Source organism: Natator depressus, chromosome 13, assembly GCF_965152275.1.
Source record: "Natator depressus isolate rNatDep1 chromosome 13, rNatDep2.hap1, whole genome shotgun sequence".
Taxonomy (NCBI): Eukaryota; Metazoa; Chordata; order Testudines; family Cheloniidae; genus Natator; species Natator depressus.
In genome coordinates, this window is record NC_134246.1 from 33,167,950 (window position 1) to 33,240,038 (window position 72,089).

At 42.8% G+C, this 72,089-nt stretch overlaps 1 protein-coding gene and 3 pseudogenes across 1 annotated transcript; 1 reads left to right on the top strand and 3 right to left on the bottom strand.

Annotated features, from left to right (window-relative positions):
• Positions 1 to 16,490: 16,490 nt before the first annotated feature.
• LOC141997711 (olfactory receptor 6Y1-like) lies at positions 16,491 to 17,438 on the bottom strand (annotated as a pseudogene).
• A 9,320-nt stretch (positions 17,439 to 26,758) lies between these two features.
• LOC141997465 (olfactory receptor 226-like) lies at positions 26,759 to 27,770 on the bottom strand (annotated as a pseudogene).
• A 19,862-nt stretch (positions 27,771 to 47,632) lies between these two features.
• On the top strand, positions 47,633 to 50,713 carry LOC141997712 (olfactory receptor 6B1-like; annotated as a pseudogene).
• A 4,764-nt stretch (positions 50,714 to 55,477) lies between these two features.
• On the bottom strand, positions 55,478 to 56,431 carry LOC141997466 (olfactory receptor 6B1-like). Its single transcript, XM_074969846.1, has one exon. It carries the CDS (start codon positions 56,429 to 56,431, stop codon positions 55,478 to 55,480), a length of 954 nt encoding a protein of 317 aa, XP_074825947.1.
• Between the last annotated feature and the right edge of the window lie 15,658 nt (positions 56,432 to 72,089).

Here is a 72,089-nt window from a genome sequence, read left to right on the forward strand (position 1 = left end):
ATATAGATGAGAGCAAGAATTGGTTAAATGGAATCAATTACCTACAGTCATGGCAAAGTTCTTGTTTCAGGCTTGCAGCAGTGATAGAATAAACTGCAGGTTCAAATCAAGTCTCTGGAGCACATCCACAGCTGGGAGGGGTCTTTCTGTCCTTGGTTCAAAGCTTCAGTGTGGCAAAGTTCCTCCAGAGGTATGAAGCAGGATTGACGATCAGATGGAGGAGCTGCAGCAGCTTTTTCTAAAAAGAGACTAACAAATTTATAAGAGCATAAGCTTTTGTGGGCTACAGCTCACTTCATTGGATGCATAGAATGGAACATATAGTAAGAATATGTATATATACATACAGATAAATTGGAAGTTACCATACAAACTGTGAGAGGCTAATTAGTTAAGATGAGCTATTATCAGGAGGAGGAAAAAAAAAACTTTTGTAGTGATAATCAAGATGGCCCATTTAGACAGGTGACAAGAAGGTGTGAGGATACTTAACTTAAGGAAATAGATTCAATATGTGCAATGACCCAGCTATGCCCAGTCTCTATGCAAACCCAAGTTAATGGTATCTAGTTTGCATATAAATTCAAGCTCAGCAGTTTCTCATTGGAGTCTGTTTTTTAAGCTTTTCTGTTGCAAAATTGCCACCCTTAAATCTTTTACTGAGTGACCAGAGTGGTTGAAGTGTTCTCCTACCAGTTTTTGAATTTTATGATTCCTGATGTCAGATTTGTGTCCATTTATTCGTTTGCGTAGAGATTGTCCGGTTTGGCCAATGTACATGGCAGAGGGGCATTGCTGGCACACGATGGCATATATCACATTGTAGATGGGTAAGTGAACGGGCCCCTGATGGTGTGGCTAATGTGATTAGTTCCTGTGATGGTGTCACTTGAATAACTATGTGGACAGAGTTGTCATTGGGCTTTGTTGCAAGGATAGGTTTCTGGGTTAGTGTTTTTGTTGTCTTTCTTTCTTTGTTCCAAAGACAAGCTGTCCATCACATGGCATGGAAAAACCTCGGAATTCTGTCCATAGGCATGTCCCCGCATACCTTGCTGAGTCACAAGGCGTGTCTGCCTTCTCTCAATGGGTCAGTTGTATAGCTGATGGTCCTTAATAGGCCATCAAGCAGGCTAGGCGGAGCTGACACCAACTTGTCTGGGGTGTCACCCAGAAGCAGAGCACAAGTTTGAACTACAGACAGTATAGAGCCAATACTTATAACTTTAAATACAAAAATGATACATGCGTATAGATAGCATAATCATAACCAGCAAACCATATCCTTGTCTTAGACACCTTATTTGACCCCCTCTATACAAGATTTGGTGCCATTACAGGATCTTGGTTGCAACAATGTTCTATATGGTCCCAGTTCAAGTCAATAATGTCACACCCCCAACGCAAAATTGATGGAGGAAGGGATGACACAGACATCACTGACTGAATCCCAAGAGCTTCCCTTCTTGGTTCTGTCTTACTACAGCAAGTATTGTTTTATAACAGAAATGGTTTATCAAAGTCATGTTCAATAACATGATTGAATCTCTTTACAAACTCAAGGTAAAACTTGGTTAGAACAAAAGGGGATTGGATCTGCTCTTGCAGCATGGTTCCTGTATGTCTCATGTGATCTTGCCAAGAGCTAAAGCTAAAGCTACTTTACCTATACAAGCTCTGGCAAATGTTTGGAACCCAGTTAACATCAAATCAATGTAGATATTAATGTTGTCCATAGTATAGGAATCTTGGCCTTTAGCCATGAAAGCAATATGGTAGTGTGTCTCAGTTTCCCTTGTCATACAGCACATCAGGTTTGGAATGTCTTTTCCCCTGTGAAAAGTTTTAATACTACTGTCATAAATATAAAGGGAAGGGTAACCACCTTTCTGTATACAGCGCTATAAAATCCCTCCTGGCCAGAGGCAAAACCCTTTCACCTGTAAAGGGTTAAGAAGCTAAGGTAACCTCGCTGGCACCTGACCCAAAATGACCAATGAGGGAACAAGATACTTTCAAATCTGGAACAGGAGGAAACAAAGGGTTCTGTCTGTCTGTGTGATGGTTTTACCAGGAACATATCAGGAATAGAAGCCTTATCACTCCCGTAAAGTTAGTAAGTAATCTAGCTAGAAAATGTGTTAGATTTTCTTTTGTTTAATGGCTTGTAAAATTCGCTGTGCTGGAGGGAATGTATAGTCCTGTTTTTGTGTCTTTTTGTAACTTAAGGTTTTGCCTAGAGGGATTCTCTATGTTTTGAATCTGATTACCCTGTAAAGTATTTACCATCCTGATTTTACAGAGGTGATTCTTTTACCTTTTCTTTAAATAAAAATCTTCTTTTAAGAACCTGATTGATTGTTCATTGTTCTTAAGATCCAAGGGTTTGGGTCTGTGGTCACCTGTACCAATTGGTGAGTATCTTATTATCAAGCCTTCCCCAGAAAAGGGGGTGTAGGGCTTGGGGGGATGTTTTGGGGGACGACATCTCCAAGTGGTCTCTTTCCCTGTTCTTTGTTTAAAACTCTTGGTGGTGGCAGCATATGGTTCAAGGACAAGGCAAAGTTTGTACCTAAGTAAAAATAAGCTTAGGGGGTCTTTTGTGCAGGTCCCCACATCTGTACCCTAGAGTTCAGAGTGGGGAAGGTACCTTTACAATTGTTTACAGGCATTAACTGAAACATCAGTATAACAAGGCCTTTTAACATAAATTGTGTTCTCATGTATTCCTTTTAACATGTTCAGGGGATTTTCCAAGATTAGGCACTTTGTACATTTTTACAGTTTTTGGTAACAGCAACACATTAGTCACAAAAATTACCATGAGCAATAGCAACAAATTCATTGCAAGTGTCCATCTACCATTATGTTTGTCTTGCCACACCTCTGGCTCAATACCATTGGGGTTTGGGCCTTTTAGGGTCAGCCTGTGGCTTCCATTGCAAAATTAATGTCTCTGTTTCCTCCTTGTCCTGAAGGATCAAACCCTGATTTCCCTTGCTTAACAGAATTCACTGGCTGATTGGGTGTGCTCTCTCTTCTAAGGGCTATTAGCAAGTCTTTCTTATCCCAGTCAGTCAGGTAATTTGCATTCAAACAGACAGGAACCTGTTCACCAGTGTTCAGATCCTTCACTGCTACCAATTCCAAGGCTGGACTCTGTCTTAAAGAGATACCATCCATTTTCACTAACAAGCTAGACTCAAAGTTCTGTTGTCCTTCCCTTACCAACCTCCGCTTCCCCATGAAATCAGATGTGAAGTTCACTGAGAGAATACAAGTCATATCCACAGTGTCTAGAGATGAGAGTATACCTGCCATTCCCTGCATTCTCAAGAGATTAACTGCACAGCTGTTCTGCTCTGCAGACTCAGCTACCCAGTCTTCCCTCAGAATCTGAGACACAGTCTGTTCACTTACAAAATCAGCGTGGAGACATTCTTCTCTCAAGAACCTTGTCTCCCCAACAAGCTGGCCAAACACAGCCACTTGGTTAAAGGGCTGTTCAACTTTCTTAACAGCTTTCACTCCAACTGAGACCTTCTCAAAGCTAACCACACTGGATCTTTCAAAAGGAAAGTCAGTGGATCCATTCACCACAGAAAATTTCTGGCTATTAGGAACTGAAACTTTCTTGGTTAAATCACTTTCACAGCCTTCAGTTGCAGTAAACTGCTTGCAAAGACTACCCTGAGGATTCCTTTCCCCAGGAGCTTTTCTAAGCAGCAATTCACCCCTCACAGAAATTCTGCCTTTACTTTCTTCACCTAGGGCTTGCTCTAAAGGAACACTTCCCTGAGCAACAACAGACTCTTTCTGGCTTTCACTTACATCCAGAATCACCTCTGGCCCACCAGGCAGATTCCTACTCAATCCCCTTTCAGGTAAACTTATAGACTTCCTAGTTAAAAGGTTAGAAGCATTCCCCTTCCCTTTGCCACACACAAGTTCAGGAATCTTTTCCTTCTTGCTACAAGTTTCCACACCATCAGTAGGTAACACAATTAAATCACTTTTCTGCTCTCCTTGTGCCCTGGCTAGGGTATCACCCTGATTAGACAGAGTTGCTACACCCTTTCCCAGCCACACATTAGCAACAGGCAAAATACAAGCACCAGAATTGTTTGGTCTCTGGGATTTTGCCATGACACTAACTGGATGCAACCTAGTTACAGTGCCATTCTCCCTAGCAGACACAAACTTAGGACCATTCCCTTCCTGGGCTTTAGTTGAATCCAGAACCAACTCTGAGACAACTGCACTATCCTCAACCATCACAGGCTGAAAGGCACCTTCTGTCTGCTCCACAGACAAAGAAGAGGCAGAGACACATTCTACTTTACCAGACACACAGATTTGGATTTCATTTCCCTTGTCCCAACACACAGGGCTGTTCACAGACAACTGCTTGGAGACTGGGGTAGCTCCCTCCATAGGCAAGTCAATATCGCCGACAGACACAGGCACATTTCCTTCACTGTCACAATTCTCCACACAAGTAACAGATAAGGTATAGGGACACTCATCTTCCACTATCCTCACCTTCCCAAACTGCTGACTAGACAAAGCCTTCAGCTCACAAGGCTGCCTAGGCTCATCCAAACTTTCCTTACCAGGCACATTGCCACTCCCCACAGATAAACTGCTGCTCTCTTCACTACACTGAGCTACTTCCAGCAAATCACAGTTACCTTTTCCATGTTCACTGTTACAAGCTGTACTAGCCAACAATCCATCACCCATTAAAAATCTACCCTTTCCTTCCTCAATTAGGGCTTTAACCTGACTATCCAATTCAATCTGCTCCTGAGAAACATTTTCCTGACCAATGAGTTCTTTCTGTGCTTGATCTAATTCCAGATTCACTTCTGAGACATTAGAAAGACATTCAGAAACTTCATTCACAGACAAACATTTGGAGAAACCCTTCCCAAGCAAATAATTGCCCATAATAGACACAGGTTTACGATCATTCGTTTCTTGTGACCGGTTACCTGGACTGAACAAAGCTTTTCCCCAGTCAAAAGATCCTTAGGCAATAACTTCCTTACACCAGCTATAATTTCATGTTTAGTACCATTCCATTCAAGGTGGATTCTGGCTAAAGGCACGCTTACAGTAAACTCATAGAGGACTACAACATTCACACTCTGATTTGGTAAGTAATCGTCCTCTTTGACAAGATCTGCTTTAACAAGAGTGATGTTAGAAGCCATAATTTGCCCTAACCAACTTTTACCATTAACGTTTACACTCTCTATGAAGTTTCCACTACCACTTCCATACATAGCATTGGCACAATTTATGGAGTCACCCTCTACTGAACTCACAGTAACAGCATTTACATAAAAGGTGGCAGTGTTGGGGTACATTTGGTTACACCCAGACAACTGCTAAGAGTTATACAACATACCAACATTGTTATATATTGGACTTTCAAGAGAATACAATTTCTGCTGTTTTTCCATTGCTTTTTTGACTTGGAGCTGAAGTCTGGCAGTTTCTTGTTGCATCTGGCAGACCCCCTTCTTAGCAGCCAGCTGCTCCAGACACCGCTTGTGAGCCCTTTCCTTCCTTTTATGAGCCTCCTTCTCCAGCTGGGCCAAAGCTTGCTTCTCTCTCATTCGAATTTCTGCCAGTTTTTGTTCATGTTCCAACTGCAGGCCGTCTCTCAGGGCTTGCAGTTTCATTGCTTCTGTACCATCAGGTAAGGGCTGTGCTCCAGCCTTCTGATCACTGGCCTTTAATAGATCTCTCAGTTCTTAATTTGTAGCTTTCTTTCTAAAGCTTATCCCCTTTTCTGAACACAGAACATTCAGGGCTTTTTTGTCAAGGCCCTCCTATGCTCTTTTGCTCACCCATTGCAACTGCTTTTTAACCAATACCAAAATTCAGTATCTCAATATCAAAATTCAAATTTGGATAGTATGGGGTTCTGACCCAAAGTTTAATTGACCTGGTTCTGTGGATCCAAGCACAACTACGCCCCTGTAACGATGCTGGTTCTGGCGAGACCCAACTGAGAATGCCAATTCAGGATAAACTGCTTAAAGCAGGGCAGTTACAACCCAAAGCTGGGGTTTTTCCACCTCTAAGGCAAACCAAAACAACCAAACAGAGCAGACTTTGGTCTCACCCCACTGGCTAACCACAAGTCACACAAGCAATTCCCTTAGATACTCCAGTTTCCCAATATCTCCACCAGTGCCACTCGTTATGGGGATGAATGGTTATGAAAACCAATACCCCAGTAAAAGAAAAAAGGTTCTCTTGATCCCAAAGGACCAAACCCCAGACCCAGGTCAATATAAAAAGCAGATCTTACCCACAAATCACTCTGTTGCCAATCCTTTAGAATCTAAAATCTAAAGGTTTATTCATAAAAGGAAAAGCTAGAGATGAGAGCAAAAATTGGTTAAATGGAATCAATTACATACAGTCATGGCAAAGTTCTTGGTTCAGGCTTGCAGCAGTGATAGAATTAACTGCAGGTTCAAATCAAGTCTCTGGAGTACATCCACAGCTGGGATGGGTCTTTCAGTCTCTGGTTCAAAGCTTCAGTGTGCCAAAGTTCCTCCAGAGGTATGAAGCAGGATTGAAGACCAGATGGAGGAGCTGCAGCAGCTTTTTATATTCTCTTGCCATGTGGTCTTTCTTTCTTTGTTCCAAAGACAAGCTGTCCCTCACATGGCCTGGAAAAACCTCAGAGTTCTGTCCATAGGCATGTCCCTGCATACCTTGCTGAGTCACAAGGCATGTCTGCCTTCTCTCAATGGGTCAGTTGTATAGCTGATGGTCCTTAATGGGCCATCAAGCAGGCTAGGCAGAGCTAACACCAACTTGTCTGGGGTGTCACCCAGAAGCAGAGCACAAGTTTGAACTACAGACTGTATAGAGCCAATACTTATAACTTTAAATACAAAAATGATACATGCATATAGATAGAAATGGACTATAAGGTGGATAGAAAGCTGGCTAGATTGTCGGGCTCAACAGGTAGTGATCAAAGGCTCCATGTCTAGTTGGCAGCCGGTATCAAGTGGAGTGCCCAAGGGTCGGTCCTGGGGCTGGTTTTGTTCAATATCTTCATTAATGATCTGGAGGATGGCGTGGATTGCACCTTCAGCAAGTTTGCAGATGACCCTAAACTGGGAGGAGAGGTAGATATGCTGGAGGGTAGGGATAGGATACAGAGGGCCCTAGACAAATTAGAGGATTGGGCCAAAAGAAATCTGATGAGGTTCAACAAGGACAAGTGCAGAGTCCTGCACTTAGGACGGAAGAATCCCATGCACTGCTACAGACTAGGGACCGTGGCTCAGCAGCAGTTCTGCAGAAAAGGACCTAGGGGTTACAGTGGACAAGAAGCTGGATATGAGTCAACAGTGTGCCCTTGTTGCCAAGAAGGCCAATGGCATTTTGGGATGTATAAGTAGGAGCATTTCCAGCGGATCGAGGGACTGATCGTTCCCCTCTATTCGACATTGGTGAGGCCTCATCTGGAGTACTGTCTCCAGTTTTGGGCCCCACATTACAAGAAGGATGTGAAAAAATTGGAAAACGTCCAGCGGAGGGCAACAAAAATGATGAGGGGACTGGAACACATGATTGATGAGGAGAGGCTGAGGGAACTGGGATTGTTTAGTCTACGGAAGAGAAGAATGAGGGGGGATTTGATAGCTGCTTTCAACTACCTGAAAGGGGGTTCCAAAGAGGATGGCTCTAGACTGTTCTCAGTGGTAGCAGATGACAGAACAAGAAGTAATAGTCTCAAGTGGCCATGTGGGAGTTTAGGTTGGATATTAGGAAAAACTTTTTCACTAGGAGGGTGGTGAAGCACTGGAATGCGTTACCTAGGGAGGTGGTGGAATCTCCTTCCTTTGAAGTTTTTAAGGTCAGGCTTGACAAAGCCCTGGCTGGGATGATTTAGTTGGGGATTGGTCCTGCTTTGAGCAGGGGGTTGGACTAGATGACCTCCTGAGGTCCCTTCCAACCCTGATATTCTATGATTCTATGATAGCATAATCATAGCTAGCAAACCATAACCTTGTCTTAGACACCTTATTTGACCCCCTCTATACAAGATTTGTTGTCACTACAGGACCTTGGTTGCAACAATGTTCTATATGGTCCCAGTTCAAGTCAATAATGTCACAGACCTAAATAGATATATTATAAATATATGTATTATAAAAATAGCGAGAAAAAAGATTGTAGTGAGTGGAAGTAGAGAAAGAGATTAGAAAGGGAAAACAGAGGGAAAATGTGTGAGATAGATGGATAGATAGATAGATGTGAAAACTTAAGTATTGAAAATTTTTGGGGAGTTAGGTGGGAATCCATTAGATAACAACTAAGCCCTACGTTTTTACAATAGCCAATCTCATGACAGTTTCACCATTCATGGTGGCAAAAAACTCAGGCTTTCACATCACAAGAGTTCAGCCCAAACCAATCCAAGCCAATTTGTGTTTTAAGTAGAAAACTGTTTGCCCAATTCATGTCCAAAGATCACTTCCTTAACCCTCACTTGAAAGAGGAGAAAAGGGGTCCAAATTTTACTTTGGCTGAGACCAGTGTAAATCAGGAATAGATGTGAAGTCACACTGCTTAATGCTCTACTAGAAAGTGCTTGGATACTAGCATGAGGAGTGCAGTATAAAAAACTATGTAGAATAGAACAGAAAATAATAGAATAGAATATGAAAATATGTGTTGAGCTCAATAGTTTTCTCCTCTCCCCCACTCTGATGTAAATCAGGAGTACCTCCATTGGCATCAGCAGGACTGATTCTGCTCTCACTCACTCCAATGTTATTCTAGTGTATCCCCAGAATGGTCAACGTACAGCTATATTGTAAAGTTGGCTTAGGAGACAACAGAATCAGATCTCATGTGTACTTCTGTCTAATCATCTGACTCCACCACAGAGCCAGTTTCTCTCTCTCTCTTTTCACCCATTATAAACTAGTAATTATTTTAAATGAACTCTCTGCCTTTTCTAACTTACTTGTCTTCCCGCCCAAGAAGGACTAATATTTTTTCACTGAAAACAAATCAGGGTAGCTATTGGAAACATGACACGGTCAGATGATAATAGAATTACTCACTCTTCAGGTATATCCACGTCCACAGAGATTAACAGATAATCCTTTGGGTTTATTTCATTCAAAAAAAGTGCATCTTCAGAAATGTGATAAAGAAAAAATAAAAACATGAAACCCTGAGCTTTGAAACATCCAGAAGTCTTATGGAAGGAAAGTAATGATGAAAGTGCTTCCTTGATTTCACTGATTTCTTTCAGAAGAGAAAAAAATATGAGTTTTTCATCTGCATACATTTGTGATTATATTTCTGAATGTAGCTCAGCATTATCTATTGTGCTCTATGGTACCTTAGGAAGCAACAGCACCTTTCTTGGCTGACTCAGAAGGAGTAACACTGTGTGTTTCGTTAACTCATCCTTGGTCTGCTTTTTAAAGTGACTTTCCTTTTCCCATAGGACACATTCTTTAAGCAGTCAATTAACTTTGTTTTCCACATGTGGATAAGGATGCAATCTTTTTAAGAACTAAAAAAAATAAGAATTGCTCTTAGTGTTTTCACCAGGAATTGAAATTAGGGGGGGGTGTTCGAATTTATAGGGCGGGAAGATCAGGGCCGATGAGGGGTGAGACCGTGAGGGTGAAGGTGGCTCTATGGCACCATAGTAAAAACTGAAAAATGTTTCATGACCATTTAATTAGATTTAACTCATGTTTTAAAATCATCACAAAAATTAAAGTTGGCTACTCAAGCCTTCTGTGAAGCACTACATCTTCATCCTTCTTGGTTTCTTGTTACAATTTTGCACAACTCTGTTAATGAACTTCTTGAATGCAATGCATTCATCTTTGGTGGCTTCTCGTGTGTCCGATACTACCATTCCTTCAATTGATATGCTCATTAGATCATTCACATGATCAGGCAGAAGGCAACTTCTTTCAGAACACAACATTCTATTCAATTGAGGCAAAAGAATGCTCAAATGTAGCTCTTGTGACTGGGAGTAACAAGAGATGAATTCCTACTTCTTTCATCCCAGGAAACATAGCACAAAGATTGGGTCAAGCCACTAGTGATGATAAAAAAGAAGTTAAAGTCAAATCTTCATTCATTCGTCGTATGATATTCCACTGTGTGTTCAAATTCTCTATTCTGTCCTGAGCACATGGCAGCCCCATTGCTGGTAGTGCCTAACTCCACTCAACTGTTGGTGTTTTACAGGACAGGGATCTGTAAAAGCTACGTAGAGGTTGAGTAGAATCTATAAGTCGCTGTTGTAGATTTTTAAGAATCAAGTCTGTGTACTTTTTCAGTTGTCTTAAACTCTTCTTGTCCTCTTCACTTAAGGATTCAATATAAATGCCTTCATTACTCAACTTCTGGACTGAAGTCTTTGCTTCTTCCAGTACTTTTTCAATGGGTAGCTCTCTGATTGATCCAAATGTAGCTTCTATTGCAGTACAAAGATCTACTACTGTCCTAGCAGATGCCTGGATGACATTGTTTAATGACCCAAGTGGTTTCAACAGTAGACTTACAAGAGAGAGAATGGCAATAGTCTTCTCTGAACATAGTAGCAAAAGTAATCCACCAGCCTCACTACTTAGATCCATCCCATCTTGATAGATACTTTCCAAAGCCAGTAATAACAGCTGGAGTAATTTTAAGACAACAGCCAAGGATCGCTCATGAAAAAGCCAGAGGGTTTTCCCAGGTTGGACTAATTTGAACTTCAGTCCCAGTGTATCTACTTTATTTTCTAAGATATTCAGTCTTTTTGGACTCTTGCTGAAAAAAGAATATAATGAAGACATTAAATTTATAGCTTTTTAAATGTCTTTTGAAGAGTCTGCAGCTCGTACTAGCGCTAGTTGGAGTAGATGGTCTCTGCAGTGTGTATAGGAGAGATTAGGGTTGCACTTTTCTCTGAGCAAAGCTTGTACTCCACCATGTCTTCTAGAGAAGTTTGCAGCTCCATCAAATGCACAAGCAGCCATCTGTTTGGGGTCCAGCTGACAAGCATTTAACTCCTCTAAGATGTGGGTTGTCACAGATGCAGCCGATGTGTCTTCTATAACTTAAACATCTAGAAATGCATCTACTGGCCTACCACTGACATCAAGATAACGTACACAATGACTTAATACTTGATGCCCATTTGCATCAGTGCATTCATCAGCCATGTATGCAAATTTTTTTTATGGTGAGAGAGTTCTTCACATTTTCAACTGTTGAGTCTTTCACTGTTGCACCATATGCTTCTAGCCAGTCAGTTGAGTTTCTTGCAGAAAGATAGTGAGCATTTGCTGGTCTTGTTCAGAACCAGTGTTCAACTTCAGGATGAACAAGTGACAATGCACTTAACATTGGCCTCCAGTTTGTAGTGTGTGGTATCTCTTGCTTAAATAGAACGTATGATGCCACAGCCATGTTTGTTCGCATGAACTGTGTTGTGTCTCCAGCATTCTTAACAGCCTCATTAACACTCACCAGTATTGTCCTTGGTCAGTGGAGACTCAGAGTTCAGAGGTGCTTTTACATGAGTTCACCTCCCAGGTGGGGGGCAAGAAGGCACTTTGCTCGTTCCTCCAGCTGCTCACTGTTCGCTTTGGCCACTGCTGTTCATTGTGCCACTGTTCACTCCATTGCTCTGTTGCCAGTGGCCCTGCACCCTCACCTTTTGCTGCCACCTGCCACTGTGACCTCTGTGAGTTGGTCTCTTGAGTTTCCACCAGCTCTCAGTGATTTCAGCTGAGCTCTCAGTGGGGGAACCTCACGGCTAGTGCAGATTGGGCTGTCTCTTCCACAGAAACACTGTCCCACAGCAGGTCTAACCACTTAGACCTGATTTCAGCTGTAGTGGTCACTAAACAAAACAAAAGACTATCTATGGAGCCTAATCAGCTCTGTCTTTAACAGTGGAGAGGGGCAGGTCAAATAGTACTTGTGACTCGGGCGGACCATCAAGCAAAACACTTGTCCCCACCCTCTCTCTTGATGCCCTCAATCAGCACAGGCTAAGTACAGTTCTACTGCCCTTCACTCATACAATAAGAACAACATTTCATTACCCACCCTCCCCCTGCATTCAAGTGATTTGTAACCCATCCTCAGCCAAAATCTATCACTTGGGCAATGCAGCTCTGCTTGCTGGGTACCTAGGTAGATTAGGTGTGAATGTAAATGCAGTCTGGTCCTGAAGCCTTTCCCCACAGCCCCTAGCTCATCACTACAGCTGTCAGGGAGAGCTCATTTAGACTTTGTTTACAAATCATAATTTGAAATTATTAGGTTGGTCAACATCACCGAAATGAATGCACTGACATGGTCATAAAAACAACAGCTGTATAAGGAAGCTAGTTTATGTTTATACTTTTAAAATCTATTATACTTTTTCAGATACATGTATTTTATCATACACTGTATATGCTTTTAAAGTGTGTATTAATGTTTCAATTTCAATTCAAATTTCCAAACAGTCACTAAACAGGCAACACTGCACATAACTAGTTCACAAAACTGGGAGGGGGGTGTGTGGGGAAATTCGGGGCAGGGAGAGGGAGAAATCCCTGGCTGGTGCTATAGAAAGAATAGATCCCACTGGAGAATTTGCTCACTGACTGCTAAATTTCAGAATGTTTTGTAAACAACTGTTTGAGTGGCAGGATGTGTCCATGGTTAGGTCTCTCGACTTGGACTTTGGACACCTAGTTTTGGGTCCCTATTCTGTCATAGACTTCCTCTGTCACTTAGGCCAGATTTTAAAAGGGATTAAGATGCCTACTGATGCAGAGAGGTGCTTAATGCACACTAAAATCAATTTAAAGTCACCAGGAGTTAGGTAAGTATGTGCTTCTGAAAATCTCACTAGGTTCTTGTCAGCATCTTTAGATACATAGAATATCAAGGTGGGAAGGGACCTCAGGAGATCATCTAGTCCAACCCCCTGCTCAAAGGAGAAACAATCCCCAATTTTTGGCCCAGATCCCCAAATGGCCCCCTCAAGGGTTGAACTCACAACCCTGAATTTAGCAGGCCAATGCTCAAACCACTGAGCTATCCCTCCCCCTCAAATACCTTAATACCTTTATAAATCCAACCCTAAGTGACACAGGAAGCCTGTAGCAGAAGAGGGCCTTTAACCAGCTCCAGCACACACACTAACCACTGGATCATCCTTCCTTTCTTTAGCTCCAGCTCACGTACGTGATCCAACAGGTTTATCTCGTAAGTTTGGCTTCTCCCAAGGAGAGACTCTGGCTTGAGTAGTTTTGGTGGATGAAAAGTTCCGTAACTTTGTTGATTGACTAGGGCTCCAACCCACTCCCATTGTTACAGCTTCCATGCATTGCAACAGGAATAGGACAAGGCCTGTTGCTATGGAGACTGGGACTGGAGACGTTCTACTGTGCAATACTCTGTTGGGTGTTGTCCCCGCCTCCCTGGGCAATTTTGACAAAAATGATTTTTTGGTGAAATATCAAAAAAGCAAAATATTCAAAATGGGGCCGTGGAGCATCATGGTAGTTTCAATGCACCCCTGCTTCTCTTGGAGCTGCAATCTCCGGCTGGACTACACCTCCAACGATGCACCAGCTTTTTTCCTTGTTGTATGGAGTGAGTGTGCACCATGGGAGATGTATTCTGGCCAGAGACCCCAGCCCATAGTGGAAAATAACAGCATAGGGCACCCAAACTACAACTATCAGAACTGTTTGAGAAAATGTTGTTTAGTTGAAAACCCAATTTTCCATTGGCAGACAATTTAAATGGAAAATTCTTGACCAGATATTTTTCTCTAGTCTAAGTCTGGTGCAGGAGCTCAATGTAATAACTCCTCCCTCACCATCTTCAGTAAAGTTGGAACTGTGGATCATCAGGCATAAAGCACAGCCATTTGACACTTGAACTAAAGGAGGACATCTATCTGGTGGCAGAGTAGTAGGCTGTTATTTTCTCTGTGGCCCAGCCCCTAGGATCCTGCAAGCATTTTATGGGAAGTGTTTTAGCACTGATTTTGATTATTTGTTCCATATTGATAACTGTAATTGCTGTTAGAGGTCATGACCAAAGGCATTTTTATTAAGTTGACAAAGAAAGATTTATTATTCCAGTACCATAGCTACAATAGACTCAATGTGAGATTAGAGCCCCGTTGCGCTCAGCACTGCACAGCCACACAGTGATAGGTTATCCATGCCTCAAAGAGTTTGCATTTCTAATAAACAGGGTAGGTGAAGGAATTGTTATTATTCCTGTTTGACAGATAGAGAACTGAAGCATAGAGACATTTAGTTGGGATCTACAAAGGACTTTGGTGGAGATTTTAAATGCAAAAAAGAGAATTAGGTACCCAAATACCATTGAGAACCAATGGAAATTGGGGTGGAATTATTTTTTTTTAATGCCTAACTGACTTAAGAGCACAAGTCCCACTGGCATTCGAAAAATACCTCCCTGGGTCCCTAATTTCCTTGGGCAATTTTGAAAATCCCTGTCTCTGAGAATTGACCCCCAGTATCCTGAGATCTGTTCCAGTAAATCAAGACCATCTTTCTTCTCCAAAAAAAAAATATACTGGGTGTGTTGCACTTGTTCATTACATTTCTGCTCACCCTTAAGACCAGCTTCCATCATTACTTGAGCATCCTCTTAGCATGGACTCAAAATAAAAGTAATTCAATTTATTTTCTAATAATTAATGCACAAATAAGTCATGCTTCAAAGACAGTTTCAACAATGGAAGAACCCACTGTCCCAACTGTGTCCAGCCATCCTGCATCTTATGGCTGGTCCTCCCTTTGATGCCATAGCTAACTGTAGGATCTTTGCCATTCTATAGATGTGAATTTGAAGAACAGAGGGGGTTAGATCAACCTGTTCATAAATTGTTGGTTCCTTGGGTTACAAGAGGATGACTGCAGACACCATGGGCCTGATTTTTCAGAAGTTTTTTGATATTGAGTAGAACTCATCAGAATATGGGAATTTTTCAATGATAAAAATTAATTTCATCTAAGTTTTCCACAGAAAAGTTTGTCTTTTTGGGAAAATATTGAAAATCAATTTCAGTTTTTAAATGCAACCATAGTGCCACATTGCAGTTGCAGTTCAATTGCCTCATGCATTAAACACCTCTAAGTACGAGCTCCCTGATTGGACTACACATAACATAGTTTCCTGTCATGGACATGGGAAGTAGTTGCATCATGTGAGTTCCTGCTTGTGGTGCATTATGGGAGATGTAGTTTGGTTGATGAGAGCAACCTAAAGAGGACAATGGGGACGTGAAGAAACTGAACTAAACTCCTGTGAGGGGGAGAGATAGCTCAATGGTTTGAGCATTGGTCTCCTAAACCCAGGGTTGTGAGCTCAATCTTTGAGGGGGCCATTTAGGGCTCTGGGGCAAAAATTAGGGATTGGCCCTGCTTTGTGCAAAGGGTTGCACTAGATGACCTCCTGAGGTCCCTTCCCACCCTGATATTCTATGACTACCAAAAATATTGTCAATAAGTTGTTTTTTCAAGCATTTGTGGGTTTTTTAATGAAAAAATTATTTTTTCCACAGAATGTAGGCACTTGTGAAAAAATTTGTTTAGTCAAAACACCAGTTTTCTATCACAACACACTTTTGTGGAAAATTTCTGACCAGCCCGAGTGCTGAGAAGTCACAGCACCCCTGGACTTCAGAAGATTGTGGGGGGGGAGGGAAGTGATAATGAGAAGAGCAAAGGACTGGTGAACAGAGACAGCACTGGGGGGTTAGAAGGAGGACAAGAATTGAGGTGTACTCCAATGGGATAGGAAATTTTTGAATGGGGGATCCCGGAATAGGGATAGAATGGTGAAGAAGTCAGCAGAAGGAGGAGTAGAGAGACAGACAGAACAGGTGGGATGTGTGTAAAGGTAGTAAAGCCCAGAGACAGTGGGTTGGGGTATACATATATATGTGGACAAGAGAGACATGGCTGTGTATTAATGGTTGGTTTGCTCTCCATGCACAGCAGTACCAGAATCAATATACTTCCAACACAAATTTCAGGGGGGAAAAATGGCCTTATGGTCCGAAACGCTGCCCCAGCATGGCCACAAACTTTTGGTAAACTTTTGAGTAAACTTGGGCTGAGATTTTCAAAGATGACAAAAGAAGCTAGCTACTCACTGATATTCAGAGGGAGCTGGGAACCTAGGTTGGGATTTTTGAAAAGGCCTGCTAGAGCTCGGGACCCAAATCTCACTGAAATTCAAGGTGTGAGGCAGAGAGAAGTATTGAACAGAAATCTGCTTAGCAACAGCCCACTGTCTTACCCACAAGCCCATCCTTCCCCAGCAGCGTGGCTTGCCCAATTTCACCTAGATATATGATAAGAACACAGGTTTACTTGTTCCTAGTGTAGCATGCCATCCATCCGAGACTCATCAGTAACCCTCTTCTCCAGCAGTCTTTAACTACATTCCCCAGTGCTCCTTGTGCCAAGCTTTGCCTTCCTTAGGGCATCCCTGACCTCTTTGTTCCTGAGGCAGTAGATGAGGGGGTTCAGGAGCGGCACCACCACAGTGTAGAGCACTGACACCAGCTTGTTGGAGTTGTAAGCGTACATGGCCTTGGGTTGGGCATAGGTGAAGAGGGTGGTGGAGTAGAACTAGACCACCACTGCCAGGTGGGAGCTGCAGGTAGAGAAGGCCTTTTGCCTGCCCTAAGACAAGGGGATCCTGAGCACAGTGAACAGGATGCAGATGTACGAGGTGACCACAATGTACAGAGGCACCATGATGACCATCAGGGCCAGGATGAAGTCCACCAGCTTGGCCAGGGATGAGTCAGTGCAGGAGATGTTCAATAGGGGAGAGATGTCGTAGAAGTAGTGGTTGATGGTGTCAATGCTGCAGAACCTGAGCTGGGCAATGAAGCTGAGCTTGATGGCAGCGGTGATCAAGCCACAAAGCCAGCAGCTTGCAGCCAGCTGGGTGCAGAACCTATTGCTCATGATGGATGGGTACCGCAAAGGATTGCATATGGCTAAGTAACGGTCATAGGCCATGGCAGCCAAGAGGATGTACTCAGTGCACACAAAAGTCACGAAGAAATACAGCTGTGCCATGCACTCTTGGAAGGAAATGCGTTTATCCTGGGTCATGAAATCTGCCAGCATCTTGGGCACAATGACTGTCACGTACTAGATCTCCAGGAATGACAGGTTGCCCAGGAAGAAATTCATGGGCTTGTGCAGCTGGTGGTTGGCCTGGATGACAAGGATGATGATGATGTTTTCCATCAGCGTTAGCAAATAGGCCAGGAGGAAGACGGAGAAGAGGAGCAGATACAGCTCAGCAGAAGTGGGGAATCCTAGTAGGATGAAGTGGCTGACATTGGTTTGATTTCCTTCATCCATTCCTTACATGCAGTACCTTCCTTCTCCACCTGTGATTAATTTAATCATGATTAGCCAGATTCCGATCAGTCTAGATCCATGGCTGTTCATTATTTGCTTGATAGTAGCAACAAGCAGCCCAACCCAAGAGCAGGGCCCCATTGTGCAGGACTCTGTACAGACATATTGTATGAGAACAGTCGCTGTACCAAAGACCTTTAGAATTTGAATAGACAAGAGGGACTTATATTGTAGATTCTTCATGCCAGAGACCATCTTTTTGTTCTGTGTTTGTACAGCACCTAACACAGTGGGATTTCAGTGGGAGTTAGGCAACAAGGTGCTTTTGAAAACACCACTAAGCATCTATCTGCTTCTTTACATACTTAAAGGCCTTTGCAAATCTGTCCCATAGGAGCCAAAGTTTCATTGAAAGTCAAGCACCCAAGGCCTAGATTCACAAATGAATTAAGCACCTAAAGTGCACCTAAAGTGCATATTTAGGTGCCTAAATCTGGGTTTGGGTGCCTAAATCCTAGTTTTAGGCTACAGTGCAATTCACAAAACTCCCACTGCACCCAGTAGGTGCCTAAATGCACTCAGCACCTAAGCTTTTGCAGTACAAGTTCCCTGGGTGCCGATGTATCTACCTCTGGCCATGCACACTGCTGCCTCATTCTAGGCATCCAGGCACTTATCTCCCACCGAAGCCCTAGAGCGATTCACAAACCAGGGGAAGACAGATGTTCAGCTGCCTAACTCCCATGCGGGGCTCCCTCTACATATACAAACTTTATATATACAACTCCTTTGGGCTCCTTTGATTATCTATCTATCTCTCTCTCTCTCTCTCTCAGAGGAGCCTAAAGGAGTTAGAAAGGCTTCTCAAGGAGTTATATATAATTGATTTTTTTTCTTTCAAAAATAAGGGGTGAAAAAAAGACAAAAGAACAAAAAAACATAAAGAAATGGAAAGGGAGGGAAATGTTGGTCATGTTGCAAGGATGAACAGAGAACCCAGCATGCTGCGCTCTCAAATTTTGCATTGATGTGCAAAGGGGTGCATGATCTGACCCTGCCTGGTGCCCCCCTCAGTCCTGTCTCAGAGATTCAGAGATTCATAGGATTGAGCCAGATCTAGAAACTTCACTACATGACTTCACATAGTGTGCCATCACCCTGGTCACCTTCGTGGGTTCAATGTGTTTGTGTGTGTGTGTGTGTGTGTGAGACAAGAGAGGAACATCTCAGTTTCCATCCACAGTGCCATCACCCCTGGTCACCTTGGTGGATTCAATGTGTGTGTGTGTGACAGGAAAGGAACATTTCAGTTTCCATGCACTAGGGATTAAACAAAAGTTTCTAAAACGTTAGGCCAATTTTTTCTCATTTTTTTGCTGAGGTCCCTCATTTCCGATATGTTACCCGCTCCTTAGGTGCCAGGTCAGCAAAGTCACGGGGCCAGACTTCTATGCCTGGAGCCATTCTGCTCTCCCACCTAAGCAATGTGAGTCATTTGGCTAGGTAGGATGATTGCCATGATAATGGATACCTCCTCCTTTAGACTCCTTTGAAAATCCCGAACACCCATAAGGACTGCACTTACATTCCAATGAGGTGTCAAAATGCAGTAAGGTGAGACATTTATTTCAGGTGAGCTGTATCTAAAACTTGAATCTGTGAATGTTTAAAGGAGAGGATTCATTATTAGAATACTTGCATATGGGAAACTGGATGGATGCACCATCCCATGCACTGGTATCTAATCAATAAGCTAAAGATATCTTTAACCAAGTCTAACCTCATCTCTTAATGGGTCATTATCTCATCAATCACTGAAGACATTTGCAATACCAAGTGTCCCTCAGCAATCACAAATAATCCCTTCCTGGACATCTGGAAACATTTTCCACCAGTCAATCAGGCGAGAGAAAAATCTTATACACATACCATCATTTGATCACATGCTAAATTCAGCCTAAGTATGGAGTCCCTAGAATTAGAGAAACAAAAACTAGACTGATAGAGACAAAATACTTTGGGCTTGTGCACAGAGGTTCATGGGGTCTTATATACAAAGAGTCATGGGGAGATTGGTTCATTTGCTAGCAAACTAATCCCTCATACATCCATCTGTCCAGTCATTGTTTTCTCTTAGGGAGAGAGAGAGAGAGCTCCATGTTCTTTTTTTAAAAAAAACAACCACTGCCTTTCTTATCTCCAGTACTGTTCCATCTCTCTACTTGTCTATGATTTGCAACCAGTGGTGTGCGTGAAATAGATTGGTGTGCTTCCTTCTCATTGCTGTGGGGCAGGTCTCCACATCACAAACCCCAGTTGCAAAAGTGCAACGAGTAGATTTCAGAATGGGGACCAACGGCAATGCAACTCATTTTTAACACAGTTACGACTTCTACTATGCACAGGCAGCTACTGCTCATCTTGGCCACCACTAATTGCAATAGATTTACTTCTGATTTACATTTCTGCTGCTATTAGAAAAAATGGATAATATAAAAATAATTCCCTTGGGCTCCTTTAAAGATCCCAGACAAAGCCTGACACTCTCCCTCTCTTTCTCCATTACATAGATAAGGTGGGGGAGGTAATGTCTTTTATTGGACCAACTTCTGTTGGTGAGAGACAGACAAACTTTTGTGCCACACAGAGCTCTTCTTCAGGTCTGGGAAAGATATTCCCAGTATCACAGCAACATTCAAGGTGGAGCAGATTGTTCTGCATAAGTAGTTAGCACAGACGGTAAGGGGCCATTCAACATTAGTGGTTTACAGATTGTTGTAATGAGCCATAAATCCAGTATCTCTGACTTCAACTTTTATTTTTTATCACTTTGAGAAATAATGTCAATGTTTATTTTTAAGTATTTTTCCAATGTTTATCAATTTAAATTTTATCAATTTAAATGTTCACAGTTACACAAAATTGTGGATTTTAAGCATTTCTTTGTTTTATATTTATTAATTAAGCTGTTCACAATTGCAGGAAATTGTGAGTTGGATCAGACAATAAGGGTCAGGCAATAATTATTTAATGGCAGAAGACGCTGAGATTCAAAAAGTGAAAGTTTTATAACCATTGAAACACAAGTGGTCAACATCACATGTCAAAATATACAAAGTAAATATCCTTAAATCACACTCATAAGCTCTCAAGTAGCTTTTTTTTACTTTGCTTATCTGTAAAATTCAATTACTACCGATGGAAATATTTTTTGTTATTTTATGTGTGTGTGTGGTGGAATCTTTATTTTCCAATATTGAACAATAAAAATCTAATCATTCCAAGCCTAAATATATAGGGACTATAATCCTAAAGATATCTTAACTAAGGGCATGTATAGAGAGGAACATATATGACTTTCACAGGAATAGGAATGAGTTAGAGAGACAAGGTAGGTGAGGTAATATCTTTTACTGGACTAGCTCCTGTTGGTAAGAGAGACAAGCTTTTGAATTTACAGGGAGCCCTTCTTCAGGTCTGAGAAAGATACTATGAATGTCACAGCTAAATGCAAAGTGGAACAGATTGTTTAGCATAAGTAGTTAACATGTATTTCAAGGGACCATTCAAGGTGAAGTGGCCTGTTAACACCCCTCTAGTCATTGAGGGGAAGTAAGGAGGAGGGAAAAAGTAGCTGGAAGGGGGGTTACTGGGTTATAGATTGATGTAATAAGCCATAAATTTAGTGTGTCTATTCAGTCTTTTCAAAAGATGAGCGGGAGCTTAAATTCATAACTATGCTACACAGTGAAAATCATTGGCGGAATACAGATACTGGATTTACAACAATCTATAACCAACTAACAACGCGCCCTCCTTCCCCCACCCTTTCCTGCTTCCACTTCCTTCTCCCCCTATGACTGGAGGGGTGTTAACAGGCCACTTCATCTTGAAGGGTCCCTTGAAATACATGTTAACTACTTATGTCCAACAATCTGTTCCACTTTGCATTTAGCTGTAATGCTCAGAGTACCTTTTCCAGACCTGCAGAAGAGCTCTGTGTAAACTCAAAAGCTTGTCTCTCTCCCCAGTAGAAGTTGGTCTAATAAAAATATTACCTCGCCCACCTTGTCTCTCTAATACCTTGTGACCGACATGGCTACAACAACACTACATATAAGTGAGTTAGGCATCTAACATCCGTAGGCTTTCCTCAGCTTGCAGGCCTTTAATTCCCGAGGTCCTTTAGAGAATCCCAGCCTATTTAAAGTTATGTATGGATAAATACATCCGTACATAACTTCAGTATAGGTCTAATCCAGATTTACATTTCAGAAACAAAATGGGGAACACTTCAGAAATACACTTTTGCAATAGAAGGAAACCTTGCCTTAACCTTCTATATTATCAGAGCAAAGTTCAAACCACTTCTGTGTACGCAGCCCTAATCGAACTTGGAGTAGCTGGATAGCAGAGAAGATATGAAGAGCAGAGTTTAGTTCCGCCTACATGAAGCATGCTGGTACAGGTATTTATGTGGCTCTTTATTTACCTTCAGTGTCCCTTGAGAACTGGTCTGAAAATTACACCTGCATCCCAATGGAAGCAAACACCCAAAGAACAAACACATTTTTTCTATGTGTTTTCTCAATGAGCTCAAGAATAGGGGCCACTGAAGGCTTCTGTGATAAGCTAAAAATCAAATAAGTAAGATCTGATTCTCCTCAAACATTTGCAGTGTTGCTGTAGCCATATTGGTCCCAGGATAAGAGAAAGAAAAGGTGGGTAAGGTAATATCTTTTGTTGGACCAACTTCTGTTGGTGAAAGAGACAAAAGCTTGTCTCTTTCGCCTACAGAAGTTGGTCCTATAAAAGATATCACCCCACCCACCTTGTCTCTCTGCTCACTCGGTTTCACAATGCTGTAACTACACTGACTTCAAAATTTCCTCAGCTTTGCAAAAGTTACAGAGTGGTGGTGTTATCCAGTTTCATGGTTCCTATTGCTTTTCCAAACTTTTCCAAAGTTTCAGAAGTTTTGATAAGTTACAAAGTGGAAAAAGGGAAGAAAAATAAAAGGGAAAAGTAACAAACAAACAAAACAAAACCTAAAAATGGATTTAGTAGTTAAAAAAGAAAAAAAGGTAGGTATTAAAAAATCCAAAATGTACAAAAGTGAAACAAAATGAAAATGTTCAGTTCATAATGAAATTGAACAAATATTGTTTCATGTAGGAATATCCTGTACAAAAACTTTAAAAAAAATATTCAGAAATGACATTTTCATTTGAAAAAGTTTATTTTTGATGAAACCCCATTTCTTGGTGGAAAAAAATATGAAAAATGTTTAGTCAGCTCTAACTCCACTACAGGTTACCCCTGATTTACAGAGGGAGAGGAAAAGGACCCCTAGTTATTTCAATGAATTTACTCCTGCTTTACTCTGAGGTGAACAAGAGACGTTTCAGACTCATTGACTCATATGGAGTTATTCCTAATTTATTCCAAGGTAAGTGAGAAGGGAATCAGTGCCTAGAAAACAGAGTGACTGGACACATTACAGACACATACCTTGACCAATATACTGATGCTAGCTAGAGATTATTAGAAAAGTTAGTGGACAGAAGGAGAGGCAGAAAAATGAATGACATGGTTAGACAGATGAATAATAGCTGATAGAATCATAGAATATTAGGGTTGGAAGAGACCTGAAGAGGTCATCTAGTCCAACCCCCTGCTCAAAGCATAGACTTCATAGACACATTAAGGAGAAGATTTTCAATCCACCACGGTCATTTAGACACCCAATTCTTATTTAAATTAGTGAGAATAGGCCAATCTAATACCTTCAGTAGCACTGAAATTTCAGCCTACATGAATAGACAGGGGGGTATATATGACAACAGACAGCCAGACAGAGAGACAGAGTCCTGCAACTCTACATTTCCCTTTGCACTAGTGGTTATGTCCTGCCCTGGTGAGTAAATTTGACTGGGTATCATTGAGTTGCTCTGTTCCCATAACTGCCACAGTGCTGCAGTGCGTGACTCACTCACATCAAAGCCCACAGAAGGGTAAACACCTTTAAATCCCTCCTGGCCAGAGGAAAAACCCTTTCACCTGTAAAGGGTTAAGAAGCTAGGATAACCTCGCTGGCACCTGACCAAAATGACCAATGAGGAGACAAGATACTTTCAAAGCTGGAGGCGGGGGGGAGAAACAAAGGTTCTCTCTGTGTGATGCTTTTGCCGGGAACAGAAAAGGAATGGAGTCTTAGAACTTAATAAGCAATCTAGTTAGATATGCGTTAGGTTCTGTTTTGTTTAAATGGCTGATAAAATAAATTGTGCTGAATGGAATATATATTCCTGTTTTTGTGTCTTTTTGTAACTTAAGGTTTTGCCTAGAGGGATTCTCTATGTTTTAAATCTGATTACCCTGTAAGGTATTTACCATCCTGATTTTACAGAGGTGATTCTTTTACTTTTTCTTCAATTAAAATTCTTCTTTTAAGAACCTGATTGCTTTTCATTGTTCTTAAGATCCAAGGGTTTGGGTCTGTGTTGACCTATGCAAATTGGTGAGGATTTTTATCAAGCCTTCCCCAGGAAAGGGGGTGTAGGGTTTGGGGAGGATTTTGGGGGGAAAGATGTTTCCAAGTGGGCTCTTTCCCTGTTATATATTTGTTAGACACTTGGTGGTGGCAGCAATAAAGTCCAAGGGAAAAAGGTAAAATAGTTTGTACCTTGGGGAATTTTTAAGCTAAGCTGGTAAAAATAAGCTGAGCAGGCTTTTCATGCAGGTCCCCACATCTGTTCCCTAGAGTTCAGAGTGGGGAAGGAACTTTGACACATGCCTAAAGATGGCATTTCAAATGTGCCCAACTTGGCTCCCATCAAGGCCAATGAAGGCTTTACCATTGAAAGAGTGTTAGGCCACCACTGAACACCTTCATAAATCCCCTCCTGATGTGGTCCAGGGATGAAAACCTGAGGCTGGATGATCTCCATCATTCCCTCAGGTTGCATAGATGAAGTATTGTTTCCTATCTGGTCCCAGCTGAAGTAACCTGGTTCTGAAATCCACCTGCCTCTGCTTAAAGGTCCAGCCAAAATATTCCACTTAATACAGTGACTGGAATTTTCTAAAAAGAGCCCAAGAGAAATAAGGTGGGGGTAATATATTTTATTTGACCAACTTCTGTTGGTGATAGAGACAAGGAGTTCGTTATTAAAAGCTATTACCTCACACACCTTTTCTTTCTAATATCCTGGGACTGACATGGCTATAGCAACCTTGCATTCCCAAGAGGAATAGGAACTCAATTTTCATTAACTTTCCTACTCTTAGTGCAGTGCCTTATCCTGAAAACCAAAATACCTCCATGAAACCTCACATCTAGACTGATTATAAAGTCTCTCATGTGTCCAGATGGTACTTTTAAATAAACAGAAAAATAAGTCCTAATATTAATTAGAGATTGTGATGAAGTGCGGGGGGGGGGATCTTCTTAATGATTTGTATGAATATTGTGTGCATGCCTCGTGCATGTGTTGCACGATTAACCAGGTGGTGGGATAACAGTGTTTGATCTTTGCAGAGACCTCTCGAGGATTGGGTCTGAGTGTGGCTAGCTGCCAGGACCCCAGACAATGGCTGCATATTCTGTAACTTAGCAACTGATGGCCGGGGAGGAAGGGGTAACCTCTACAAGAAGCCAGCCAGGTACAATGAGTTGGAGAACAAAGAGAGAGAGAGAGGTGGAGGCCAGGTGACAAGTTTTGCCTGGGAACAAAGGACAGAGGGACAACTGGACATGACTGAGGGTGGGCTGTTAGAAGTGGATCCATCTCCTGGTTTTGGGAGCTCTAGGGGGGAGCCAGAGGGCACTGGGTCTACCCAAGATGGGCTTTGCTGTAACTTTCTGGCTTTTGTGCTAACAAAGAACTTCCCTACACTGTTTTCCAGACAACTAATAAACCTTCTGTTTTACAGTACTGGCTGGGGTTCATTGCTGACTGGAAGTTGGGGGTGCATGGCCCTTTTGGGGGTGTGTAAGTCTTCCCCAGGTGTCTTACCCAGGTGGACTGACTGGGGGGAGCCCATGGCAAGAAACAGGGGTGCTGAACACTCCAAGGTCTGTCCCAGGAGGCACTGAAGCCAAGGAGGCTTACCCTAGTGAAAGTGCACCCTGTGGGGTTGTCACACTGAAAAGGGTCCTGACTGAGACTGATTGGCAGCTGTTCCAGAGCACCAAACCTGTGCACCCATGACAAAGATTAACCATTTTTTCAAATAATTATTTACGTAATACATTTATATATGATTTCAGCTTGCCATTTGCTTGTACGTATTCATGTTTCACAAAATAATTCCCATGGGTAATTTGTGCTCTGCAGACAATGTGAAAATTTTATATTGAAGCACGAGACATCTTTGGTAGCTCTGATTGATGATACAGGCCGCATGATGTTGCTTGTTATAGCTGGTTGAGAAATGCTAGTTATTTTTCACTGGAAATTTTTTAAAATACTTTCGGTGAAATTTTGTGGACTTTGCTCAAGAAAAAAGAACCAAAAACTGGAAAATGTTCAGTTTTTTACAATTATTTGCAGTAAAATCACTTATCTGGTAAAATTTCCATTTGTTTTTGGAAAAACCTTATTTTTAACTGAAAAACTAGGTTTTTTATATTAAAAAACAAAACAAAACACATTTTCCAGTTTCAGAGTTTTTTGCTGAAAAACCGGAAAATTTAGACCAAAATAAAAAAGCTTTGTTTTGTTACTTATCATTAATCGTGTTTATTATGGTAGCATCCAGGGATCAGCCAAGATCAAGGCCCCATTGTGCTCAGCTCTGCACAAACACAGAATAGCAGACAGTCCCTTGCAATCTGAAGAACACACAAGCAAAAAAATCAATGGGATGGTGGCAAACGCCACGTGAGTGACACCATTTCTTTCTCCGTTGGGTGGGTTTAATTAGGAGGGTATTAGTGAAATGGAAAGACAAGGGAAGGGAGAAGGAAGAGGTGGATGGAGCAGGGAAAATGTCTGGGAGGAAAATATAAGGGGCAGGTGCAGAACGAAGCTGAGGTTAAGAGACTGTGAGATGCTGGGAAGGGGAGAGGGTGTTGGAACAATCTATATTGGAATTGTAGGCTAGCAACACAGGAATAACACATGGGTTCTGGGTTGTTTTGTCCCAAGAGAGCACAAAGACTTGATGGTGCCACTCCATGCTCAAGTTGAAGTTCTGCTCATACGAATAGGCTTTAATAGATTCTGAGATTTTAAGGCCAGAAGGGACCATCATGATCATCTAGTTTGACCTGTGGCATAACACTGGCCAGAGATTTTCACTCAGCGATCCCTGTGTCAAGTTCAATTTTGTTTTTTCCATTTTCTTCCTTTCCCACGCCCTCCATTTCTAACTAAGTGTGCTGATGTTTCTGTGGAGGAACTCCTTTGCTGATCAAAGTCTTCTTCAGGGCCTCTTTGACCTCCTTTTTCCTCAGGCAGTAGGTGATGGGGTTGAAGAGTGGGACAACAATGGCATAGAGAGCAGAAACAATGTTGTTGGTGTTGTAGGATGGAAGGGCCTGGGGCTGGACGTAGATGAAAATGCTGGCAGCATAGAAGATAACGACCACAATGAGGTGCGACGCACAAGTGGAGAATGCTTTCTGGCAGCCCCATGTGGAGGGGATGTGGAGAATAGTGGAGATGATACAAGCATAGGAAAGGATTATTACAGAGAGGAGAATCAGCAAGATAAACAGGGCAGCGACAAAATCTGCCAGTGCTGCCCAGGTCATGTCTATGCAGGCTAAGTTCAAGAGAGGGACACGTCACAGAAGAAATGGTTGATGACATTTGGACTACAGTATGTCAGCTGAGATATAAGAAACACCTTCCATGCAGAGATGAAGAAGCCACACAGCCAGGACCCAGCTGCCATGCGGATACATAGAGCCTGGCTCACAATGGCAGGGTAACGAAGTGGGTTGCAGATGGCAACATATCAGTCATAGGCCATGACGGCCAGGAGGATGAACTCAGTGTTCCCCAAGCCAAGGAAGAAATAGAGCTGCATCATATAGCCTATGAAGGAAATGCGCTTGCTCCCCGACATGAAGCTGACCATAGTCTTGGGCATGGTGACTGTGACGTATCAGATTTCCAGGAAGGACAGGTTACTCAAAAAGAAGTACATAGGGCAGTGGAGTTGTCAGTTCACCCGGATCATCACAGTGATGATGCCATTTTCCAGCACTACTAAGGCGTAGGCAATGAGAAAGCTCATGAAGAAGAGGAGCTGCAGATGAGGAGCTACGGGGAACCCTAGGAGAATGAATTCTGTGGCACGGGTTTGATTTCTCATCTCCATGTCTGACAGCCAGCTCGGTAATAAACGTATAATCAGAACAACAACATATATACTACTAGTGATTATCGGTATGTTATCTATTGATCGATCTATCTATCCCCTTACACACACATCTATCAACCGATCAATCTATCTGCCGATCTAATTCCGTACTTATCTCTCTCTCTCTCTCACTGTCTTTTTTTTTCATTTCATTGGCAATCCTTTTCACACTACAGATAATGTTAATACTAATCAGTGAGATTTTCAAAAGTGGTTCAGTGACTACTATTTAAAATTTCATTGACATTCAATAGCATTTGCGTTCCTAAATTACCAAAGTGAGTTTGGCACCTAACCTGCTTAGGTGGTTTTTAAAACCCCACTCGGTGCCTACCTGCATCTTTAGGTCCCTAAATACCTTTGAGAATCTGGCCCTTATGCATATGTGAAAAGCAACACTACTAATAATACTGGGTGTCCTCTGTGCTTATGTTGACACTGGTGAAGAATACATGACTTCAGTACGTAATAATGATGAAATCACTACACAGGTCATTACTTAAAGATTTGAACTGAAAAAAGGGATCGTCTCTAGAAACTATTGTAGCATAAATGTTTGATTAAAAACAACAATGATAATTGTCTGTGTGTTTGTACAGAGCCTACTACAATGGAGACCAGAACAAGCTGTACTCTAGGAGTTACTAAAATTAGTATACAAGACAGATTTGCGTCCAGGGAATGAGGGAGTAAAGGAATGCAAGGAGCCAAAATATTACCTTGCACTGGATACCTGTACCAACCTTCTACTCAGTCATTATTCAGTCAATCAAGTTGCTAGTTGGATTCAATAGGTATGTTTACATGGCAAAAAAAACCCCCAAACCTTCCCCCCCAAACCTGCAGCAGCGAGTTTCAGAGTTTGGATCTGCAGACACTGGATCATGCTATGGCGCTAAAAATAGCTGTGTAGATGTTTGGGCTTGGGCTGGACCTCCGTTATGTGACATGTACTAAAAAGAGTGGATTGTCTTGCTGTGATCTGTATGAAACTTCTCAAATAAACTATCAAAATTCATTTGATTTCATTTGAAGAATCTGAGCTAACTGTATTTTAACTGATCTTTTAATTGCATCTCTTAACTAATTTATACAAAATAAGAAATTTAAGAAAGACCTCTTAAGATAAATATAGATAGATAGATATAGATCTACAGACTGTACAGTCATCATCATCAAAATCTCTATCTCTCCCCTCATTATTCCTCGCACTGTCTAATCTCTATTTTAATGCACTCAGCATCCTAGTAACTAGGCATTCTCCATATATACATGTAATCTATTTATACTTTTCTAAAATGCTTCCCTTACACCTCCCAGAATGTGATATCTTTTGGAAAGTTTTGTAAGAAGGCTATCAAAGTTGGCAACTTTCCCATAAAGAGTTCCCATAAATAGGGAAGTGTCGAGAAAGAAGACACATTTTGATTAAATACTTTTCATCAGCTCCACTACTTATTCTGTAAAACACTACTCAGTATTCTATGGGAAAACACCACCTGGCTTATAAAGATAACAATTAGAATAAAAATTGACTTGCCCTTACAGATATGACTCTTCTTCCCAATGGCTTTGCATACCTTGGTGTGTTTAAAGTGCAGAGAGAATGTAAAGAACTGGCTGTGTTCTTTGCCTCATTCTGATGCAGGTGTAGTTAGCACATTATCATCCCTTCTCTGTCCTGTGAGACTTGGTCTGTAAATTGTCATCACTCTCCCAATGGAAGCAATCACACGAGATAAACAAATATCATCTCACCCTCCTAGCCATAATGTTAATCAGTCCAGAGAAATCAGCCTCTGATGGCTAGTGTGATCTAGTGGATGAGGTCACATATTGGAAGACTGATGTTCTATCCTAGGTTCTCACACTGATCTGCTGTGTTACCATCAGCAGGTTATTTTCCCTCTGACCCTTTGTCTGCCTTGTCTATTTAGATTATATACTCTCCACGAACTCTTGTTCTGTATATACAGCACCTGGAAAATTGTGAACTGATCTTGTGTGGAGCATCTAGGTACTACTTTAGGGAATAATGAGGGGAAAAACAGCTTGTGAGAGAAGTGACGAGTAACAGTTGAAATGAATTCAAGAAAGAATAGTGTGATTGTGGACAGGTGTGCAATACACAGGTAGATGGACACTGGGCAGACAAATGAATACCAGTTGGATAACAGAAGTGTGGACAGACAATTAGATGAGTGTAGCGGGATGGTCACCCACTCCCTGGTCTGGAAAGCGTTACAGCCAGCCCTGGAAGAGAGCTGGAGCTGTAGGCTAAAAGCTAGGATGATTGGGGAAGAAGCCACAGCTGGGCCACTCCCCAGTCAGACCTCATCTGGCCCTGATAAAAGGGCTATGAGCCAGGAGCTAGACACACTCTCCCTCCAGCTTTAGAGGGAGAAGGACCTAGCTGCCTGGGAGCTGAGGGTGCAGGCAACCAAGCAGAGCTAGGGAAAGGTGAGAGGAGCAGGGGAGCTCCCACCTGGCAAGGCCCTAGGCTGCAGGTCTTGTCAAAGGCCAAACCAGGTACTGGGGTTGCAGAGGCTGCAGCCCAGGGGTTAGGCAAAGGCAGCAGGTCCAAACCCCGCTTTGCCAATGATGAATGGCTTGTACACTGCAGTCTGCCCCAGTGAGTGGGAGCTGTATGGTGACTGGCAGTAGGCACAGATTGAGGTGAGGTGGGGATAGAGGGTTGGGGGTTCCCTGGGGAGGGGAGACCCAGAGCTGTGGGGTTACTGCAGGGGGCAGAACCCTGCTGTAGAGGGGCACCAGGGCCTGGTAGGGACATGGGAGCTAGTGGCAAGTGGAACATTGGCCTACAGAGGGCGCTCCAGGGCAGCAGAGCTAATTCCCAGAATGACCGACAGGAGGTGCCGTGCTAGCGAGTCACCTGCCTCGCAACAATGAGAGAAGTACATAAAAAAGAGAAACCAAGGAGGAAGGGTAGATAGATGTTGTGGTTGAAAAGATGGCTCGATGATTAGGTCTGGGAATTTCAAAGGTGATTAAGGGATTTAGGTGCCCAACTCCCATTGAAATTTATGTTCCTTGAAAATCTGACTGTACACAGAGACAGAGCATCCTGTAGACTTAAGGCAAAATTTTCAAAAATGCCTAATGGCCAGGTTTTCAAAGGATTTAGATCCCAAAAGCTGGAGATAGGCACCCGTGGCTAGATTCACAAAGGAATGTAGATGCCTTGAAAATCACTGGGATGCAGAAAGACTGAGTTGGGTACCCAGCTTCCCTCTACAACAAATGGGGAGAGAGAAGCAACTCAGAATAGGATCCACAAAAGCCGGTATGCTAGGCAGGGAGCCATCTAACCTAGCCTATGGGAGATGCCAAGGAGTGGGGTGGGTGCTAAGCCCTGCACCACTCAGGAATTGTGTCTAAATCCGGGCTGCAGGGAGGCACCTCTTTCTGCTTGGGATTCTCAGCTGTGAACCGTCTCCTGGAGTTAGGCACCTGTGCCATTTTTACATGAAGTCAGGAGGAGACCAACTCCTTGAACAGGGATCTGATAATTCCCACATGAGGGCTCTAACTGCTGGGCTAGGGGCTATTCTGACATGGGGCCCCGAGTCCCTTCAGTGGAAGCTGTTCCACTGTGGATAATTAACAGCAGAAGGACTGGATCCTTAGTCTCCCACAGCCCAGGAGAGTGATCCAACCACCAGGCTACAGAGTCGGTCTCATGTTTGCAGTCTCTCGCTCGCTCGCTTGCTGGCACAGTGACAAATTATTTAGCCAAAGTGGAACAGTTTCAACTGTTGCGATTGAGGGAGCTGCACGTCAGATTATCCCTTAGCCTAGTGGTTAGCACACTCATCTAGTAGGTGGCTGAGCCACCAACAAATCCTTCCTCTCCATCAAGAAGAGGTGGACCTTGAACCAGTGGTCTCCCAGATGAGTGTCAGTTTCAGGGGAACTGCAATTGTATTGTCCCCTCCACAAGTGCCCAGTCAGGCCCCACCTGCCCCTTGTCTCTGGTCATGACCCTTGTCCCTCTACCTTCTGACCAGGAGTTTTTAAGGCTGAACAGCTCCCTGCCTTCCCCTGTGATATCCCCAGTCTTCCAAGCTGCCATAGCCTGTGATTTGCTTTCTCTCCGAGGGCTCTGAATGGTGTATTGCCAGTTACCACACAGCTTTTTCTAAGCAAGCACCTTTATTCTGAAGGCAAAAGCATTACAGAGAAACTACAATAAAAAATAAACCCACATGAAACATACCAGGAGTCACCCATCACTTTTATTGGGCCCTAGCAGACCAAAGTCTTTCCAATTCTTCTGCAACTGTTGGGCGCCGGGTAGGACAAAAGGTCCTGTCCATTTGCTGGACCAGAAAGAAGCCCCTGAGTCAGTTTAAATGCAGACTTTTTAAGTTAATAGCTTTTTGTTTGGTTTCCTCATGTCTGGAAATACAGCTCGAACCAGCATATGCAATCACCTCTGTTGGTGGCATCTCTCTGGAGGTGTTTACAATGTGTGTGATTCTCCTTACCCACCCCCCACTTCCTGAAGCAGCTTCAGTAACCCACCCCCATGGGGTAGAACCCAATGTCCATACAATCTCTGCCCTGCTGTGACACATAAACATAATGCCATATGTTCCCTCAGAGATATTGCACGTGATTGTAATATCTGTCATGGGGAGCACCCTGGCCACTGGGCTAAAACTTATGAGGCAAGGCTGCTGCTAGGTGTGGACTTAGGCGTCCTCAGAGCACACCTAGAACATCAGGGCAAGATAGGCAGAGGAAACCTGTTCTCCCTCGGTCATGTAACACACTGGGCCTCCAGGCACGTGGACAACTAGCATGCAGTAATGAGCATGTCCAGAGGCAGAAATGTAGGTACTTGGGAAATTTTACTGCAAACATTTAAGCATCAAGTGATGTTAGGCATCTACAGGGTTCAATGGCATCTGAGCAGGGATTTTGTGAATACCAATTGTGCCTAAATATGGGAATTAGGCACCTAAAGTGGCAGTTAGGTGACTAAGTCCCTTTGTGAATCTAGCCCAAGTTGCCTAACTCCCATGAATTTGGGAGTTAGGCAGCTAAATACCTTTATATATCTGGCCCTAGGTGCCTAAGTCTATTTCATTGTTGAGTTGGGCCCTCCCTCCCTTCCACTCCTTTGAAAATCTCAGCCTTAAAACCTTGGGGTGGTGGATTGATAGATGGATATCCTTCCCAAGAAGTCACAGCACCAAGGTCATCTACTGATGGATTTTCTTCTGTTTTCTTGTTGTGTCTAAATGGCAACATGATGTAGGTGTATGAGCCTCGCTTTGGATCTTAAGGAGTCTGTTGTATTAATTTAAATGGAATAAATGGGCCAAAGGTGTTAACATAACTCAGTCACTGTCCAACATTAAACATGTTAAACAAGGTTTGATACACAGAGACCTCAGCCTGCTCAGTGACATGTCAAACATGTCATTAAAAACCACTTTGATCTTTTATGAAAGGTACAGAAAAGGAGGAGAAACAGTTAAAGCCTTTGACATGTAAAGTATTAAATAAACCTTTAATTGAAACATGATCCCTTGTTCCCTTTCTCTTGAGCTGGAGAGAGCTTTTAGAAGCTGAAAAAAAACCCTTGTTTGACAGTCTCCGAGGTGGTATCAAAAGATGGAGATAACTGTCCTTGCTGAGGGGAGGGAAGAGAAGAAATGAGTTGAGATGGGTTGGAGCTGTTGTTGTTTTTTCTGCTATTATTAAAGCATGGTCCTGTTTCACCTTAGAGACTAACAGATTTATTTGGACATAAGCTTTCGTGGGATATAATCCACTTCATCAGTTGCATCTGATGGACAACTCTTTTTTGTTTTGTTTTTTTAGTTATAACAGGAAAACTTTTTGTTTGGACTAATTCGGTTTTTCTGATTCCCATATTTATACCTTTTCCCATCGTTATTAGAGATTATTGTGACATTTTATGACCTTTCACATACATTTTACAGTTGGGCTCACAATTAGGGTAAATTTGTAAGCCTAATTATTACAACAGGTCCCATGTTTTAGTGATCAATGGCTCCATGTCTAGTTGGCAGCTGGTATCAAGTGGAGTGCCCCAAGGGTCCGTCCTGGGGCCGGTTTTGTTCAATATCTTCATAAATGATCTGGAGGATGGTGTGGATTGCACCGTCAGCAGGTTTGTAGATGACACTAAACTGGGAGGAGAGGTAGATACGCTGGAGGGTAGGGATAGGATACAGAGGGACCTAGACAAATGAGAGGAAATCTGATGAGGTTCAACAAGGACAAGTGCAGAGTCCTGCACTTAGGACGCAAGAATCCCATGCACCACTACAGACAAGGGACCGAATGGCTCGGCAGCAGTACTGCAGAAAAGGACCTAGGGTTACAGTGGACGAGAAGCTGGATATGAGTCAACAGTGTGCCCTTGTTGCCAAGAAGGCCAATGGCATTTTGGGATGTATAAGTAGGGGCATTGCCAGCAGATCAAGGGACGTGATCATTCCCCTCTATTCGACATTGGTGAGGCCTCATCTGGAGTACTGTGTGCAGTTTTGGGCCCCACACGACAAGAAGGATGTGGAAAAATTGGAAAGAGTCCAGCATAGGGCAACAAAAATGATGAGGGGACTGGAACACATGAGTTATGAGGAGAGGCTGAGGGAACTGGGATTGTTTAGTCTGCGGAAGAGAAGAATGAGGGGGGATTTGATAGCTGCTTTCAACTACCTGAAAGGGGGTTTCAAAGAGGATGGCTCTAGACTGTTCTCAGTGGTAGCTGATGACAGAACAAGGAGTAATGGTCTCAAGTTGCAGTGGGGGAGGTTTAGGTTGGATATTAGGAAAAACTTTTTCACTAGGAGGGTGGTGAAACACTGGAATGCGTTACCTAGGGAGGTGGTGGAATCTCCTTCCTTAGATATTTTTAAGGTAAGGCTTGACAAAGCCCTGGCTGGGATGATTTAGTTGGGGATTGGTCCTGCTTTGAGCAGGGGGTTGGACTAGATGACCTTCTGAGGTCCCTTCCAACCCTGATATTCTATGATTCTATATTCAACTCTGAAATGAGTCCAACTTTAAAAGGCTGGGATTTTCAAAGGAGCTTAAGGGAGTTAGGCAGCCAGATGGAATTGGGCATCTAATTTCCTTAACTTCCTTTGCAAATCCCTAAGCAACTGTTATTCTTACGTTTTCCTCCAGAGCATCTGGCAATGGTGACATTTCCACATTCCTGTAGAGAGATACAGCATGAGAAACTACTATAAATATTTATGCTGGAACTTTTAGAGTAGTCTATGGAAGACAGGTATCCTACTACCATTGAATTTCAAAGGGTTTCAGCACCTAACTCCCATAGGCACCTTTGAAAATCCCAGTCTTACATTATGGTAGCATCCAAAATTATGCATTGCCCAAACACAGAGGAAGACACAGAAAGGTGTGCAACATACAAAAACAAGGCATACCAAGAGGGACAGTCAGGGATGTAAACAACAATCAGTGGGCTTGAGTCTGCTTTCACACATCATGGTGTAAACAAACATAAGCGGAGTATGGACAAAGGACTTGATTCTGCTTTCCTTTAAACAGTTTTAAATCCAGAGTAACACAGTTTTAGTCAAAAGTCCTGATTTTGCCTCTTTTTTATCTGGAGTAACTCAACTGAACTCAATCGGCCTAATTTTCATTTACTTTTCCAGGCAGGCCAACACAACCACAACTTGTAGGTTTGTAGGTTTCAGAGTAGCAGCCGTGTTAGTCTGTATTTGCAAAAAGAAAAGGAGTACTTGTGGCACCTTAAAAACTAACAAATTTATTTGAGCATAAGCTTTTGTGAGCTACAGCTCACTTCATCGGATGAATTCAGTGGAAAATACAGTGGGGAAATTTATATACGTAGAGAACATGAAACAATGTGTGTTACCATACACGCTCTAATGAGACTGATCACTTAAGGTGAGCTATTACCAGCAGGAGAGAGGGGGTGGGGGGGAACCTTTTGTAGTGATAATCAAGGTGGGCCATTTCCAGCAGTTGACAAGAACATGTGAGGAACAGTGCGGGGTGGGAATAAACATGGGTGTCAAGGTTCCTTCCCCACTCTGAACTCTATGGTACAGATGTGGGGACCTGCATGAAAACTTCCTAAGCTTACGTTTACCAGCTTAGGTTAAAACTTCCCCAAGGTACAAACTATTTTACCCTTTGCCCTTGGACTTCCACTGCCACCACCAAACTTTATCTGGGTTTATTTTTATTAGGAAAGCGTTGTTTGGAAATGTCTTTCCCCCAAAAATCCTCCCATCCCTTGCACCCCACTTCCTGGGGAAGGTTTGGTAAAAATCCTCACCAATTTGCATAGGTGACCACAGACCCAAACCCTTGGATCTTAAGAACAATGAAAAAAGCATTCAGGTCTTCCAAGAAGAATTTTAATAGAAGTAAAAAGAATCACCTCTGTAAAATCAGGATGGTAAATACCTTACAGGGTAATTAGATTCAAAACATAGAGAATCCCTCTAGGCAAAACCTTAAGTTACAAAAAGACACACAGACAGGAATATCCATTCTATTCAGCACAACTTAGTTTCTCAGCCATTTATAGAAATCATAATCTAACGAATATCTAGCTAGATTACTTACTAAGTTCTAAGACTCCCTTCCTGTACTGTCCCCGGCAAAAGCATCACACAGACAGAGACAGACCCTTTGTTTTTCTCCCTCCTCCCAGCTTTTGAAAGTATCTTGTCTCCTCATTGGTCATTTTGGTCAGGTGCCAGCAAGGTTATCCTAGCTTCTTAACCCTTTACAGGTGAGAGGATTTTTCCTCTGGCCAGGAGGGATTTTAAAGGTGTTTACCCTTCCCTTTATATTTATGACAATGGGGAAATAGTTTTACTTTGTGTAATGACACATCCACTCCCAGTCTCTATTCGAGCCTAAGTTAATTGTATCCAGTTTGCAAATTAATTCCAATTCAGCAGTCTCTCGTTGGAGTCTGTTTTTGAAGTTTTTTTGTTGAAGAATTGCAACTTTTAGGTCTGTAATCAAGTGACCAAAGAGATTGAAGTGTTCTCCGGCTGGTTTTTGAATGTTATAATTCTTGACGTCCGATTTGTGTCCATTTATTCTTTTACGTAGAGACCAGCTGACCAGAGCATCCATGGCCAGAGCCCTCCAGCAGCAGCCCTACAGCAGCAGCCCCCCGCACACACACACACTGCCTCCCTCATTTAAACACAGGTATTTTTAGTATAAGTCATGGACAGGTCACGGGTCCTGAATTTTTGTTTATTGCCCATGACCTGTCTATGACTTTTACTAAGAATACTTGTGACTAAATCGTAGCCTTAGTTACAGTTTATAAGTAGAAAATTTTATAATGGGCTGTTAATTCTAGCAGAGAAAGGAGTAGCATGATCCCATGGCTGGAAGTTGAAGCTAGACACATTCAGACTTGAAATAAGGTGTGCATTTTTAATAATGAGGTTAATTACCCATTGGAACAATTTACGGAGGGTCATGGTGGATTTTCCATCACTGACAACTTTAAAATCAAGACGTGGTGTTTTTTCTTTGTTTGTTTTAAGATCTGCTCTAGTTCAAAGTGGGGTAAACTCAGGGATGTCTGACAGTCTGTGTCATGCAGGAGTTCAGACTAGATGAAAACATTGGTCCCTCCTGGCCTTAGAATCCATAATGTATAGTTTTAGTCAGTGGCATGCAACCTGAAACTACCTAGACAACTTGGGGGTCGGCGGGATCGGATGTGTAGGGCTGTATGTGTGCGGGAGGTAGGAGCTAAGAAACCTGGTTTTATTCCTGGCTCGGACAGAGACTTGCTAGATGGTGTAGGGCCATTGTTCCTCAGACACCCCAGGGGTCAACTGTCACCCAGTCTGGTTTAGTGCTTTGAGATCTACCAAGCAGCACCACTTAATACAGTAGTCTAAGGCACCATACCAAAATCTGTTAGGGCCTCCTTTGAGACAACACAGGAACCAGCGTGTTGCCATCCTGAGTGGCAACTCACTTGGGTCTGGCAGGGAGGGCCTTAACGAGAGGTCCATAAATATCAGGAATGGCAGCTGTTGCTGACTGGAAAATTTAATGTTAAGGAGAATTTTACATACACTGAAAACTGGATTATTTTTACTGCATTAACTATCTTACTCTGCTGAGCATTTACATAGCACTTTGGGGCCAGATTCTTAGTGGGTGTAAATTACTGTTGTTCTATTAGCCCCAAGTTACAAGCAGGTGAGGATCTGTCCTTTGATTCATACATTTCAAAGTGGGCAGATACTGTTAACCCAAATTTAAGACAGGGAAACCCAGGCACAGAGGGAGCGGTGAAGTGGCTTGCTTGTGGTCACACATTGAGACAGTCAGTGGAAGAGCCAGGAATACAAACCATGTGTCCTGACATGACTTACCCACTGGACTGTGCACATTTATAGCAACAGATATGGTAAACCTTACCCACATGAGTAGCCCTGACTCACATGAGTGACTTCAAAAAAGCTTAAAATAAAAGAAAGAAAGAAAGAAAGAAAGAAAGAAAGAAAGAAAGAACAGTTATGTGAGTAAGTGTTGCACGATTCTACCAATTAGCAACTCACTGTTATGACATCATGTCCATCTTCTGGACCATTTGTCCATTTAACAATCTTGGAACAAACCCCCAACTAAGAAAGCATTCAGTGACTCCTCAGCCTCACATTATGGGCTGAACTCTGCACTTGTAAGGGCATTTTGGTGCCCGGCTCCTGTAAAATCATCCACAACCAGACATGCCTGTATCCCTCTCTTCAGTGTCCTCTTCCAAACATAGTCTCCTGGTAGCACAAAGATCTGGGTGGAGATTTTCACAGAAGGCTAAGGCAGTTAGGTGCCTAACGTCTATTGAATTGCAGTGGAAGCCTTGTGCCTAACTCCCGTAGGCTCCTTTGAATATCCCAGCCCTGTATATACATTAAGAAGGAACTCACCTCAGAGAGGCAATCTCGATCCTGGCCATTTCGTGTTGCCCACACTCTATAATTCCCAAAGTAGTTGTCTGGCAAAAAGAAAGGAGCTGCCATTAAAGTCAGATGCTTCATTCGCAGCCCACCTTAAAAGTTATTATCACCTGATGCATGCCTCTGAGAGATGTGTTTGTGTCTGTGGGTGTGACTCCTGCTCCCTACTGGATGAAACGAGACCTGCTTCCAGTGTATGTATCTTTATATGCTCAGCCTGGATAATGCACCTCTCAGAAACCGCCATCACAATTTTCACCAGAGAGACTGGATTGAATGACATCAGCAGGAGACTTGGAATCAGATAGTTCTGGGTCCTAATCTGACACTGAATTCCTCTGTAATCTTAGGCAAGTCTCTTAACCCCAAGTGCCTCCATTTTCCCATCCGTAAATTAGGCATTCTGACACTTGCTGAGCTCCCAAACAGGGCTGCTGCATGGATAGATTGACCTCCGAAAGCACAACATGTTGGTGTAAGTAATTGACCAGGGGGCAAGACATAAGGCTGGGATTTTAAAGGACTTTAGGGGAGTTAGGTGCTCAAATCCCTTCACATTTCAAGGGGAATTGGACACCTAACTCCTTTAGGAGCCATTTGAAAATCTCAGCCTTAGTTCCTACCTGGAAAGGCTGTGGAGAGATGCATGAGGCACTGAGTTAGGACGTCACTGAGCTAGGAGTGGAACATATTCTGCACCATCCATGCCGTGCCTGAGATGATGCTTCCACATATTGCAAATGAAACCAGTTCAGACACGGGAAGTTTGCTGTCTCCAACAGAGCCCTTTCTCTGAAGATCTTCGTTGATTTACTCCCCACACACACACATATAAATGTATCCACTCTGTCGACTTCCTCAGTGACCCATGAGGACAAGTCTATAAGCAAAGCCCTGGCTGAATGCTTCATATCTGCAGTCAGCAGACTCTTGGTCTGTGGGGAAAAGGAACCTGTGATGATTGTGGTTGTGTGCTAATTAGAGATTCCAGGCAAAGAAAGAGGAGTGTGAAGAAACCTCGCCGAATTTCCCTGAGTGCTGGCAGATTCTGGGAGTAAGGGTGAGATTTTCCAAAATGCCAAGGGAGCGAGGGAAGGAGTGCACCTGAGACACAGTGGCTCCTGGTGAAGGGCCTTATATCCCACCTCCTCTTGCTCAAAGTTGGGCCTGAAGTCATACTTCGGCCCAGAGTAAGATGCTGAGCAAAGGGGGCTGAGCAAAGGATGCCTGACAGGGCAGCTTGCAAAGGGCTAGATTGTCACCACAAGCCTGGAGCAAGGGAGTATTGTATGGCTGCACTGCCCCAAAAGCAGACCAGACTGTCACTTGGAGATCCGGTCCCTGATTCCCATTGGTTCCACATGGGAGGTAATCTCCAACTGATACAGTTGACTGCCCCCTCTGCACTCTTAGGGTCAGGGATGGGGTTGCGTGGAAGCAAGATGTTGTCCAATCCTCTTTCTTCCTGTCCACAAACTGATCCCTGTCCCTACCACCCGCATTGCAAGAGTAGAGCTGGGCAAAAAAATTTAAACAAAACTCCCCCCCCCAAAAAAAAAATGCTGATTTGGGTCGATCAAAACATTTTAGAAATGTGTGTGGATTTCAGCAAATTGTTTTTGTTGACCCTCCCCCACACCCAAATATACCAAAAACATCCAAATATTTCATTTTGACATTCTCTTAACAAAAAGTTTCAACACTTTGAGTTGAAATGACATTTTGTTTCAAAATCTAGGCAAGGATTTTGCTTTCGAATCTATTTATCTGTCCATCCCTATACACATCTATCTATGCATTTATCTAATCTCTATTTCTCTGTCTTTCTGACTACATACCCCTCTATTTAATAACTGCATGTGTCTATGTACCTCAGTCTTTCTGCATATATATTCATCTATCTAATATTGTTATTTAACTCAAGCATGACCCTGTGCATCTCAACTCATCCCATCACCACTTAAACTCATGATTCGGGATACACAGAGAATGCTGGACTAAGTCCTAAGAAAGTTCCCAAAGAAGGATAGAGGAATAGAAATTTCGGCCCCATCACCTGTGCAGCAGGTCAACAGCTCCAGGCCCTTCTCATCTTCCAATTCTTAGCCAGCACCTTTCCGCTTTGTTTTCTCCGCAGGACCCAGCAAGCCAGATATGAACTGCGAGTAGGTGCAATTCCACTTATTCCTGAATTTGGACCAGCTTCCACTGGGCGGAAGTTGTTCCCAGTGTGTCAAGAGCAGCTCACTAAATTGTACTTGGCATCCCCTGAGATCTTCCCTCTGAGCCTCACATCCCTGGTTACACCTAGATGTGATGGACTCCCCCCGCCCCTTACTTTGTTAAATACTTTTTGCAAGAAATTAAGCTGGGCTTTTCAAAGGCATTTGAACAGTAGATTGGTTCTAGTCCCAGGTCTGTCACTGACCTGCTGGCTGACACATCCCTCCTCTGTGCCTCAGTTTCTTCAGCTGTAAAAGGGGCATAATGATAGTGGCCCCCATTTGAATTGGTACCTGAGCACAACACTCCCTGAGGTTCCTTTTGAAAATCCCAGCCTTCATTTGAAGATTTCTGTGCATTAAAAAGCCTGTGGAAATGAGGCACTAGCTCCCACAGTAACAGATGTAGATACAGGCGCATTACTTTTCTCCTTGGAAAATCACAGCCTAAGGTACCAAGGAAAGAAAAAGGACAGGCCACAATTTTCAGTGATTCGTGGGGTGTCAAGCTTGGGGCTGCCCAGTTCAGGCCTAGTTTCCAGCAGAGCTGAGCAGGGAGGCTGATGCAAGCCACAGGCCCTCAGTGTACCTGTAAGTCAAAGGAAGGATGGTTGAGGGGTGAGGGCGCTAGCAGGGCACATTTACACTACAAACAAAAATGACACATGGCCATGCGTCTCAGATCCTGGGCCTCACGCAATGGCACTAGAAATAAATGTTCCCGCTTGGTCTCTGAAAGCTGGTAAGGAGCAGGGGTCTGACAGCCTGAGTGGGAATGTCTGCGTGGCTGTTTTCTTGTCCGGAGACCTGGGTTCAGAGACTCACTGCCGATGGTTTCGTTTTTTTGTTGTTGTTTTTTTTGTGTGGTATTGATGGGCTCACAGCCTCCCTGTGTGAATTTGGCACAGGTCATACAGGGCTGGATTTTCCAAGGTATATATGTGCTAAAAGACCAACCCGGGTGCCTAATAAGGTTTGCAACAGAGTCTGAGGGAGTCAGGTGCTTGACTCTCATTTAAATCAATGTCAGTTCGGTGTCTAACCTCCTGGCTGCACTGTAGGAGCCCAAATACCTTTGGAAATCTGACCCTATGAAGAGGCCAAATCAAATTACAATTAAATTATTATTATCATGGCAGCCTCAGTGTCCAACTCACAGACCAAGAACCAAATTGCATCAGGGCACTCACCTGGGCTGTGGGAGACCCCCCAGTTCAAATCCACCTTCTGCTTGAGGCTGATAAGGGATTTGAACTGGGGAGGACAGTTAATTTCATCAGCCAACCCCCTGGTTCTTGTGTTATGTGAAGGAATAAATAACATTTCCTTATTCACTTTCTCCACACCAGTCATGATTTTATAGACCTCCATCATATCTCCCTTAGTTGTCTCTTTTCCAAGCTGAAAAGTTCCAGGGTTTTTTTTTAATCTCTCCTCATATGGAAGCTGCTCCATATCCCTTATCATTTTATATGCTCTTTTTTGTTCTTTTTCCAATTCTAATATATCTTTTTTGAGATAAAGTGACCAAAGCTACACACAATATTCCAGGTGTGGGCGTACCATGGATTTATATGGAGGCAATATGATATTTTCTGTCTTATTATCTGTCCCTTTCTTAATGACTCCCAACATTCCGTTCACTTTTGACTGCCGCTGCCCATTGAGTGGGTGTTTTCAGAGAACTATCCATGGTGACTCCAAGATCTCTTTCTTGAGTGGTAACAGCTAATTTAGACCCCAACATTTTGTATGTCTGGTTGGGATTATTTTTGTCCAATGCACATTACCTTGCATTTATCAATATTGAATTTCATCTACAGAATATCAAACTACAAAACAGCCCTATGTAAAATCTCGTTCCAGCTGAACTTCTTGCACGCCAGTGGCTTTCCAGTTGTGTGACTCTGCATGCTGCTGTGTCAGAGGGAGATCTTTTCATGGACTGATCACCCCAATCCAACCCTGGCTTGGTCTCAGACTGCACCAGGGAGAGCTCCACTAATCATTTGTGGTCCAAGGAAGAACAATGTGAAAAAGAAATCTGAGCCACCAGCTCGTGGACAGATAACCTCAAGTCCTCACTCCTCCTTATTCAATCAAATGTCCCACAGAGACAAAGTTTGATGACCTTACTTGTTCTTTATTCAGGCAAAGCTTCCACTGAACTCAGAGTCAAATGATTATGGGATAGAGTCACAAAGGGACTTAGGCGCTGGGATGCTGAGGGTTGCAATGCCTGACTTTTATGGGCCTAGAAAATCACGGCTATTCCCAAAACCTGAGTTTGGTGTCTAGGCTCCTTACACAGTTAATGGGGAAAGGTAGGTGCCTAAGGATGGGACTGACAAAAGCCAACCAACTTGGAGGGGAGCTACCTAAAATAGCCAATGGGAGAGGCCAGGTAGAGGGGTGTGTGCGAAGTCCCACCCTCTCAGGGTGTTTGACACCTGCATGTGGGCTGTAGAGACGAGCCTCCACCTGCATGGGATTCTCAGCCATGCATAGGCCGGGGCTGGAGCACCCATGGAAAAAGATAGTGGGTGCTCAGGACCCACTAGCCACCTGCTGATGAGCTGTTCAATGGTGAGTGGGAGGTGCTGGGGGAAGGGGGCAGAGCAGGGGTGGGAAGAGGTGGAGCAAGGCCGGGGCACACTCAGGGTGGGGACGGAGTGGGAGCGGGAAGAGGCAGAGCAAGGATGGTGTCTTGGGGGAAGGGGCAGAGTGTGGGCAGGCAGAGGCAGTGCAAAGGTTAGGCCTTGGGAGAAGGAGCGGAGTGGGGGGTGGGGCCTCAGGGGGGAGCGGGAGTGGGGAGAAGGGATCTAAAAAGGTATCTGCCACCTATCAGTGTATCCCCATTCTCTCTCCTTGAAGCCTTTCCACTTTGGACAACTACCTAAAGAGTCATGGGACCAGATCCTGTCTCTCCCACAGCCTGAGTGAGTGCTTTAACCACCAGGCTATGGAGTCATCCCAAATGCTTGCCCATGCTCAGTCTCTCTTGCCCAAGGAGTCTTTAATAGTTATATATATGAACTTTCTTTCATCTTTCTTCCACCAAAGTAACTGGAATATTGTGGGAAGATGGATTTGTTTCCAAGAATATTTTGGTCGCCTACTGCATTGTATACTCCTGGGGGGATTCTGCGCTCCTGCATGCATGCATAATTAATAAGCCCCACATATTTTAATTATTTTTTGGTGAAGAAAAAGCTCCTGCCGAAATGTTGCTGCAGTTCCACCTTTTCCCACCAGAGGGTACTGTGGCGCGAGAACAGGAGCAGCTCCCCGCCACCAAGGGAAGAGAAAGGGGCTCTGGGGAGACAGACAGCGCTGGGTGCTGGGGCTCAGTGGAAGCGGAGGCACAGGACCACAGGGGGAGAGAGAGGTGCAGAGCCACATGGGGATGGAGGAGGGGGTAAAGGGACACAGAGAGGTAGAGAGTGGCTAGGTGGGGGCACAAGGACACATGGGGACAGGGGAGGGGGTACAGGGACACAGGGAAAGAGGAGTGTCTGGGTGGGGGCACAAAGACACATGGGGACAGGGGGAGGGGGTACAGGGACACAGGGAAAGAGGAGTGTCTGGGTGGGGGCACAAAGACACATGGGGACAGGGGGAGGGGGGACAGGGACACAGGGAAAGAGGAGTGTCTGGGTGGGGGCACAGAGACACGTGGGGACAGGATAGGGGACCAGGACACATAGAGACGGGGTGGCTGGGTGGGGGCACAGAGACACATGGGGACAGGGCGGGGGACAGGGACACAGGGACAGGGGAGTGGCTGTGTGAGGACACAGAGACACATGGAGACAGCGGGAGGGGATACAGAGCCACATGGGGATATGCGGAGTGGATGTCTGAGTGGGGATGGAGGGACATGTGAACAGGGGGTACAAGGACACATGGGGACAGGCACAGATGTGCCTGACTGAATGGGAGAGGCTAGGGGTCTGCATGGGGGAAGTTCCCTAACAATCCCTTCCACCCCCACCCCCAGAAAAAACCTGTTCCATACTTTTCCCACACATACCCAACAAGCCTCCAAGTTCACACCCAGGCTCCTTCCCAGCAATTTACTTCCCTCTCCCTCAGCTCCTCTGTTACCCCTGGCTCCCCCAAGTGTTTGCAAGGTACAGTTCTGTATTGTAATTTAAATTAATTATTACTCAGAGTTCTGTATTAATATGCCTAGTAAGGAATCTATTTTTCAAAAAACATTTTCTGAATCTTTTTTGTTGTCTGTATTGTTACAGACATACTTTCTGACAGGTATTTTGAAATAAATGACAGAAAATAATTGAAACTTGTGTGATTATATTGGGTTATTTTGACAAATAAAATATGCAGAATTTTAAAATATTGTGTACATAATTTTTTTTGTTGCATAATTCTTAATTTTGGGTGCAGAATTCCCCCAGGAGTAATTGTAATACTTTTGTTGATATTTCCATACATAAAGAGCTGCTGCACATAATGAGGCTTGGCAAAACTAATTTTTTACTTTTTGATCATTTCAGTCAGCAATATCAATTATTTTTAAGAGAGACAAAGTGGGTGAAGTAATATCTTTTATCGGACCAATTTCTGTTGGTGAAAGAGAAAAGCCCCCCAAGCTAAACAGTGTTCTTCTTCAGTTCTTCATGTAATCAGAGTGTCAGAGCTAAATACAACAGTGGGACAGATTATGTAACATAAGGGGTAAACGTGTTCCAAGGGAATCTTTAAGATGAAATGGGCAATTACATCTCTGCAGTCATAGGAAAAAGAAAGGTTAGAAGGTTACATATTGTTGTAATGACTCATAAAACCAATATCTCTGTTGGGGACATCATTTTTAAGTTTGTTTGTTTGTTATTTTAGATTTTTATGCATGTAAAATTTTCAAATCTGCACAAAGTTATGGGTTTTAAGCATTTTTTTTCAATTTTTATTTAATTAAATTTTAACGGTTGAGTGAAACTGGGGGGGAGGAGGGTTCAGACAGTAAATATTTAATGACAGTAGACATTGAGATTCAAAAATTTAAAGATTTATAACCTTCTAAACACAAATTGTCAGCATCACTCAAACCCCCAGATCCTTTTCTGCAGTATGACCACTTAGCCAGTTATTACCCATTTTGTAGTTGTACATATGATTTTTCCTTCCTAAGTGAAGTACTTTGCACTTAGCATTACTGAATTTCTTTATGTTGAATTCAGAACAAGTCGCCAGTTTGTCAAGGTCATTGTAAATTCTGATACTGTCTTCCAAAGAGTTTGCTGTCATCTGCACATTTTATAAGCGTAATCTCCACTCCATTATCCAGGTCATTAATGAAAATATTGAAAAGAACCAGACCCAGGACTGACCCCTGTGGACCTGCACTAAATAGGCCCTCCCATCAGTTACCAATATTACGGAAATAGCTATATGTTAATATGTTAATTATAGCTATAATATTGTAAACCAGGAGTCATCCCATGAGTTACATGGTGATTAATGAATGGAATCATTCATGAATGCAGGAGCTAGCCAGCAGGGTTATACCATTCTGATGCTTCACTCAGATAGGTGAGTTGTAGCATTGCCATGATATTAAGGGAAGTGGGAATGAGTGGGTGACAGAGGATCTAGGGTGTGGGCTGGGAATTACTGAGGAAGGAACCCTACGAGTAGCCCAGCCTAAGGAGTATTGGAAACACTCAAAAGAGTTAGTCAGCAGACTTATACCAATCTGCTGAGTTACTGACCTAGGTTATTGTTTGCCCCACATTTATATAAGGGATAGGGGAATAGCTGTGTGGTGAAGAGATGATCTAGGGTGTGGGATGAACAGTCCTGAAGGAGGAACCCTAGCAAAATCTATATCAAATGAAAAGTTTCCATTTGGGAGGAGAGTTTGGATCTTACACACTTGACCAGATCCTCCAGTGACATATGTCAGCAGTGTTTCATTGACTTCCCTAACATTTGAGCCTCTAAAAAACAGATAAAGGATAACTCCATTAACTGGTAACTAGTACAGGGGCTCTCAAACTGGGGATCAGGACCCCTCAAGGGGTTGCAAGGTTCTTACATGGGGGCGGGGGAGGGGGTTGTGAGCTGTCAGCCTCCACCCCAAAGCCCGCTTTGTCTCCAGCATTTATAATGGTGTTAAATATATTTTAAAGTGTTTTAAATATATAAAGGGGGGGATCACACTCAGATGCTTGCTATGTGAAAGGGGTCACCAGTACAAAAGTTTCAGAACCACTGGCCTAGTATGTAAGCCCTTTATAATTCAGCTAAGGTTAGACGTTTGATTGCCTTGAGAATCAATATTGCCAACAAATTAAATGTTCTCTTAATTAAGTCCCCCATCATCTTAACTAAAATATCCTGTGGTAGCTGTCTCAAAGGAAGATGACATGAAGGATATAAATATAAAAGGATATAATATAGGATATAAATATAAAAGGATGCATTACTCCCCCAAATGCTACTAAAATGAATCAATGCTATCCTACACAAGGTCTTAGTTCACTTTACTAAGAGAAAGAAAGTATATAAAAAGTTTTGAGAGAAATTTCAGGCAGTTAGAAAATGACAAGGCTAAGAGAAGATGTCACAGTATCAGTCTAGTAGGACTGCAGCTTTACAGGTAAGATTTATACTTCCTATTAACCAAAGGGGTGTTAATCTTCTCTGTCATTTACTGTGTCTTAGCTGAGTTTGCAAATCATATGAAGAAATTCAGAACAAGAATCATGGAATAAAATCTAGAGTTGGTCAGAAAATGTTTTTCCCCCCATATAAAATTCTATGAAAATGAAAACTTTTTCATCCGGATCAAAGTTTTCAATGGAAAATGTCAACCTTTTGTCCAAAAACCAAACACTGAAAATGTTTCCCGTGGGGTCAGATTTTCAAGGGTATTTAGTCACCTGAAGATGCAGAAAGGCATCCAGAGGGATTTTCAAAAGGATGGGAGCAGATTAGACACCTAACTCCCTTTGATTTTAATGTGTGTTTAGGTGCCTAACCTGCTTAAGCTCATCTGCATCTTTAGGTAAATAAATACTTCTGGATATCTGGCCCATAGGCTGAGATTTCAAAGCTACCTCGAAGATTTATCTTGTTTGCACTTCTAGGCTGGGACTGTCTACTACTTATAAATATTTGTAAAGTATCTACCATTATAGGGCCATAATCGCATAAGTGACACATCATCATACTTCTGCTTCTCTGCCTTCTCCAATATAAAACTGATCAGGAGGCTTGGAAGGGTTCGATTTCTATGCATGGATGTCCACAAAGGTTTATTTCATTATAAACACCCAGTAACAAGGAAAAAAATATTTCCACTGATAATAATCAGAACTGACAGCTCGGCAAAGTGAGAAAAATGTTACCTGAGAACCTAGAGTCCGAATCCAGTGATTTAGACTTTTGAATTAGACTCCTCACAAATGGACGACTGAATGAAACAAAGCAAAACCAGACAGGGTTTCTTGGTTTCAGGTTACTGGCTTTGTATATTTTGACATGTGTTGTTGACAATTTGTGATTTAACAGTTATAAAGCTGTAACTTCTTGTATCTGGGTGTCTACTGTCGTTCAATAATTGTCTGTCCCACCATCTTTCAAAATGGGGAAAATTTAAATAAATAAAAATAGTAAAAACTGCTTAAAATGAACATTGATAATAACCATTGAAATCATTTAAAAAAATATTTCTGACAAGCCTAGGTATCACCTTATACCTATTACTGAATTGCTTCAACCTGGGCTTCATATACCACCATACACCGTAACTCTGACATACACACAGGAGGGAGACATAGGTTAAAAATATATATATTTCCTTTAAGATATGCTTTTGCTCTTGGATTTCATTGAACGCAAGAGAACAACTTTTAAAATCAGGGATATACATATATACAAGGAAATGTATGTGAAAAGTCTAACTCCTTTCAAGATATGGTTTTCTTCTTATATTTCTTAGGACAAACAAAAGAACAGATATTGACAAATATGAGCAATCTATTTCCACGTAGAAATATCTGTCTCTGCCTAGCCAACAGCATCATCATATCATTAGTGCAGCATTTCAAAACTTGTGCAGCTCAAATCAGTGATAAAATCATTTGTCTCCGATATGGCAAAGCAGAAAAAATAACAGTGGTATTTGTATAAATTATAGATATACAGGAGCCTCCACTGAAAGTTCACTTTACAATCTCGATGACTGCTCTTTCTAAAAGGGTTCTGGGGGGGAAAAGTGAGACATTATGGACTTAATTCCAAAAGGCATCTGCTTCTATGTTCATAATATTTTTAAATATGTGACTCCACTGCAAATTCCAACTGCACAGAAATTCAAAGCCCTCCGACACTCAGTGACATCTGTTTTGTTTTGTTTTCTGGAGTAAAAGATTCCATAGATATTCCCATTCTTTTTCTTGGATACTCACTATTCTCTGATGCGACAGCATGTATGGCTTTGCTGCCACTCCATCATGATTCACCATCATCAACATCCTCTAAATGAATGAAAGGGCATCCAACTCTGACACACCTGAATGGAAGATGAGAGAAGAAAATGTGAAACATGGAGGCTTAGTTACCTCAGCCTAGATGAGAACAATATTGTCTCTGGATCAGAGAATAGTCGAATGACTAGCAGGGGTGTTTTAAAGTTATTACTTATTATTATTTCTCTTTTCTCTCTTTTCCTCCAGAGAAAACTCATGGAAAAAGTAGAGTGGAACAATCAAGCATTCATCACAGAATTCATGCTGTTGGGATTCGGGAATCTCCCAGAACTGCAGACCCCTCTCTTCCTGCTGTTCCTAGTGATCTATACTGTGACCATGGCCGAAAACATCCTCACTCTTGCGATAGTTGTGGCTGATCAGAACCTTCACACCCCCATGTACTTCTTCCTGGGGAACTTGTCCTGTTGGAGACCTGGTACACCTCCACCATCCTGCCCAGGCTGCTGGCCAGTCTCCTGACTGGGGACAGAACCATTTCATATAGCAGCTGCATCGCACAACTGTACTTCTTTGTATTCATGGTGACTGCTGAGTGTTTACTCTTATTACTCATGTCTTATGACCACTACTTAGCAATATGCAATCCCTTGCATTATGCAGCACTTATGAGAAGCTGGGTTCATACACAGCTAGTGTCTGGCTCTTGGATAATGGCCTTCTTTACTAGTACCTTGATAACTCTTTTGATGGCCAGGTTAACATTCTGTGGCCCCAACAAAATTGACCATTTCTTTTGTGATTTTGCCCCAATGCTCAAACTCTCCTGCAGTGACACCAGCCTGATTGAACTGGTGGACCTAATCCTGTCATTTGCAATTATACTTCCTACATTCCTGTTAACCATGATGTGCTATGTTTGTAACATTGCCACCATCCTGAGAATCCCCTCCACCACCGGAAAGCAAACGGCCTTTTCCACCTGTTCCTCCCACCTCATCATAGTTGTTACTTTCTCTGGACCACTCATCATTAGTTACATGATATCAACTGCTGGCACTGCAGGAGATCTGCACAAAGTGTTGTCTGTCTTCTATACTGTCCTGACACCCTTGGTCAATCCTCTCATCTACAGCCTGAGAAACAAGATGGTCAAAGAGGCATTGAAGAAAGTTGGAGGCAAACTGGCTGCTTTCATGAGGAGTTGAATGAAATTCCTACCGTCTCTCTTTTAGACTGAGTAGAACCTTATCCAGTCCCTTGACTTGCTGAAGAAAATGGCATCAAATATGGACTGGGTGTGGGTGGTAGAATATCTCCCCTCCTGAAGTTAAAGTGAATTGAGGATACCTCCATTTGCTCCTATTCTTTCACCACATCTAATAAATAATACTTCCCCATATAATACTCCCCTTTTGTTCCTGTGATAAGCTTCGATATGAGATAATTCTGGGATATTACATGCTCTCCATGTTTGTCTGATTGATCTAAGGGGGTTTGTCATATGAACACAAGAGATTAAATGCTGGGATGTTTACTGTGTGTTTGTGTAGGACTAAGTCAACAGAGGGAGGAAAAAGAACAATGACTTCACATAACTACTCATCTAACAATTGTTAAGGGACAGTGCTATAATAATTCACTTTGATGTCTCCATCTCTGACCGGCAGCCAAGGGAGGGATTCCAGTGTGTAAGCACAAGAGAACCCCAAAAGCCCAGGAACCTGTGACAAAGGGCTTCTAGGGGTGATAAAAGTGTAATTGTCAAGGGAAGTAACAGTTGTTTTAGGGAGCTGCTGATGAGAAGCGGGTCTCACAGATAGAGACCCCAGTTTTTAGAGTCCTTGAAGAAAGAGGGAACTGCCTTTGGTCTCTCCCAATGGATAGTAAGTCTCTAGGTAAGACAGACTTGCACATAGGACTTTTGTTGCTATAAAATCCTTTATTTGCTCTTACATTATGCTTTGTTCCTACTGTGGAAAATAAACAATACTCCGTTTGGAGACAGCCCTCTGGTCACAGGATTTACCAGTAGAACTGGGCAAAATTTTTTGACAAAATGAGCTTTCAGCAGAAGACACAGCTTCATTATAACCGATACAGAGGCCACAAAGGTTTCCTCAGATCTAGGATGGAATTTCAGGTGAAAACTAGTGAAAGAGTCAGTTGTCATGTGGTTAGTGCACTTAGTTGAGATATAGAAGACCCCGGCTCAAATCTCTGATTTGGAGCAAGATGTTAGCCCTATGTAGCCTCCCATATGAGTGTTCTAACCAATTGGCTACAGAGTCTGTCTGGTTTTCACTGTTTCCTGTTAGAGCTGTTGCACTTTGTCCAAATAATTAATTATTCATTGGGTTAAACACAGTGAGAGAGAGATTAACTCAGTGTGCCACTGAGTTATGGCACCCAGCTTGGGTGTGAGATATGTAGGTTCATGTCCCCACTCCAAGAAATATTTAGTTATTTATATAAAGTGAACAGCTACAAGAGGGAAGACATCCACCCCAGGGCAGCCTTGCAGTTCATGCACTTACTTGAGATCCAGGAAAGTTCAAAGTCTCTGCTCCAAAGCAGGCAGAATAGGAATTTGATCTCAGCTTTCTGGCACCTAATTAAGTGTCCTAACCACTGAGCTATCACCTTTCTGTCTCTGACTTTTCCTCAGCAAAACTTTGGAAGGTCTCAGTTGAAGGTGCTATTAGAAAATCTTTTGATATCTTAAAAAAGTTTTGTAGAGCAGGAAGATCGTTTCCTACCCAGCTCTCCTTACCACTGGTTGCCCAAGGGAAGAACCAGTGATGCCAAAACCAGTTGGACGCACTGAGAAATCATATTGATACCGAGGGTGCTGTAACCTCGGCCCTAGCCAGACAGCGGGAGAATCACACCTCTCTCATGGTGGAATTCTGTAAGTGTGGGGCCTGTTGCCTGAGCAGGTGCACTGAGAGAGACCGGAGATGGGTGATTCCCCCATTCTTCCCTCTGGTCCAGGATCCCTGGCTGGACTACAGTTCTCATGATAGGTTTCAGCGTAACAGCCGTGTTAGTCTGTATTCACAAAAAAAAAGGAGTACTTGTGGCACCTTAGAGACTAACACATTTATTTGAGCATAAGCTTTCGTGAACTACAGCTCACTTCATCGGATGCATACTGTGGAAAATACAGAAGATGTTTGTTTTTATACACACAAATCATGAAAAAATGGGTGTTTATCACTACAAAAGGTTTTCTCTCCCCCCACCCCACTCTCCTGCTGGTAATAGCTTATGTAAAGTGATCACTCTCCTTACAATGTGTATGATAATCAAGGTGGGCCATTTCCAGCACAAATCCAGGGTTTAATAAGAACGTCTCGGGGGGGGGGGGGGCCTTAGGAAAACAAGGGGAAATAGGTTACCTTGCATAATGACTTAGCCACTCCCAGTCTCTATTCAAGCCTAAGTTAATTGTATCCAATGTGCAAATGAATTCCAATTCAGCAGTCTCTCGCTGGAGTCTGGATTTGAAGTTTTTCTGTTGTAATATCACAACTTTCATGTCTGTAATCGCATGACCAGAGAGATTGAAGTGTTCTCCGACTGGTTTATGAATGTTATAATTCTTAACATCTGATTTGTGTCCATTTATTCTTTTATGTAGAGACTGTCCAGTTTGACCAATGTACATGGCAGAGGGGCATTGCTGGCACATGATGGCATATATCACATTGGTAGATGTGCAGGTGAACGAGCCTCTGATAGTGTGGCTGATGTTATTAGGCCCTGTGATGGTGTCCCCTGAATAGATATGTGGGCACAGTTGGCAACGGGCTTTGTTGCAAGGATAGGTTCCTGGGTGAGTGGTTCTCTTGTGTGGTATGTGGTTGCTGGTGAGTATTCGCTTCAGGTTGGGGGGCTGTCTGTAGGCAAGGACTGGCCTGTCTCCCAAGATTTGTGAGAGTGTTGGGTCATCCTTCAGGATAGGTTGTAGATCCTTGATAATGCATTGGAGGGGTTTTAGTTGGGGGCTGAAGGTGACGGCTAGTGGCGTTCTGTTATTTTCTTTGTTAGGCCTGTCCTGTAGTAGGTGACTTCTGGGAACTCTTCTGGCTCTATCAATCTGTTTCTTCACTTCCGCAGGCTCTTGGCTCCAGCTCCGTAATTTGGAAGCCAGCAGGCAACTCTTTCTGTGTCCACTCCTGCCTTCAGCCCTCTCCAGGTCCTGGCTTGGGGATGTCAGGCGGCAAAACCTTCTTGCTGCTCTTCCATCTTATCTGTAGGAAACACCTACAGCTTCCTTCAGGGGCCTCCTCCAATTGCCTGGTCTCAGGCAGCTCTCACCTGTTGATTTCTGACTCCTAGGCAGCTCTCACCTGCCCTTTACCTCACTGATTTACCTGTAGGGCCCCGCTGCCCTCTTTAAAGCCTCATTAGGAGGCATCTGATGAGTCACAAGTGCACTGACCCCTGTTCTCTCTTACAGAGCCAGTGTGACCCTGTGACACCACGGAAAATTTGAATTCACAGCCAGTTCTACTCGCAGGCAGAGCCATTCCCTAAAGTACCAGGGATGTGTTAGAACTTCCTGTAGATGTCCGCTCATCTTCTTCCGTGTGGAAAGAAAAGAATTTATTTGTGGTAGTGTCTTGTGTTTATGACCATCCCTGAGGTCTGAACCTACCAATGGTGCTACCAATGTCTGCCTTAAATCCATTCAGTGCCCAGTGCATGCTTGGATGTGTGATATTGGCATAACAGCACGTTCCTAGGGACACTACATCAAAGCTGTAATGAGTGGAAAAGTGAAAAATGCACCTGAAACTGAATGATGCTCATGCAAATACAAGTGAGCCTCAATTTTCCAAGGATCTCAGGGGACATCCAAACCAACTGGAAAAAACAGTGTTTGGATAATGGGAATCATCGGTGCTGAAGAGCCTCTAATCTCCACAGGGCTGAACTGAGGCTATGTCTCCATAGGGTGACCAGATAGCAAGTATGAAAAATCGGGACAGAGTGTGTAGGTGCCTATATAAGAAAAGCCCCAAATATCGGGTCTGTCCCTATAAAACTGGGACATCTTGTCACCCTATGTCTACACTACACTCTAGGGTCAAGGAAATAGAAAGCACACTGTGATCCACATTGTGGCACAAGCTACATGGGTCAGTGAAAGGCTCTGGCAATGGATAGCTGAGGGAGTGTTTCCCCACTGCTACAGTGTTTTCCTGCAGAGGCCCCTGCAGGAGGAAGGAAGCGGAACACTACACTGTTAAAAATAGCAGTGTGGACAAGAGGCCACAGCTTGGGTGTGTAGAGAGTCATACAAGGTATGTACTTGCATGCATATCCAGCCTCTTCAGGTATGTCTTTACTCACCTAAGCAGTGTCTCTGTCTACACCACTATTTATACGCATGCTGGGGGTGGGGGCTACCCATGTGTATGCTCCACATGCCACCAAAAGAAGTGTGCAGTGAAGATGGGCCATAAGAGTCTTCAGGACGCTATATTCCACAGGAAGTTAGTGGCAAAGGAGCAATGATTACTGTTAAATTTAGCAGTGCTGTAGAAGAAAAAAAGTGGGACTATCAAATGATTTGTGCTAAACTTTTTATAGGAACTGATGACAGTTAGGTGGCCACGATCAATGTCAGCTCAAGTTCTTATTGAGGTCCTGGTTGAAGAAGCAGAGAACTCAGAGATCCAGGCTTGCATCATTGTCAAAGGGAGGGTGGGAGCTGGCCTTGTGAGGATAGGTTGGACAGAAAAGGGGGTGCTATATCCTGGCTTTGAAAATAAGGACAAGAAATTTTTGTTGGATGTGGTGAAAGAGTAGGAACAAATGGAGGTATCCTCAATTCATTTTAACATCAGTAGGGAAGATATTCTACCACCCACACCCTGTCCACGCGTGATGTCATTTTCTTCAGTGAGTCAAAGAACAGGACGAGGATCTACTCAGTCTAAAATAGGACATAGGAATTTCATTCACCTCCTTATAAAATCAGCCAGTTTGCCTCCAGCTTTCTTCAAAGCCTCTTTGACCTCCTTGTTTCTCAGGCTGTAGATGAGAGGATTGACCAAGGGAGTCAGGACGGTGTAGAAAACAGAGAACACTTTGTGCAGGTCTCCTGCACTGCCAGCTTTTGGTGCCATGTAAATAATAATGAGTGACCCATAGAAAGTAGCAACCACAATGAGGTGGGAGGAACAGGTGGAAAAGGCCTTTTGCCTCCCAGTGGTGGAGGGGATTCTCAGGATGGTGATGATGATGCAAACATAGGACGTCAGGGTTAACAGGAGGGTAGGAAGTATAATTGCAAATGACAGGATTAGATCCACCAGTTCAATCAGGCTGGTGTCACTGCAGGAGACTTTGAGCATTGGGGTGAAATCACAAAAGAAATGGTCAATTTTGTTGGGACCACAGAATGTTAACCCGGCCATCATAAAAGTTATCACAGTGCTGCAAAAGAAGGCAATTATCCAAGAGCCAGGCAATATCTGGATGCAAACCCGGCTGCTCATAAGTGTTGCATAATGCAAGGGATTGCATATTGCTAAGTAGCGGTCATAAGACATGAGTAATAAGAGTAAACACTCAGCAGTCACCATGAATACAAAGAAGGATAGTTGTGTGATGCAGCCGCTAAAGGAAATGGTTCTGTCCCCAGTCAGGAGGCTGGCCAGCAGCCTGGGCAGGATGGTGGAGGTGTAGCAGGTCTCCAAGCAGGACAAGTTCCCCAGGAAGAAGTACATGGGGGTGTGAAGGTGCCGATCAGTCACAACTAGGGCCACAATGACGATGTTCCCAGCCATGGTCACAATGTAGGTTACTAGGAACAGCAGGAAGAGAGGGGTCTGTAGTTCCTGGAGATCCCCGAATCCCAGTAGGATGAATTCTGTGATGGTTGTTTGATTTCTCCACTCTATATTTTCCATCTGATTTCTCTAGAGGAAAATTTGGGAGAAGAAAAATAAATAAAATAAATAATAACAGTACAAAATCCCTGCTAGTCATTCAACTATTCTCCGGTCCAGAGACAATATTGTTCTTATTTAGGCAGAGGTAAATAAGCCTCCACATTTCACAGTTTCTTTTCTCATCTTCCATTCAGCCATGTCAGATTTGGATGCCCTTTCATTCATTTAGATGATGTTGCTGAAGGTGAATGATGATGGAGTGGTAGCAAAGCCATACATGCTGTCGCATCAGAGAATAGTGATTAGCCAGGAAAAAGAATGGGAATATCTATGGAATGGTTTATTCCAATAAAACAAAACAAAACAGACATCAGTAAGTGTCAGAGAGCTTTGAATTTTCAGTGCTATTGGAATTTGCAGGGGAGTCACGTATTTAAAAATATTCTGGACACAGAAGCAGGTGCCTTTTGAAATTGAGTCCATAATATCTCACTTTTTTTTAACCCTTTTAGAAGTTGCACATGCAGAGATTTTAAAGGAGACTTCCGGGGAGGTTACTGCATATCTGTATTTTATACAAATACCACTCTTATATTTTTCTGTTTTGCAATTTCTGAGACAAATTATTTTATTTTATGCCTGATTTGAGCTGCACAAATTTGAAAATGTTGCATTAATGATATGATGATGCTCTGTGCTAGGCAGAGACCCATGTCTCCATATGGCAGCAGTCTGCTCATATTAGTCAATAGTAGGGCTGTTGATTAATTGCAGTTAACTCACATGATTAACTCAAAAAAATTAATCACGATTAAAAAAATTAATCTCGATTTATTGCAGTTTTAATCTCACTGTTAAACAACAGAATACCAATTGAAATTTATTAAATATATTGGATGTTTTTTCTAAATTTTCATATATATTGTGTTCTGTATTGTAATTGAAATCGAAGTGTATATTTTTTTAATTACAAATATTTACACTCTAAAAATGATAAGCAAAAGAAAAAATATTTTTCAATTCACCTCATACAAGTACCGTAGTTTTCAGAGTAGCAGCCGTGTTAGTCTGTATCCGCAAAAAGAAAAGGAGTACTTGTGGCACCTTAGAGACTAACACATTTATTTGAGCATAAGCTTTCATGGGCTACAGCCCACTTCATTGGATGCATGCAGTGGAAAATACAGGACGATTTTATATACACAGAGAACATGAAACAATGGGTGTTACCATGCACACTGTAACGAGAGTGATCAGTTAAGGTGAGCTATTACCAGCAGGAGAGAAAAGAAACCTTTTGTAGTGATAATCAAGATGGACCATTTCCAGCAGTTGACAAGAACTTGTGAGGAACAGTAGGGTGGAAAAATAAACATGGGGAAATAGTTTTACTTTGTGTAATGACACATTTGTGTAATAAACCAAAGTGGATCCAGACTGCTGGCACTTAACATTAAAAAGGTTGCAGAGCAGTTTTAAAACCAAGAGATGGGGGAAAGCCAATTGCTGCAGAGGCGCACATGGATCGGACAGAGACTCCTCTTAGAGGAGAGTCTATTGATAGAGATTCTCTAGGTTTTAGTCAGGAGGAGAGGATGGAAGAGGATAAAGTATGGGCCAGATCAGACGAGAAACATTCACATAAAGAATCTGACACATCAGAAAAGGGCAGACAAATAAACAGTGACAAATTTTTAAAGTGCTTGTACACAAATGCTAGAAGTCTAAATAATAAGGTTCGTGAACTAGAGTGCCTCGTGTTAAAGGAGGATATTGATATAATACGCATCACAGAAACCTGGTGGAGCGAGGACAATCAATGGGACACAATCATTCCAGGATACAAAATATATTGGAAGAACAGAACAGGACATGCGGGCGGGGTGGGGAGGTGGGAGGGATTGCCCCTATATATGAAAGAAAAGAAAATGTAGAATCAAATGAAATAAAATCTTAAATGAATCCACATGTTCCACAGAATCTCTATGGATAGTAATTCCAGGCTCTAATAAGAATATAACAGTAAGGATCTATTATCGACCACCTGAACAGGACAGTGATAGTGACGATGAAATGCTAAGGGAGATTAGAGAGGCTATCAAAATAATGAATAGTAGTGGGGGATTTCAATTATCCCCATATTGACTGGGTACATGTCACCTCAGGACAAAATGCAGAGACAAAATTTCTCGATACTTTAAATGACTGCTTCTTGGAGCAGCTGGTACAGGAACCCACAAGGGGAGAGGCAACTCTCGATCTAGTCCTGAGTGGAGCGCAGGATCTGGTCCAAGAGGTAACTATAACAGGACTGCTTGGAAATAGTGACCATAGTATAATAACATTTAACATTCCTGTGGTGGGAAGAACACCTCAACAGCCCAACAATGTGACATTTAATTTCAGAAAGGGGAACTATGCAAAAATGAGGAGGTTAGTTAAACAGAAATCAAAAGGTACAGTGACTAGAGTGAAATCCCTGCAAGCTGCATGGACACTTTTCAAAGACACCATAATAGAGGCTCAACTTAAATGTATACCCCATATTAAAAAAACATAGTAAGAGAACCAGAAAAGTGCCACTGTGGCTAAACAACAAAGTAAAAGAAGCAGTGAGAGATAAAAAGGCATCTTTTAAAAAATGGAAGTCAAATCCTAGCGAGGTAAATAGAAAGAAGCATAAACACTGCCAAATTAAATGTAAAAATGTAATAAGAACAGACAAAAAGGAGTTTGAAGAACAACTAGCCAAAAACTCAAAGGTAATAACAAAATGTTTTTTAAGTACATCAGAAGCAGGAAGACTGCTAAACAACCAGTGGAGCCCCTGGACAATCGAGGTACACAAGGAGCACTTAAAGACGATAAAGTCATCGCAGAGAAACTAAATGAATTCTTTGCTTCTGTCTTCACGGCTGAGGATGTTAGGGAGATTCCCAAACCTGAGCCCTCTTTTGTAGGTGACAAATCTGAGGAATTGACACAGATTGAAGTGTCACTAGAGGAGGTTTTGGCATTAATTGAGAAACTTAATAGTAACAAGTCACCAGGACCTAAGGACATTCACCCAAGAATTCTTAAAGAACTCAAATGTGAAATTGCGGAACTATTAGCTATGGTTTGTAACCTGTCCTTTAAATCAGCTACTGTACCCAATGACTGGAAGATAGCTAATGTAACGCCAATATTTAAAAAGGGCTCTAGAGGTGATCCCGGCAATTACAGACTGGTAAGTCTAACGTCAGTACTGGGCAAATTAGTGGAAACAATAGTAAAGAATAAAATTGTCAGACACATAGAAGAACATAAATTGTTACACAAAAGTCAGCATGGCTTCTGTAAAGGGAGATCATGTCTTACTAATCTATTAGAGTTCTTTGAGGGGGTTAACAAACGTGGACAAGGGGGATCCAGTGGACATAGTGTACTTAGATTTCCAGAAAGCCTTTGACAAGGTCCCTCACCAAAGGCTCTTACGTAAATTAAGTTGTCATGGGATAAAAGGGAAGATCCTTTCATGGACTGAGAACTGGTTAAAAGACAGGGAACAAAGGGTAGGAATAAATGGTAAATTTTCAAAATGGAGAAGGGTAACTAGTGGTGTTCCCCAAGGGTCAGTCCTAGGACCAATCCTATTCAACTTATTCATAAATGATCTGGAGAAAGGGGTAAACAGTGAGGTGGCAAAGTTTGCAGATGATACTAAATAGCTCAAGATAGTTAAGACCAAAGCAGACTGTGAAGAACTTCAAAAAGATCTCACAAAACTAAGTGATTGGGCAACAAAATGGCAAATGAAATTTAATGTGGATAAATGTAAAGTAATTCACATTGGAAAAAATAACCCCAACTATACATACAATATGATGGGGGCTAATTTAGCTACAATTAATCAGGAGAAAGATCTTGGAGTCATTGTGGATAGTTCTCTGAAGACGTCCACACAGTGTGCACTGGCAGTCAAAAAAGCAAACGGGATGTTAGGAATAATTTAAAAAGGGATAGAGAATAAGACAGAGAATATTTTACTGCCCTTATATAAATCCATGGTATGCCCACATCTTGAATACTGCATACAGATGTGGTCCCCTCAACTCAAAAAAGATATACTGGCATTAGAAAAGGTTCAGAAAAGGGCAACTAAAATGATTAGGGGTTTGGAGCGGGTCCCATATGAGAAGAGATTAAAGAGGCCAGGACTTTTCAGCTTGGAAAAGAGGAGACTAAGGGGGGATATGATAGAGGTATATAAAATCATGAGTGGTGTGGAGAAAGGGAATAAGGAAAAGTTATTTACTTGTTCCCATAATATAAGAACTAGGGGCCACCAAATGAAATTATTGGGCAGCAGGTTTAAAACAAATAAAAGGAAGTTCCTCACACAGTGCACCGTCAACCTGTGGAACTCCTTGCCTGAGGAGGTTGTGAAGGCTAAGACTATAACAGGGTTTAAAAGAGAATTGGATAAATTCGTGGAGGTTAAGTCCATTGATGGCTATTAGCCAGGATGGGTAAGGAATGGTGTCCCTAGCCTCTGTTTGTCAGAGAGTGGAGATGGATGGCTGGAGAGAGATCACTTGATTGTTACCTGTTAGGTTCACTCCCTCTGAAACACCTGGCATTGGCCACTGTCGTAGACAGGATACTGGGCTGGATGGATCTTTGATCTGACCCTGTATGGCCATTCTTATGTTTTTATGTATTAGGTGAACTGAAAAAATATTATTTCTTTGTTTTTTTTACAGTGCAAGTACTTGTAATGAAAAATAAATATAAAGTGAGCATTGTACACTTCGTATTCTGTGTTGTAAATGAAATCAATATATTTGAAAATGTAGAAAACATCCAAAAATATTTAAATAAATGGTATTCTATTATTAACAGTGTGATTAATTGCGCTATTAATCGTGATTGATTTTTTTAATTGCGCGATTAATCACAATAAAATTTTTTAATCGCTTGAAAGCTCCAAATGTTATTTAACCGGTCAAGTAGAACAAAGGAAATGTTTTCTATTTATGTTAATATTATGTTATTTTAAAAACACACATGTTTAAAGACTTCATAGTGTTCAAATATTATACTGGAAATTACCTGGAGAAACTTGAATTCTAACATCAGATACCTTTTTGTCGTATATGTTACTAAAATGTATGACTGTATGCATAAACCAGTATTGTCCATGTTCTCCATCAGATTTTGCTGGGGAAGAAGGGGGAAGGGTATTTTTCCCATTGATATTTATGATAGAAAACTGGGAAAACCTTTAGTGCCAGATAATTTTAGCACCTACGTAATAGTTTTTTTTATTTATTTCCCGTAAGAAATGAAAGAATTAAACCCTATATTGAAAGCAGGAGTTGTACTTTTTACATCTACATTTACTTTTTACATGTAAATCCTTGAATTTAAAAGTTGTTCTCTTCCTTTCAAAGAAATCCAAAAGCAAAAGCATATCTTAAAGGAAGGTCATACACTTTTAACAAGCATCTCTTTCTTCTATACATGTCAGAGTTAGAGTGCAAATTTGTAAAGCCCAGGATGTTAATGATCCAGTAATAGGTAGAAGCTGATACCTAGGCTTGACAGAATCTTTTTTTTTTGTAATGTCAATGGATTATATCAATGTTTACTTTAAGCATTGGTAAGATATATATTGATTTAAATTGTCACAGTTGTGGGACGTTATGGAGATACAGACAATTATTTAATGACAGAATTCAGAGTAGCAGCCACTGAATGCATCCAATGAAGTGAGCTGTAGCTCATGAAAGCTTATGCTCAAATAAATTTGTTAGTCTCTAAGGTGCCACAAGTCCTCCTGTTCTTTTTAATGACAGAAGTCACTGAGATTCAAAACATTACAGCTTTATAACCATTGAAACACAAATGGTCAACATCAAATGTCGGAACATACAGAGTAAATCACCTCAAATCAACCGATCACACCTGATTTTACTATTTATCCACTAGTCATTTTGTAACAAGCCTACTTCAAAAGTCTAAATAGCTGGATTTGGACTCCCAGGCAGCATTTGTCTTACTTTGCCAATCTGTAAATTTTGGTTGCTATCAATGGAAATATATTTTGTCAGTGGGTGTGTGCACTGGGAAATCGACATTTGCTGATATTCATCAATAAAAATCTAATCATTCGAAGGCGAATGATGAGTTTTGTATTGGCGTAAGCAGAGAAGCAGAAGTACGGTGGATGTTCTTGACAATGTCTTCCCTATATTCTCAGCATTTAAGGAAAATCTTATTAGAACAGGTAAACCTTAAAAAATGCAACATGACTTTTTTTCCTGTGTGAATTATTATAGCATAGCCCGACAGTAGTAGATGCACCACAAATATCTCTAAGTAAATGACTATTTCAGCCCTAAGTGGCAAACAAGATAAATCCTTTCGGTTGAAACCTCATACAAAGGGACAGAGTTCCATACGCATTTATCCACTTAAAGACGCAGAGAGGTAAGTAAGCAGGTTAAGCATCTAAACTCACATTAAAATCAAAGGGATTTTGGTGCCTAATCTGTTTCGGTGCTTTAGAAAATCTCTCTGCATCTGTAGGTGACTAAATACCCTTGAAAATCTGGCCCCAAGTGAATCATTTTCAGTGTCTGGTTTTTGGAGAAAAAGTTGAAAGTTGATGAACATGATTTTTTTCCCTTTTTTCTATAATTTTGCATGGGGGGTGGAAACATTTTCTGACCAGCTCTAGAATTTATTCCATGTTGGTCTTAGTTTCTTTTCATATGATTTCTGCAGTCAGTTAAGACACAATCAATAATGGAGAAGATGAACCCCCCTTTGGTTAATAGGAAGCATAAATCTTACCTGCAAAGCTGCAGGCCTACTAGACTGATGACGAGACATCCCCTCTTTGCATTGTAGTTTTCTAACTGCCTAAAGTTTCTCCCAGAACCTTTCGTATACTTTTTTTTTCTCTCAGTAAAGAAAACTAAAACGATACGTAGTATAGCTTTATTTCATTCTAGAAGCATTTGTAAATGGAATAACACATCCTTTGATATTTATATCCTCTGCAAAGAAAGACGTCATCATCCTCTGATGCAACTATTGTAGGATATTTGAGTTAAGGGGATGGGGGACTTAATTAAGAGAACATAATTTTTTGGCAATATTAACTCTCAAGACAATCAAACTTCTAACCTTAGCTGAATTATCGAGGGCTTACATACTAGGCTGAGGGACACTGTAGAAAATCTAATCTAATCTAATGACAGGTTTCAGAGTAGCAGCCGTGTTAGTCTGTATTCGCAAAAAGAAAAGGAGTACTTGTGGCACCTTAGAGACTAACCAATTTATTTGAGCATAAGCTTTCATGAGCTACAGCTCACTTCATCGGATGCATCCGATGAAGTGAGCTGTAGCTCACGAAAGCTTATGCTCAAATAAATTGGTTAGTCTCTAAGGTGCCACAAGTACTCCTTTTCTTTAATCTAATCTATCTATCTATTTACACAAACATAAGGATCTTCTAGAGTTATCAGCTAATGAAGTTATCCTTTATCTTGAGTTGTAGAGGCTGAAATGTTAGGGAAGTCAATGGAGCACCGCTAATGTACATCACTGGAGGATCTGGTCTACGGTGTAAGATCCAAACTCTCCCCCAAAACAGAATCTTTCCATTTGATATAGGTTATAGACTCATGGACTCATAGACTTTAATGCCAGAAGGGACCATCATGATCGTCTAGTCTGACCTCCTGCACGTTTCAGGCCGCAGAACCTTACCCACCCATTCCTGTAACAGACCCCTAACTGCTGGCTGAGTTACTGATGTCCTCAAATCATGGTTTAAAGACTTCAGGTTACAGACAATCCACCCATCTGCTCTAGTTTAAACCTGCAAGTACCCCATGCTGCAGAGGAAGGCAAAACCCCCCTCCTAGGGGTCCTCCTTCAGGATGGCTCATCTGATCCCCTAGAACATCTCTTCCCCACACAGCTGTTCCCACAGGCGACCCTGAAGGAAGCTGTAGTTTATCCTAGAGGGAACACTGAAGAGCAGCAAGAAGGTTTAGCTGCCTGGCATCCTCCAGCCAGAGAGCCAGGACCAGAGGGTAGAGAAGGTTGAAGGCAGGAGCAGCTGCAGAGAGAGCTGCCTGACCCAGAGAGCTGGAGCGGGCTGATGGCTGGGTAGCAGCAAAGGGGCTTACTCACTGGCATCTCCACACTGCAGAGCTGAAGCGCCCTTAGAAGAGAGGCGGTGGGCATTCCTGTTGAGAAGAGTGATAGGCAGGCCATTTGTCCAGTTTTAAGCCGGACTATCCTGGTTTGTCCACTCTCTGGTACTGATATAAAACTGGACGTGGTTTTGCCTGGTATCACAGATGCAAGATGCCATGTTGCAGAACCCACCACTCTGCCCCGTCGGTATGACTTCACACGCACCGCCAGCGGGGGATGGAGTAGCAAGCTCTGCAACATGATGCCCTCCATGTGGCAGGACCTTGTGTGCACTGTGTGTGTGAGCTCATGGGGGGAGGGGCGGGATCATGCAGGCAGTGGTGGGAACAACCAAGGGAATGTCCGGTATTTGGGGATGTGTCAGTGGTCACCCTAAAGAGCGGAGTTTTTAAGAACTACACGCACTGAGTGTGAGAAATAGATTTATGTTCCAGATTTTCACTGGGGAGCATTTGAACAATGTTTTGGTAATAAACCGCCCCCAAGCAGAGGTATTATTTAAACAAGAAAGCCTGTTGTGGAGTCAATAGGGACAAAGGAAGGAAACTGAGGCAGGTGAAGCTGTTCTGCTATGGCCTGTTGCTGGAGAGCACTCTAGGTGCGGCCACCCTGTGACACATGGGAACATTTCAAATTTTGCCAAACAAAAAAATCAATTTTCTATCAGGAAAATAATTTTTAAAAAGTGTTGGGTGGGAAGTTCCACTCAAATTGTAAATGTCGCATTTAAAAAAAAATTGCCCAAAATGTTTTGTTACAAATAATTAAAAAATAAATAAACAGCATTTCCATAGCACATTGACGCCTGCAGTTCCAGCCCCCTTTGTCGCCTGTGGGCTGGGTTCTCTGGAGGACTACATCTCCCACAATGCAACGTGAATCCAGTGGTTTGAATTTCATGGTGATTCAGGGGAGTCGCCACTCTCATGTATCATGGGAGATGTAGTACAGCCAAGTAGACTGGTTCCACCATCTCTCTTACGCCAGGTCTACACTACCACTTACTTTGGTACAACGTACGTTGCTCAGGGGTGTGAATAAGTCACCCCTCTGAGCGATGTAAATTACACTGGACTAAGCGCCGATTTGGACAGTGCTATGTTGGTGTGAGAGCTTCTTGTGGAAGTGAATTTATTATGCCAAGGGGTAACTAAAGTGTGTGAGCTACTGTGAAGTAAAAACACCGTGATGACAAGGCACTGTAGTTTTATTGTGAAGTAACCTAGGCAAGGCAGCACTATATCGAGCGTCAACTTCCAGCCATTGGATTATATTATATTTTTCTCTGCTAGAATGAAGATCCCGTTTTCAAATATTGGTTCTTCATGTAGGTACTTATAGACTGTAATCAAGTCACCCCTGAACTTTCTCCTTGTTAAGTGTCAAGATTCCTTCTCCACTCTGAACTCTAGGGTACAGATGTGGGGACCTGCATGAAAACCTCCTAAGCTTACTTTTACCAGCTTACGTTAAAACTTCCCCAAGGAACAAACTATTTTACCTTTTGCCCTTGGACTTTTGCTGGCACCACCAAATGTCTAACCGGTATTATTATTAGGAAAGAGTCCGTTTGGAAATGTCTTTCCCCCCCAGAATCCTCCCAAAACCTTGCACTCCCCTTCCTGGGGAAGGTTTGATAAAAAGCCTCACCAATTTGCATAGGTGACCACAGACCCAAACCCTTGGATCTTAAGAACAATGAAAAAAGCATTCAGGTCTTCCAAGAAGAATTTTAATAGAAATAAAAAGAATCACCTCTGTAAAATCAGGATGGTAAATACCTTACAGGGTAATTAGATTCAAAACATAGAGAATCCCTATAGGCAAAACCTTAAGTTACAAAAAGACACAAAAACAGGAATATCCATTCCATTCAGCACAGCTTATTTTTCCTCAGCCATTTAAAGAAATCAGAATCTAACGCATATCTAGCTAGATTACTTACTAAGTTCTAAGACTCCATTCCTGTTCTGCCTCCGGCAAAACCATCACACAGACACAGAGAGAGGCTTTGTTTCTCCCTCCCCACAGATTTTGAAAGTATCTTGTCTCCTTATTGGTCATTTTGGTCAGGTGCCAGTGAGGTTATCCTAGCTTCTTAACCCTTTAGAGGTGAAAGGGTTTTTCCTTTGGCCAGGAGGGATTTTAAAGGTGTTTACCCTTCCCTTTATATTTATGACATTAAACTAAATAGATTGAGCTCTGTAAGTCTATCACTATAAGGCAGATTTTCAAAACCTTTAATAATTCTTGTGGCTCTTCTTTGATCACTTTCCTCTATGGACACCAGAACTGGAAACCATATTCCATCAGTGGTCACACCAACACCAAATAGAGAAGTAAAATAATGTCTCTACTCTCTAGTTCAAGTGGCTGCTTTTCTACAGACTGTGTGAACTTGGGATAGTCTCTCTCTCACTCTCTCTCGCTCTCTGCCTCAGTTTCCCCATTGGTGCAATGTGGTTCATAGCACTTTCTCACATTACAATGGTGTTGTGAGGACAAATAAATTAATGTCTGTGAGACACTCAGATACTAAGGTGATAGGGTCATACAGGTACTTACAAGAGATAGATTTTTGTTACTCTTATATCAGCCATTGCCCATGCTCTGAGATACAGAACATTGTAAATGGAGAGATTCAGGAAGTGGAAGACACCAGAGACATCTCAGGCAGCTGAGGAAACCCCTAAGACTCAGGAATATGGTCAAGATATGAGAAGTGCTGCCTGCTAATTTGGATTGAGAGGGCATGATTCTCTTTGCACACACACACACACACTTGTGCAAACCAGGAGTCACTTTAATGACTTCCCTGGATTCACTCTGGAGTATAGCTGATGTGCCCAACAGGACAATTAGTTAAGAATAATTGATCATTTCTTGCATCACAGACTGGGCAGACTGGCTGACTCCTGGAAAAACATTGGGTCATGTCGTCAGCTGTTGTATACTGGGGTAGCTTCAGGGAAGTCAGTGGAGCTCTGGGTTTTTACACAAACTGACCATCTGTCTCAGGGTCTGCAAACAGTCCCTTGAACTCCAAAGGGCTGCTCCCCTTACAGATCACAAAGAGGGCAATTCATCCCTGGGCACAGGAGCAGCAAAAGGCCCATAAACCACTAGACTCTCTGACTCAAAAAGTCTTCTCAGAGCCTCCTTGATCTCCTTGTTTCTCAGGCTGTATATGATTGAGTTCACCATGGGAGCTGGCACAGTGTAGAGCACAGACATCAGCTTATTGAAAGCCGGTGTCTGGTTTGCTATGGGGACCCCATAGAAAATAATAACAGTCCTGTAGAAGATGCTAACTACAGTGAAGTGTGAGTAGCAGGCAGAGAAAGCTTTCTGCTTCCCTGTGGTGGAAGGGAACCTACAGATGGTCCACATGATTTTGCAAGAGGATGTAAGGGTCAGTGAAAATGGGACCTTTGTCACCATGAGGGAGGCTAGGACGGTCGCTGCCTTTGTTGCAGTGGCCTCAGAACAGGAGAGGAAGTGGTTCATCTTGTTGGAGGGACAGAACATCAAAACTGCTCCTGTAACAGGAGGTAGAAAGCCAGAGAAATGAGTTCCAGCCTCTAGCTGCTGGCAAACCCTAACGCTCATCATGGTTGCATAATGCGGCTGTGGCATATCGCTATATATCGATCATAGGAGAAAACTCTCAACAACACCCAAGATAGAAAACAGGCACAGCCATGCAGCACAGCCCACAGGAAAATCACTTCATGGGAGTTAAGCAAAGTTTTCAACATCTTGGAGACCATTGTAGACATGTAGCAGATATCTAGGAAGGAAAAATGACTCAGGAAGAAATACATGGGGATGTGGAGGTTGTGATCAGCCAACAGAACTGTAACAATGAGGAGATTCCCAAAGACGGTCACCATGGATATCAGTAGGAATATCCCAAAGAGAAGGCTCTGAAGATCACAAAGGTCCCCGAATCCCAGGATGTTGAATTCCCTGGCAGCCATTTGGTTGTCCTTTTGCATATCAACCGCTGTTTTCGTCTAAAGAAAAGAGATGCATGAAAAACACATGAAACCAAAAAAAGAAGCAGAGAGATTAGTCCCATTCTATGCCTAGGAGAGAAAGTACAACAGGAGGGAACACAGACTCTCTGGAGGAAACGTAGTCGGACTGTCTGGTTTTACAGTGAGATAAAATTTTGCTCAGAGACTAAAGAACATTTTGGAAATCCTTAATTTTTGAGTTGAGATGTTGGAAAGAGCCAGTTTTCTAGTTCCCGCTTCAGTTTCTCTAGGTTTGGATTCACCTCACATTTCTGCAGCTGAGCTGGGAAAACCAAGTCCCTGACACGCTGCACCCGGGGGCCAGAGGTACACCTGGGGTAATGCTTTTAGGCTGGGAGTTTCAAAGGAGCCTCAGATTGGATTTAGGCTCCTAACTCGCTTCGACTCTGTTGAAAATCCCAGTCTTAAAGCTGGATTCTCCTCACATTTACACCAGTGTAATTCATGAGTCAGGCTGCTGAACTCAAAATGTGCAAGGAAACATCCCAGTGGATTCAAGCCAGATGACAATCCTTAAAGTATAGGGGCCAGATCCTCAGCTGGTGTCAATCAGGCGTGGCTCCATTAATGTCAGTGGATCTACTCCAGGCTATATTTGGCCTTCAGTTACCCTGGTGTAAAGCTGGGGTATCTTGACTGTTTGCACTAGAGCTAATCAGGCGACATTCTCCCATGCTTTGCAGATTGTGATCATTTACACTGGGACAAAATGGCTGCCAAATGGCACCCAATCCAAATAACAAGGCCTGATTTGGGTGGAAAGGGTAGTTTAGTGGATTGGGCACTAGTTGGGGTGCAGCGACTGTGGGTCCAATGTCCAGCCTTGCCCCACATTCCTTTTGTCTCTTTGGGCAAATCACTGAAGCTGCTCCATCCCTCAGTTTTCCCCATCTGTACAATGGGGATAACAGCACTTGCCTACCTCCCAGGGGTGTGTGAGGATAAGCTCTGTTACAGATTGTGAGGTGCTCAGATGTTACAGTTGGGGCCATCCAAGTACCTGGACAGGTTCTGCTCTCCCTTGCACCAGTTTCGGTGAAGTAACTCCCAACTTCAACCAACGCATGCCCAGTCTGTTCGGAAATATTTCAGCCTCACTTTGCTAAGCTATAAGCAGCCATTCAAGGCACCACAGAGACCCAGCCACTGAGGAATCTGAAGGTAGGATTCAGGCCCTGACTTCAATGGAGCAATTTCTGAATATGGGAGAACAGGATCAGACACAATATCCCCAGAGCTTAATCATTGGTGCAAAGCACTAGGGATCTATTGGCATGATTCTGGATTTACGCCACCATCTCAGAGCACACTGAGGCCTTGAACCCCTCTGCTTATTGCACAATAGGTATACTGGTATCTGAGCAATACAAGCTCCCCTTTATCAGCTGACTCCAGGGTTGGGCTGCATTTATGGAGCCCTGTGTGCTCAGAACAAGGCTGAGACCTGCCAGATCGGTTCACAGAGGGTCATCAAAATGCTGCCAGGCAGCAGTGGCTTTTGCCACCTCACAGCCAGGACTGGAATGGAAGCTGTGCCCAAGAAAAGAAACCTTCTCTCCCCTATGATATCCACTGCTCCATGCGTGGGCCTGCATCCACAGCTGCCTGCCTCTTGTGCCGTGGCCCCTGTTCCTTGGCTCATGCGTGCAATGTCGGTGCAAACTGCGGCTGAGTCAGACCAATGGGGCCCCATTCTCCTCTCACTCACACTGTGGAGATGCATTGTGGAGTCACTCCTGCTCTACAATGGGCTGAGTGAGAGCGGAATCAGCCCCACTGACTCCAGTAGAGTTACTCCTGATTTACACCAAGGTGTGTGAAATCACAGGCTTAGGTCCTGCTTCTCCACTGAGTTTCTCCAGCTTTGCATCAGGGCAGTTTACACTACCAAGGGATGTGGCTCTGTTTAGCCATGTCTAGCACTGATGGAGCCATTGGTAAGCCCTCTGCCCTCAAAGTTCTCAGCCCCTTTGGCAGCGAGAGGCCACACAGGGGCCGGTGAGCATCCAAGGTGCCAGCCAGTTCTGGGATGGGTGTGTACCAAGAAGGACCAAGCCTGCATGCAGGAAACCCGTCTAAATGCCCGGGCAGATAGGCCCCAGAGCCAGTTACATGAGGGTCCATCGCTTACACTTCATGAAAGGAGAAGAACCCGGTGCTTTCTGTCCACTGGAAGGACTTTACTAGCACCAATCACACTCAGATGTCCCTGATCCTGCCATCCAGCTCAGACAAAGGAAAGGCCTTTGCCTTCAACGGGAGGCCTCAGGTAATTAACTGGGAGCACTGCTAATGAGGCACCCGAGGGTTAGAGCCACAACTGGGAGCAGGAAGCTTCCCTGCTAGAGATTAGTGCACTGCCAGCCCTCCTGCAGGTCCAAGGTTCTGGTTAACTCCCTTGGCGGTGCTGGGCTAAGCACAGAGGCCTCGTGAAAAAAGGCTGAAATTCTGGCCCAGTGGGATCAATCAACAAAGCAACTTGGAGCAAACTTCAGAGTCCTGGGGGTGCAGAGCAAAGTGTGTGTGTGTGTGGGGGGGCAGCGGAGCATGAGAAAGCCAACGGCAGAGACAGGCCTTGAGACTATGGATCATTAACCCAAAGAGCAAAGCCTTAAGCTGGCTCCTGCTTGGATTTACACTCGGTTAAAATACACCCTGCTTGCCCCACTGATTGAGGGCACGTCTACACTGTAGCATGGAGTTCCATCTCCTAGTGCAAACGTAGCCTAAGATTCCTGTTACTGGGTTGGCAACCCATCCTGGTAACCGCACCGATTCTGATCCCTGATTTCCAGCACCCAAAGGTATTGTCTAAATTATGAGGGTGCTGCCAGCAGTTCTGCTGGTTTAGCTCCACCAGCAACACTTTCTAGTCTGGACACAGTTGTATCGCTATACACATGCCTCTGCGGGAATAGCTTCTGCTGCATTTCCTGGCCAGCACAATCTGCACTAGTCCAAGCACAGTTACACCCAGGGGACTGCACCTAAACTAGATTTCTTGGTGAAATCGATAGGAGTTAGGTGCCTAAAAACATGTGGGTTTTCATTGGCACAGACATGTCAGTAAAAATCACACCCCTGATTCACACAGCTCTGCTGGTGAAATGTTAATGTGTCCACCAGGCCTAACTCTTAGTCATTCCATTGACTGAGATCAGCTGAGCATAAAAGGCTCTGAAATGATTTGGGAACCACTTGGCCCTGTTTACTCATAATGTACACCACAGGCCAGACACACAGCTGGTGTGAGTCAGGTCACTGCTTTCATGTTCGGTGAAGATGGCCAGCTGGGGGGCTGGCCATGGGAATATAGGAGATGCCACTCGGAAAATGTTTTGGACTCTGCCAAACCTGAGATCTCTCAAAATCATAGGGGCTGATTTTCATCCTGCTCACCTGGTGTAAATGTGGAATCA

Excerpts from the sequence above, each read along its gene's own strand:
- LOC141997466 (XM_074969846.1), bottom strand. The coding sequence starts at position 56,431 with ATGGAAAATATAGAGTGGAGAAATCAAACAACCATCACAGAATTCATC.